General features: G+C 40.1%; 1 protein-coding gene across 1 annotated transcript; it reads right to left on the bottom strand.

Annotated features, from left to right (window-relative positions):
• Positions 1–28,920: 28,920 nt before the first annotated feature.
• LOC126335407 (lysosome-associated membrane glycoprotein 1-like) lies at positions 28,921–63,943 on the bottom strand. Its single transcript, XM_049998675.1, has 5 exons — positions 63,585–63,943; positions 39,196–39,608; positions 36,891–37,119; positions 30,034–30,225; positions 28,921–29,917 (listed from the first exon to the last, which is right to left on the bottom strand). Exons 1-5 carry the CDS (start codon positions 63,634–63,636, stop codon positions 29,781–29,783), a joined length of 1,023 nt encoding a protein of 340 aa, XP_049854632.1. The 5' UTR covers positions 63,637–63,943; the 3' UTR covers positions 28,921–29,780.
• Between the last annotated feature and the right edge of the window lie 8,146 nt (positions 63,944–72,089).

The following is a 72,089-nucleotide window of genomic DNA, read 5'->3' as shown; positions in this document are numbered from 1 at the left end:
CATGAAGATCGTAAAAGATTTTCCAACACACACACAAAATATATAGTTTCTGTCAATCAATATATATATATATATATATATATATATATATATATATATATATATCACGAAAAAGCTTCAAACGAAAAAACTACAAAGAACGAAACTTGTCTAGCTTGGAGAGGGAAACCAGATGGCGCTATGGTTGGCCCGCTAGATGGCGCTGACATGAGTCAAACGGATATCAACTGCGTTTTTTTGAACAGGAACTTCCATTTTTTATTACATATTCGCCTAGTATGTAAAGAAATATGAATGTTTCAGTTGAACACTGTTTTCGCTTTGTGATAGATGGTGCTGTAATAGTCACAAACATATGGCTCAGTATTTTAGACGAATAGTTGGTAACAGGTAGGTTTTTTAAATTAAAATACAGAACGTAGGTAGGTTTGAACATTTTATTTCGGTTGTACCAATGTGATACATGTATCTTTGGGAACTTATCATTTCTGAGAAAGCATGCTGTTACAGCGCAATTACCTGTAAATACCACATTAATTCAATAAATGCTCAAAATGATGTGCGTCAACCTCAATGCATTTGGCAAGACGTATAACGACATTCCTCTCAACAGCGAGTAGTTCGCCTTCCGTAATGTTCGCACATCCATTGACAGTGGGCTGACGCATGTTGTCAGGCGTTGTCGGTAGATCACGATAGCAAAATATCCTTCAACTTACCCCACAGAAAAGAAGTCCGGGGACGTCAGATCCGGTGAACGTGCGGGCCTTGGTATGGTGCTTCGACGACCAATCCACCTGTCATGAAAAATGCTATTCAATACCGCTTCAACTGCACGCCAGCTAAGTGCCAGACATCCATCACGTTGGAAGTACATCGCCATTCTGTCACGCAGTGAAACATCTTGTAATAACATCGGTAGAACATTACGCAGCAGATCAGCATACATTGCACCATTTAGATTGCCATCGATAAAATGGGGGCCAATTATCCTTCCTCCCATAATGCTGCACTATACATTAACCCGCTGATGGTCCACTTGTCGCAGCCATTGTGGATTTTCCTTTGCCCAGTAGTGCATATTATGCCGGTTTACGTTACCGCTGTTGGTTAATGACGCTTGGTCGGTAAATAGAACGCGTGCAATAAAATCTGTCATCGTCCCGTAATTTCTCTTGTGCCTAGTGGTAGAACTGCACACGACGTTCAAAGTCGTCGCCATGCAATTCCCATGCAACTCCTGGTGCAAAGAAAAATGGTACGGGTGCAATCCATGTTGATGTATTCTCAACACCGACGTTTTTGAGATTCCCGACTCTCACACAATTTGTCTGCTACTGATGTGCGGATTAGCCGCTACAGCAGCTAAAACACCTACTTGGACATAATCATTTGTTGCACGTCGTGGTTGACGTTTCACAAGTCGCTGAACACTTCCTGTTTCATTAAATAACGTAACTGTCCGGCGAACGGTCCGGACACTTGGATGATGTCGTCCAGGATACCGAGTGGCATATATAGCATACGCCTGTTGGGCATTTTGACCACAATAGCCATGCATCAACACAATATCAATCTTTTCTGCAATTGGTAAACCGTCCATTTTAACACGGATAATGTATCACAAAGCAAATACCGTCCGCACTGGCGGAATGATACGTGATACCACATACTTATACGTTTGTAACTATTACAGCGCCATCTATCACAAAGCGAAAAAAGTGGACCAACTAATACATTCATATTTCTTTACGTACTACACGAATATGTAATAAAAAATGGGGGTTCTTATTTAAAAAAAAAACGCAGTTGATATCCGTTTGACTTATGGCAGCGCCATCTAGCAGGCCAACCATAGCGCCATCTGGTTTCCCCTTCAAGCTAGACGAGTTTCGTTCCTTGTAGTTTTTTCGTTTGATGCTTATTCGTGAGATATTTGGCCTGGTCACTATCAATGGACCATCCTATACATATATAATTTGGCCTGGTCACTATCAATGGACCATATATATATATATATATATATATATATATATATATATATATATATATATATGTGTGTGTGTGTGTGTGTGTGTGTGTGTGTGCATGTAGTAAAAACTGTTACGATCTTTATGGAGAACTATTAATCTCCTAGTTACAAGCGTTTTATACATATGCAAACTGTGAATGAATTCACCTATATAGATACAACTTTACATCTTGTTGAGGCTTGTGATTTTGCCACTAGAGTACAGAAGTATAGCAGCCAGGCACAATGTGCCATAAACCAAGACTGGCATCATTCATCTCATAGTCTATTGGAGATATATTGTTGCTGCAAAGTCGTCACATGGTTATGTATCACTACAGTATACATTTTGTTACAGTGCAGCATTATGGGTACAGTTGTGGTTGTGTAAAATGTCTTATTCAGTCTAATTTAGTCCTACCTATATTTGTTCCCAGTCGTTTGAAGAAACACGTCAAGTATTTGTAGAAAAAATTCCGAATACCAGTATCCCAGTGAATAGTGACATGCACGGTTTCGTTAAAAATGATGTACAAAAGGTCTGATCTCAAATACGAAATGTGCAGCGTACCTAACCTGTGATACCTGAAAGACTATTTTTTTAAAATCATTTACTGTCTGTCTCTCTAAGGATTTATAGGAAGATAAACCTAACAAGATTATAAAACATGTGTTACACAATCAATGCTATTCAGTAATTTCAATTTTTTAATGTTCATTTGTTAATTGCCTTTTATTATTAATCCCTGTTCTTTCGGGAGTCTCTATGGTAGTATGTTTCATGGAGACACACCGTCTTTTATGTGAAGAAAAAATGTAAACGTATATAAAAAAATATTCAATACAGCGTTTATTACATGTCTGGAGTGGAGTTTTATTTAGTAGGAACAAAACGTATGTCTGTTAAGAATAATACTACTAAAATTTTATATCATAAAGCAACACCTTATTGATGCAACATAGTCAAAAGTAATTTATTTTTGTAGTAAGAGGAACGCCGCAGAAGAAGATTGTCGAGCTGCTGCTATTGAGAAGAAATAAAGCAAATTGATAACTTCTGTGAACGTAACTTTACAAGACATTAATGAGAATTAGTAGTGCTAGAAGTGAACGTAATAATTTTATAACTTTTTTCACAATTTTTGGTAAATATTTGAAGTTGTCCTTTCGAAATTTTAATAGAACATAATTTTACTTTTACTGTTTGAAGGAGTCTTACTACTTTTTGAGCTCTCATCAAGTTCCGCCTCTCTCACACAAAAGTAGTAGTCCGATTGCACTGGGGGGAGGGGGGGGGACGGAGGAAAATCATTGGCAGTGTGAATGGAATAACATGATTTCCAATGTGAAGAAACAGTACACCAGTTGCGTTAGAAATAATTTTTAATGCAAAAAGTGTGCTGTTTCTTCACATCGGCATTTTTCAAAAACAATTGCTGAAAATTTAGAACAAAACTCTATCATATACACAACATGGTGGCTTATATGTGTGGATCATGGAGCCCACATCTGTACAAAAATGACATTTATTGGACTCAAATGATTTGCAGATTGCAAAGATAGCTTTTATATTACAGAAGGAAGATAGAACTGCAAATCAACACAAAAAAGAGTGTGGGTTCATAGAATGTCATTACAAAAAGGGAATTTCACACGCTATGCAAGGGGCTCGAGGAAGAGGAATTCGCATTTTATATTTTAGAAACCCGAAGTATCAGTTTTTCATTTGTTATGTCAAATTGCACCCTGAGGCGACCCTACCCCCAGACTGGGTTAGAATAAAACATTGCTTGTTAGAACATTGGAGTCATGACCCATTCAGTTTGCATGTATGTCCTTGCAACTATGTATGTTCTTGCAACTTGGCAGTAATAGAGGCACTGCTATTCCTACCCGGTACAATTTAAACAAGCATGTTGCAATCTGCAAAATGAATTTGACGAATGTGATGACTTCAGGAATTGTTTGTAAGCATACATTATTGTGTTTTCTTCCCACTGTGCGTTAAACAGGAGACGATATGAATGGCTTTGAACAACAAAAGACACTTCACTGGTTTTTTTTTGTAAAAAAAAATGTTGGAAAAGGGGCATCACTTCCAGAGATGGTGGATTCAGCTTATATTGGTAATTCCTCTGTATGCAATGTGAATGGTTTATGTGATGATGAGACTGTGGATGAACATATCGGTCATTTGGTGAACAGAAGTCAACATCTGATGGATGTATTTGGGTGCCTTCTACCAAATTTTGCTTTGCACAAATTGCAGAAGATAATTAAATGCTGTCATTCCAAAGAAAATGGCTACAAGAAACTGTTTGGCTGGCTTACAGCAACAAATTAACTGGCTATGTCAAAGCGGTAGGTGGATCAAAACAAAATGTCCAGACACTATGTGACCAAAATGGTACTGAAACAGAGGATGACAGACTAAAGGCCGAATTACTAAATGTCTTCTTCCAAAGCTGTTTCACAGAGGAAGATTGCACTGTGCTTCCTTCTCTAGATTGTCGCACAGTTGACAAAATGGTAGATATCGAAGTAGACGACAGAGGGATAGAGAAACAATTAAAATCGCTCAAAAGAGGAAAGGCCGCTGGTCCTGATGGGATACCAGTTCGATTTTACACAGAGTACGCGAAGGAACTTGCCCCCCTTCTTGCAGCGGTGTACCGTAGGTCTCTAGAAGAGCGAAGCGTTCCAAAGGATTGGAAAAGGGCACAGGTCATCCCCTTTCTCAAGAAGGGACGTCGAACAGATGTGCAGAACTATAGACCTATATCTCTAACGTCGATCAGTTGTAGAATTTTGGAACACGTATTATGTTCGAGTATAATGTCTTTTCTGGAGACTAGAAATCTACTCTGTAGGAATCAGCATGGGTTTCGAAAAAGACGATCGTGTGAAACCCAGCTCGCGCTATTCGTCCACGAGACTCAGAGGGCCTTAGACACGGGTTCACAGGTAGATGCCGTGTTTCTTGACTTCCGCAAGGCGTTTGACACAGTTCCCCATAGTCGTTTAATGAACAAAGTAAGAGCATACGGACTATCAGATCAATTGTGTGATTGGATTGAGGAGTTCCTAGATAACAGAACGCAGCACGTCATTCTCAATGGAGAGAAGTCTTCCGAAGTAAGAGTGATTTCAGGTGTGCCGCAGGGGAGTGTCATAGGACCGTTGCTATTCACAATATACATAAATGACCTGGTGGATGACATCGGAAGTTCACTGAGGCTTTTTGCAGATGATGCTGTGGTGTATCGAGAGGTTGCAACAATGGGAAATTGTACTGAAATGCAGGAGGATCTGCAGCGAATTGACGCATGGTGCACGGAATGGCAATTGAATCTCAATGTAGCGAAGTGTAATGTGATGCGAATACATAGAAAGATAGGTCCCTTATCATTTAGCTACAAAATAGCAGGTCAGCAACTGGAAGCAGTTAATTCCATAAATTATCTGGGAGTACGCATTAGGAGTGATTTAAAATGGAATGATCATATAAAGTTGATCGTCGGTAAAGCAGATGCCAGACTGAGATTCATTGGAAGAATCCTAAGGAAATGCAATCCGACAACAAAGGAAGTAGGTTACAGTACGCTTGTTCGCCCAATGCTTGAATACTGCTCAGCAGTGTGGGATCCGCACCAGGTAGGGTTGATAGAAGAGATAGAGAAGATCCAACGGAGAGCAGCGCGCTTCGTTACAGGATCATTTAGTAATTGCGAAAGCGTTACGGAGATGATAGAAAAACTCCAGTGGAAGACTCTGCAGGAGAGACGCTCAGTAGCTCGGTACGGGCTTTTGTTGAAGTTTCGAGAACATACCTTCACCGAAGAGTCAAGCAGTATATTGCTCCCTCCTACGTATATCTCGCGAAGAGACCATGAGGATAAAATCAGAGAGATTAGAGCCCACACAGAAGCATACCGACAGTCCTTCTTTCCACGTACAATACGAGACTGGAATAGAAGGGAGAACCGATAGAGGTACTCAGGGTACCCTCCGCCACACACCGTCAGGTGGCTTGCGGAGTACGGATGTAGATGTAGATGTAGATGCAGATTTTGTAAAGCTTGTGTTCTCTTCGATAGGGTACAATGAGGTAACAATGATGTAAAATTAGGAAGACTAGTGAGTGAACCAATGAAAATGTATAAAAAAGCAACTAACATTATACATAGTAACTACGAGAAAGAGTATCAGAAGAAAAATATAGTTGTCTGGCAGAAATTTCTGCATCTGACTGAAGGGAAGTCAACGGATGCTTTTATAAGTATGCATGAGATTAGAAAGAGAAGATTGGCCGAAATAGAAAAAAAAACTAATCCCAAATCCCAATTATAAAGACAATAATGTTACGTAGAGCCCAGAATATACCCTTGCTGGGTCACAGTGATGGATTATTGCCTGATGAAGGCAGTTAGATGGCCAGTGAATCATTGGAATTTACTTCATAGGGAAAATTTTGTGCTTTACTGAAATTTCAAATGCACACAGGCGATAAAGTATTAATACAACATTCAAAAATACCAGTTATATCAGTAAGACAGCACAAAATGATTTACTAGATTGCTGTGCTGATGTTATTACTGGGAAAATGGTTGATACCATAAAGGAATCAAAATTTTTCACCATAATAAGAAATAAGACGACTGATATAAGCATCTCAAGTTATCGCTAACAATGTTTCTTTGATGTCGAGAGTAGTGTTGTAAGGGAAGAATTTTTAAAATTCATTGCTGTTACTGACCTGATTGATGAAAACTTGGCAAACACCATCCTGCACGAGATTGAAGTAAATGGCATTGATGAACCGTGTCTTATTGCCAAAGACAATCCTATGGTGGAGGAAGCAAACGAAGGCCAAGGTGAACACGGGCCGCCGCACGTAGTCAAGGTGGCGAATGGATCACACCCGCCTGGAAAGTTGCAGGTAGCGTGAAGTTAAGCTGCCGGAACAAGAGCTGAAAGCAAACTCCAGGAGGTAACAGAGAAGAGGGACGCGCCCCCATACTGGGAATCAAACGAGTCATCAAAGAAGGAGGCATAGGATGGGTGACCGCTCATGGCAGACAAATGGCATGCATATCTGCTAAGGAGCAAGTCACAGCGGTAGTTTGGCAGCTTCTGCATACAGGCTCTCAACTGGGCTAGTGTAAAAGGCCCCAATGGCCAAATGGATGCCACGATGGTGGATAGTATTGAGAAGGTGTATGAGGGACGAATGAGCAGAGCATAAACGAAACACCCATAGTCTAGTTTCGAATGGACAAGGGACCGGTGCAAGTGGAGGAGGGTAGTTCAATCTGCACCCCAGGAAGTACTGTTGAGGACACGTAGGACTCTGGGGGACCGCATACAGCGGGCTGCCAGGTAAGACACATGGGAGGACCAAGATAGTTTCCTAGCGAGCATGAGGCCCAGGAATTTCGTAGTTTCAACGAACAGAAGATCAATAGGCGCAAGATGTAAAGACGGTCGATGAAACCAATTCTGCCGCCAGAAAGTCAAACAAATGGTTTTGTTAGTGGGGAAACGAAAGCCATTGTCGATGCTCCAAGAGTAAAGACGATCGAGACATCGTAGAAGACACCGCTCAATGAGACAAATCCATGGAAAACTGCAACAATGGCAAAATGATCAATGAAAAGGGAACTGGAGTTGCCCGGTGGGAAACAGCAAAGAGGACAACACTCAGGATGGAACCCTGAGGCACACTGTTTTCCTGGATAAAGATATCCGACAAGGCAGAATTCACACATACCTTGAAAACTCAGTCTCTTAAAAATTCCTGAAGGAAACAGGGCAGGCTGCCACGGAAGGCCCCTGTGTAGACATTATGGAAGATACCAGTCCTCCAGCAGGTGTCATAGGCTTTCTCCAAATCGAAAAACATGGGCAGTCTGTGATTTCTGCAGAAAACCATTCATGACATGGGTGGACAAAGTGATGATATGGTCAACTGTAGAACGGCGAGCTCGAAATCTATACTTTGCAGTGGTTAGTAAATTGTGAGACTCGAGCCACCATACCAACTGGGCTTGAATCATGGGTTCCATCACGTTGCAAACACAGCTGGTGAGTGAAATGGGGCGATAGCTAGAAGGAAGGCGTTTGTCCTCACTGCACTTAAGTATTGGTATGACAGTGACTTCACGCCAGCGTCTAGGAGACGTGCCCTCTGCCCAAATGTGGTTGTGCATATGAAGCAGAAAGTGCTAGTCTGCAAGAGAAAGGTGCTGCAACATCTGAATGTGAACAGCGTCTGGCCCTGGGGTAGAGGACTAGGGTGAAGCGAGAACATATCTAGCTCCCTCATAATGAAGGCGGCATTGTAGCACTCACGATTCTGAGAAAAGAAGGGTATAGCCCAAGCCTTCTCCGCTCGTTTCCGATGGAGGAAGGCAGAGTGATAGTGGGAGGAGCGCGAAATCTCCGCAAAATGGGGGCCCAAGGTGTCGGAGATAGCAAGAGGGTCCACAATGACATCATCAGTTACTGTCTGGCCGGAAACTGGGGAATGGGTCTTGGTCCCAGAGAGCCGTTGGATGTTGGCCCACATGACGGAAGAGGGAGTGGCACTGTTAAAACAAAATGAAATCCAGCAGGTTTTTTTTTATTTTTTATTTATTTTTTTTTTTTGCTATCCCTAAGAACGACATTGTGCATGCATCTGATTATCATAAATGCAGTTTGCCATCATAGGATGATGGTTAAAAACACAGACAGCATGTCTTCGTTCGCGAAATGCATTGCAGCACACTTCAGTCCACCAAAGGTCTGGGACATGGCTTGGTAAAAAGGAAGTTAGAGGAATGGAACATTCTGCGGAGATAAGATAACATTTGTAAGATATTCCACCTGGCCACCACAAGTGGGGAAATGTTGGTTGTCGAAGGTCACCAGGGAGATGTAAAGCCTCCAATCACTCTTAGTAATCTGCCGTTTGAGTGTGAATGTAGGTCGAGTAGGAGTCAGCAAATGGATGGCACATGTGAAATGGTTGCTCAAGTATGTTTCAGAGAGAATGGACCACTCGAGACGATGGGCAAGCTGGGCAGTACGAAGGATAGGTCCCAATACGAATAGGTGTGCACAGAGTCTGAAAGGAACATGGGTGCTCCTGTGTTAAGATATAAGAGGTTAAGTCGATTAAGAAGGTCAGCCAAGAGGTCACCTCTCGTACAGGTTCTGGGAGAACGCCAGAGGGGATGGTGTGCATTTAAGTCACCGAGCAGCAGAAAGGGGTGAGATAGTGGCCCACTAAGTTGGAGGAAGTCTGCCCTGACACATTGAATGATGGAGAGAGGTAAACAGTACAAATGGAACAGGTCAAGTGAGGAAAAAAAAGATGAACTGAAACAGCTTGAAGGCTGGTAGTCAGGGAGAAGGGTTGACTATGAACGTAATCCTGTATGAGCAGCATGAGTCCCTCATGAGATGGAATGCCGATCTCTGGGGAGGGGGGGGGGGGGGTTCTTACAAGGATGCAATTTTGTTTCTTGAAGGCAGAGAACAAATAGACGCTACAGTTCTAAGAGCAGCTGGAAATCCTCTTTGTTGGATCAAAGACTGCGTACATTCCATTGGAGTAGAGTCAAGACAGAGAAAAAAAATGAATGGGTGGCACTTGGTGGCTGCCAAGGGCCAGCCTTCATAGACTCCCTGCTACAGGGCACAGAGGCAGAAGGATCTTGCTCCTTGAGGTCTACAGAAGCGTCAGCATCATTATGCTGTCGGCTGTGGATTCCAAGGCAGAAGAATGGTTGGTGGTGCGCACTGGCAACACGGAGGTTGGTTGGCCAAGGGTATCATGTTATGACACCGTCGAAGAGGATCTTCGAGCTGGCGAAGGAGAAGACTGTTTGTCTCTGCTTGACTTCTTTGAGACTTTCCAGTTCGCAGAGAGAGACTCAGATGTTGTATTGTGTTGCACAGCTGGAAGAGAAGACGAGGTTGCTACTATGTGCTGTGCGATTTCACTACCACGGTGCTAAGTTTGGCCATGTCCTTTGTGATAGAGCGCAGGGTTTCCAACTAGCCAACAACTTTCGAGTGACCAGGTAAGACACTGTTTCCTTCACCCAGATCTCCTGGACAGTTCGCTCATCGAGATACTCAGGACAATCAAGGGAGGAGGCGGCATGGTCACCATTTCAGTTGATGCAGAGGACAGGAGGCAATTGCCTTCGTGAGCATCCTTACCACAGGTTACACATTTGGCCGGGTGTCGACAGGACTATCGAGTGTGGATGTAACAGTGACATTGGTAGCAGTGCACCAGGTTCGGTACATATGTCTGACTGTGAGAACTTCATAACCTGCTTTGATCTTTGATGGAAGAACTACTCTATCAAAAGTGAGTGCATGTGGACATTAAGGAGACACCTACCGTTTTCATCACCCGATGGCAATGACCCCTGATCAGAAAGGTGTGTTTGGCTTTCTACCTCGGTCAGAACATCGAGCAGCCTGGAGTAAACAACACCACGGGAAGAATTCAGTGTTCAATGGGCCTTGACATGAACAAGATAGCCATGGAAGAGCGAAGCTGCAAACCACTGTTGTGTCTGATAATCGGAAGTAGTCTCCAAAAGCAAAGTGCCATTATGTAAACGAGAGCAGGATGTCAAAGGGCCAGCAATTGCGTCAACACATTTCTGAATAACAAACGGATTTACCATCACGAAAGACTGATCGTCTTCAGTACATGAAACCACAGGGAACCTTGGTGCAGCTGGGAGAGTCTCTGAATCGTTAGCCTCATTCCATTTACGTCTCGTAGCCGTTGACTGTGTAGACGATTAGCTCATTGCAAGAAAATCTCACATGATTGCCAGTGTCTCCAATGGCGCGCTCCTTCCAACTGGCGGGGCCCCTTCAGAAGGGGGCACACCCACCTTAGGTGGTTGTTCATACCTCAGGTTACACCTCTCAGACACTTGACAGAGGGACCAATCTGAAATATGTGAAGGTACCAGCTCATGCAATCATCTGTACCTGGGCCTGGCGTTTGCCAGAGGGTACATGCGAACCCTACCTGTCGACCAGGGGCTGGGAACTACACGTTACCCAGGCACCTGTTATGCATCAGATGCGTGGGTCTGCATTCAGGAGCACACAGGAAGGAGGAAGAAAAAGAGGAACCTCACACGCCAAAGCAGAGGAAGCATAGGAGAAGGTGAACGAAGAAAGAGAAAATAAACAATGGAGAGTATTCTGATACTGACTACCAAAAATGCGTAATACGTTTCCAAAAACAGCCCAGACATGTCCCCAAAGAAGAGGAAAAAGAATAGCAAGAGAATAGACATGCAACACAGAAGGGAAAAGATGCTGCAAAGTCTGGGGCCCTGTGGTAGCCGAGCATGAACTCACTAAAGAGTGGCTATTCCCCTGGGGCAGTGTTCAGTCAGTGGGACATAAAACACCTATTTATTTCCTTCTTTCATGTCCAAGCCACAGATAATACTTTATTGCAGTTCCCTCCATACATGGACGAGAATTAATACAATTTAATTGTGAGCAACAGGTCTATCTCCAAACTTAAATTCCTTTCTTGACTGTCTTAACTATTGTTAACAGAAAGTTAACCCATATTACCGAGAACCTGTCACCAAGTGCAAACAATTTTTTAATAGGTAACCATCATCTACCATAGCTTAACACCAGCAACTATCACATAAACAGTGAATTTTACACATGATGACCTGCAGGTACACCATTTTCCCAACCGACCATCATAGAACAACTCAGGACATACCTATACTCTTCAAATTTTTATTTCAACGTATGACTACAATAACACAAAAAAATTAGTACCTTCTAGTGGATGAATCATATAGGTCTAAAAGCTAAAATTTGTCAGAACTGTATTTAACGAAATGTGTGCTTTTAACCAGTGAATGTTTTTAAAATGTTCCTACAGCTTAAAAGAAATGTAAATGCTTCAAAACAAAGTTTGTCCATTACTTACTTTCCTGCCAATTAGCAAAATGTGCTACTTTTAGTAGTTCATCTCCTAATTTCATTTTATCAGCATCACCCAATTTAGTTTGTTACTGTCCATTACCCACATTTTAATCTTGTTGTTTATTTTATAAACTCTTCAAGACACTATCCACTCTGCTCAACTGCTCTTCAAAGATAATAATGGACGTTTTCAAGGTTACTGATTAACTGCACAGGCAATGACGAAGCTATACACGCTAAGGATATAGTCTGACTACAAACTGAAGTGTGGGCAGCATGTGACAAGAGAGGTGGTCTTCCTCAGATTTCCCATCTAGCAGTGCAGTTTGGCTTGCACAAATTCTATGTACATTAGCGATATTAGTAATTAATTTCTGTATTCTGTACAGTGTTAATAGATTTAATGGAAATCAAGACTACTGACAAATGTTTGCACACCACATACCTACTCATGAAAAGGTATATTGCAGTAGTGTCTGTATAACCTTGTCAAGCAGCATGCTGGTACTTCCCTCGAGTCACTGGGGTTGGTTGGTTTAAAAGAGGAGGAAAGGGACCAAACTACGAGGTCATCGGTCCCTTGTTCCTAATAAAACAATGCCACAAGTGTGGGAATAAAACAGAAGAGACATATAACACAAAACTGAAAGAAAGGAAAAACCACAAGAAGGAAAGCAAAAGAACACTAAAAGGAACAAAAGAGGCCAAGAAAACAACAGAGAGACGCTAGAAACAGAAGAGAGTAAAACAAGAAAGCAGGTTACAGTGGCTGGCCGACCACAAAAATAAAAAGGAGAAGCCATAGATGCTGCAGCAGATTAAAACCTCCACCCCAAAAGCAGTATGGTGGAGGGTACAGAGGGACAAAGAACATGCGCTAAATCCACCCTCACGAATAAAACATAAAACTAAATGAGCCAAAGAGGCGTTGTCAGCTACGAGTAAAATGAGCGGCAACGAGTCCAGTAACCCAAGATTTCGTCGCTGGGCAGTCAAAGTGGGACAGTGAAGCAGAATATGGGGCACTGTCAACAGGGCGCCACACCAACACTGAGGCGGGTCTTCACGGCGCAGGAGGTAACTGTGGTCAATGCGGAGCTGGCAGAGGAGAACTGATTCCTTGTGAGAGGCCAGCACGGAAGACTTCCACACATTCATAATCTCCTTAATGCAGTTTCTTGTGAGTACTGTTATACCATTCCGTCTCCCAAAGCCGAAAAATCCTTCAGCGTAAGTCAGGACGCAGGTCAGGTTCAGAGATGCCCATCTCCAGAAGCGGTTTCTGCGTAGCCTGCTTGGCCAGCTAGTCGGCAAGTTCATTGCCTGGGATTCCGACGTGACCTGGGGTTCAGAGAAACACCACTGATCTACCGGACCATTCCAGGGCATAGATGGACTCATGGATGGTGGCTCTCTAAGGATGACGAGGGTAGCACTGGCCGAGAGCTTGTAGGCTGTTCAAGGACTCAGTACACAGAAGAAATGCCTCCCCAGGGCATGAACGGATGTGCTCAAGAGCACGAGATATAGCCACCTGCTCGGCAGTGAAAGCACTGCAGCCATAGAGCAAGGAATGCTGCTCAATATGTCCTCCATGGACATACGCGAAGCTGACGTGAGCATCAGCCATCGAGCCGTCAGTGTAAGCCACTTCATGGCCTCGGTACTTGTCACGAATCGAAAGGAAGTGGCAGCAGAGAGCGGCGAGGTTAACAGAGTCCTTAGGACCATGTGAAAGGTCCAGGCGAAGCTGCGGCCTAGGTGTACAACATGGAAGTGTACGTGAATGAACCTCATGTGTAGGTGATAAAGGCAAGGACTCCAGTTCAGACCTCTTGTATAGGTGGTAAAGGCAAGGACTCCAGTTCAGAAAGAAGGGATTGGACACGAACTGCAACTGGAAGCCCTGACCTGGGCTGCTGATGCAGGTAATGAACCGCTGTGGGTGGAAAAAGGAGAAGGTGATTCGGACGCGCAGGAGAACTACGAATGTGTGCTACATAATTGGCCAGCTGTTGTGCACGCCTAACCTGCAAGGGAGGCACTCCGGCTTCCACAAGGACACTGGTCACCGGACTCACTCCTAAAAGCTCCTGTCGCTAAGCGAACACCACAGTGGTGCAATGGGGTCAATGAAATGCAACACTAATGGTGCCGCTGAACCATAAACGAGACTCCCATAGTCAAAGCGGGATTTAACAAGGGCTCTGTAGAGCTGCAACAGCACAGAGTGATCTGCACCCCAGTTGGTGTTGCTCAGGCAGTGGAGGGTACTGATGTGCTCCCAGCACTTCCGCTTAAGCTGACGAAGGTAATGAAGCCAAGTCAATCAAGCGTCGAAAACCAGTCCTAAGAATCGATATGTCTCCACTACACTGAGTGGATTGGCATTAAGGTAAAGTTCTGGTTCTGGATGAACGGTACGACGCCAACAGAAGTGCATAACACACGAGTTTGCGGCCGCAAACTGGAAACCGTGCGATAGAGCCCATGATTTCGCCTTGTGGATGGCACCCTGTAAGCGCCGCTCAGTAACACCAGTACTGGTGGAGTAGTACGAAATGCAGAAGTCGTCTCCTTACAGAGAAGGTGAGACAGATGGCCCTACAGCTGCTGCTAGACCATTAAGGGCCACTAAAAATAGAGACACTCAATACAGAGCCCTGCAGGACTCTGTTCTCCTGGATACGGGGCGGGGGGGGGGGGGGGGGGGGGGGAGGGACTAAGGGAGGCACAAACTTGGACACAGAAAGTACAAAGCGACAGGAAATTCTGGATAAAAATCGGGAGTGGGCCTCGGAGACCCCCCCTCATACAATGTGGCAAGGACATGAGATCGCCAGGTCGTGTCATACACTTTTCGTAAATCAAAAAAGACAGCAACCAGGTGTTGGCGTCTAGAAAAGGCTGTTCGGATGGAGACTCGAGGGACACAAGATCATCAGTGATAGGACGATCCTGGCAGAAGCCGCCCTGCCGTGGAGCCAGTAGGCCATGTGACTCCAGGACCCAACCCAACTGCCGAAACACCAAACATTCCAGCAGCTTACAAAGAACATTGGTGAGGCTGATGGGCCGATAGCTATCCACATAAAGTGGGTTTTTACCAGTTTCGAGTACCGGAATGATGGTGCTTTCTCTCTATTGCGATGGAAAGACGCCATCGCACCAGATCCGGTTGAAGATGTCGAGGAGATGTCGCTTGTTGTCAGATGAGAGATGTTTAACCTTCTGACTGTGGATCTGATCTGGTCCAGGAGCTGTGTCGCGTCAATGTGCAAGGGCACTGAGGAGCTCCCACTCTGTAAATGGGCTGTTATAGGATACACTGTGGCGTGTAGTAAACGAGAGGACTTTCCGTTCCAGCGGACATTTGAGAGTGCGAAAGGCTGGGGGGTAATTTTCCGACGCAGAAGCTTGAGCATAGTGCTCAGCAAAGTGCTCGACAATCGCGTTTGCGGCGGTAGATAACACGCCAGTTATGTTAACACTGGGAACATCTGTTGGGGTCTGATACCCGGAAACACGTTCGATCTTTGCCCAGGCTTGGGAAGGTGACGTATGGTACCCAATGGCCGAGACATACCTCTCCCAACACGCCTGCTTCCGTCGTTTGATAAGTTGGCGGACGCGAGCACGGAGCCGTTCAAAGGCTTTGAGATGCTCCAGGAAAGGGTGTCACTTTTGCCGCTGTAGAGCTCGCCAACGCTCCTTAATTGCTTCAGTGACTTCCGGCGACCACCAAGGGATTGTCTTTCGCCAGGGGCACCCTAAAGAGCGAGGGATCATGTTTTCTGCCGCAGGAACGATTGTTGTAGTCACCTGCTTAACCATCACATCAATGTTCCAGTGCGGGGGAGATTCGACAGTGACAGCAGAGGTGAAAGTTTCCCAGTCCGCCTTGTTTAAAGCGCATCTCGGCAGGCGTTCATGGGCTTGACACTGGGGCAGTGACAGGAAGATGTGGAAGTGGTCACTACCACACAGGTCGCCATGTCCTGTCTAGTGGATAGATGGGAGAAGTCCTGGGCTGCAAATTGATAAACTACCTCGAGCCGCACTGAAATGTGTGGTGGCCCCAGTATTTAAGAGGCAGAGGTCGAACTGAGACAATAAAATTTCGACATCTCTGCCTCAGCCAGTAAGTATGGTGCCACCTACAAGGGGTTATGGGCGTTAAAATCTCCCAAAAGTAGGAAAGGTGTAGGGAGTTGATCAATCAGTGCAGTTAATACATTCAGGGATACTACACCATCTGGAGGAAGATATACATTGCAGACAGTTATTTCCTATGTCGTCCTTATTCTGACAGCCACAGCTTCAAAAGGGTTTTGAAGGGGTACAGGTTCACTACAGACTGAGTTTAGGGCATAAACGCAAAATTCACCTGACACTCGATTACAGTCAATACGGTTCCTGTAGTACCTCTTATAGCCATGGAGGGCAGGAGTCTGGAGGGCAATGCAGAAAGCAGGTGTAAAGCTTAATAGTTGCCATACCTCAGCCAGGCGGTAGAAAAAAACTGCCACAAATCCACTGGAGGAAGATGTCATCGTGAGACTGGGAAGGCATGGAACATTCAATGAGGCGGTTTACACCTCAGGATCACCTGTTGCCACCGACTTTTTGCCTGAGCAGTCTATATCCATTTTGTCTGGGGGTCGGGCGAGATCTAGGTCCGCAGCGGACGCCAGAATTTCCACCTCATCCGCAGACACAGAGCTAGGAGGTAGCGGTGCTGTGGGTGCCACCACAATTCCCTTGGTCTTGGGGACCTTCTTTTTGGATATCTCTCACTATTACTTGGGTTTCCCTGGCTGGGAGGACTTCACTGACTCGGTCTCCTGGACTAACGATGAGTGTGAAGCCCTGTGACCAGCTGCTTTTGGGCTCTTCACCCTCTGGCAGGTGTCATCTTTCCCACAAGTAGAAACCTGGGAAGGGAGTGACACAAGGGACCCCTTCCTAGCGAGAGCAGCCAAAGAAGTTGTACGCTTTTCCGGCTTACAAGTGGGGCGGAGGTCCCTGGTGGTTGGGGGGGAGGGGGGGTTGCTCCTGAAGTTGGTGGTGCAGGAGCAACAGGGAGGGAAGTGCCCCCCACCTTCAAAGGGGCAGGTGTTGTCTTCTGGCTCTGAGAGGTGGCTGGGGTTGGCAGAGCTGATGGCGCTATAACTGTTATAGTGGCGGCTTAAGACGATTCATGTGTACACGATGTGGGTCAAATTCCTCTTAGCCTCAGTGTAGGTCAGTCGGTCCAAGGTCTTGCACTCCATGATTTTCCTTTCTTTCTGGAGAATTCTGCAGTCTGCTGAGCAAGGCGAATGGTTCTTTCCACAGTTGATACAGATGGGAGGCACAAGGAGTATTGGGATGTGATGGGCGTCCGCAATCTTAACAGGTGGTGCTGGCAGTACAGTGAGAAAACATACGACTGAACTTCCAACATTTAAAGCACCTAATTGGGGAGGGATAAAGGGTTTTAAATCACAGCAGTAGACCATCACCTTGACATTCTCGGGTAATGTATCACCATCGAAGGCCAAGATGAAGGCACTGGTAGCAACCTAATTATCCCTCGGACCCCAGTGGACACGCCGAACGAAATGTACACCTCGCCGTTCTAAATAGGCGTGCAGCTCATTGGCGGACTACAAAAGAAGGTCCCTGTGAAATATGATATGCTGGACCATATTTAAGCTCTTATGACTTGTGATGGTTAAGAAACATCCCCCAGCTTGTCATATGTGATTAACGCCCGTGACTGGGCAGAGGATGCTGTTTTGATGAAGACTGACCCAGATCTCATTTTGGACAAGCCCCACACCTCCCCAAATGTGTCCTCTAAATGCTCAACAAAAATCTGAAGCTTCATTATCATGAAAGATTCTCCATCAGCTCTTGAACAGACAAAGTACTGGGGCGAATAAGGGCCACTGCCATCCTTAGCCTGATGTTCCTCCCATGGTGTGGCCAGGGAGGGGAACGATATGGGGTCGTATTTCTGTGCATTGAATTGAGGCCATGAACACTAAGAGACTGCTGGTGTTTCACAACCAGCAAGAGGTGATGTACTACACGTCATTGCATGTCATCCATCCTGATGCCACTGACTCCGACCAGGGGCCCTCTCCACGGGTGCCACCCAGCCACAGCAAAAACCACCGGGCAGGATGGCCATTGCTGGAAGTCCCGATGCCCCAGGGGGATGGGCATCTAAACCTTGGCATATGTGGGGAGTTAACGGCGCAGGCATCAGCAGAGCAATCCCTGTACTACACAGGGGGCAACCAACCGGGTACATGGCGACCCCACCACAACGGACTGGCTACCACACTGGATATCAGGTGCAACCAAGTAAATAAGTCCATTATCATCATCAGCATAAAAAACGACACTGCACAGTTGATGGTAAAATACGCACCCAGGAGGGTGACCTCGCCCAACAGTTGGGGAATGAGCAGGAGTGCAGAGCCACATCATCGAAGGTGCCCTTGCTTCGGGAAAATTTTGAAAAATGGAGGTCAATCCCTACAGGGGTCTATCACAAAGGTCTCTTATGACAGGCAGGAATACTTCGGGCCTAGTCTAACCCCCAGACCTGCAGGGGGACGAGTCATTGGGGTACACAATGCGGCCTCACTCTTCAATTTGGAGGCTGTAGATCAGTTTCAGTCACTTTTAGGAACTATTAAAAAAAAGCAATTTATTGAAACGAAAGAAAATGCCTCCATCAGCTTTAGCCCAACAGCCCTGGTGCAACCCAACAAGATCATCTCTCTAGCAGGTTGATTTGCATTAACATGTACCAGTGGGGTAATACTGAGCATTTTGCAATTCCATAGCAACAGCGGAAAATAAACATAGGGGTCACAGCTGTAAGTGGCCAATGACGAAAAAGGCCGAAGGCAAGATACTGAAGCACCAACTGGGTGTATGAATAATTTCTAGTAACAGTTCTTATTGCAAGTTTGTAAAAGTTCATTTCCAGAAAACATTTGTGGCTGAGTGTACACTAATTTAACTATTTCATATGTTTTGTTTCTCAGAAAGACTTGTTATAGTAAATATAAAGGTGGTCCATTGATAGTGGCTGGGCCAAATATCTCATGAAATAAGCATCAAACGAAAAAACTACAAAGAACGAAACTCGTCTAGCTTGAAGGGGGAAACCAGATGGTGCTATGGTTGGCCCGCACTAGATGGCGCTACCATAGGTCATTTTTTAAATAGGAAACCCCATTTTTTTATTACATGTGCGTGTAGTATGTAAAGAAATACGAATCTTTTAGTTGGGCCACTTTTTTCACTTTGTGATAGATGGCACTGTAATAGTCACAAATGTATAACTATCTGGTATCGCTTAAGATTCCGCCAGTGCAGATGGTATTTGCTTCATGATACATTTCCCCTTGTTAAAATGGACCGTTTACCAATTGCGGAAAAGGTCGATATCCTGTTGATGTATGGCTATTGTGATTAAAATGCCAAACAGGTGTGTGCTGTGTATGCTGCTCGGTATCCTGGACGGCATCATCCAAGTGTCCGGACCGTTTGCTGGATAGTTATGTAATTTAAGGAAACAGGAAATGTTCAGCCACATGTGAAACGTCAACCACGACTTGCAAAAAAATGGCTCTGAGCACTATGGGACTCAACTGCTGTGGTCATTAGTCCCCTAGAACTTAGAACTACTTAAACCTAACTAACCTAAGGACATCACACACATCCATGCCCGAGGCAGGATTCGAACCTGCGACCGTAGCAGTCGCACGGTTCTGGACTGCGCGCCCAGAACCGCGAGACCACCGCGGCCGGCCCACGACTTGCAACAAATGATGATGCCCAAGTAGGTATTTTAGCTGCTGTAGCGGCTAATCCGCACATCAGTAGCAGACAAATTGTGGGAGAATCAGGAATCTCAAAAAGACAGTGCCGAGAATGCTACATCAACATCGATTGCACCTGTACCATATTTTTATGCACCAGGAACTGCATGACAACAACTTTAAACGTTGTGTACAGTTCTACCAACGGGACTATGACAGATTTTTTTCATGCGTACTATTTAGCGACGAAGCGTCATTCACTAACATTGGTAACGTAAACCGGCATAAAAAATGGTTCAAATGGCTCTGAGCACCGAACCTGTGACTGTAGCGGTCGTGCTGTTCCAGACTGTACCGCCTAGAGCTGCTCGGCCACCCTGGCCGGCAAACCGGCACAATATGCACTATTGGGCAATGGAAAATCCACGATGGCTGCAGCCATTGGAGCATCAGCAACCTTGGCAGGTTAACGTATGATGCCACATTATGGGAAGAAGGATAATTGGCCCCCATTTTATCAATGGCAATCTAAATGGTGCACTGTATGCTGATTTCCTACATAATGCTCCACCAAAGTTACAACAAGATGTTTCACTGAACAGCAGAATGGTGATGTACTTCCAACATGATGGATGTCCGGCACATAGCTCGTGTGCGGTTGAAGTGGTACTGAATAGCATGCTTCATGACAGGTGGATTGGTTGTCGAAGCACCAAACCATGGCCCGAGCGTTCACCGGATCTGATGTCCCCAGATTTCTTTCTGTTGGGAACGTTGAAGGATATTTGCTATCGTGATCCACCGACAACGCCTGACAACATGCGTCAGCGCATTGTCAATGCATGTGCGAACATTACAGAAGGCGAACTACTCGCTGTTGAGAGGAATATCGTTACACGTATTGCCAAATGCATTGAGGTTGACGGACATCAATTTGAGCATTTATTGCTTAATGTCGTATTTACAGGTAATCACGCTGTAACAGCATGTGTTCTCAGAAATGATAAGTTCACAAAGGTACATGTATCACATTGTAACAACCAAAAGAAAATGTTCAAACATGCCTACGTTCTGTATTTCCATTTAAAAAACCTACCTGTTACCAACTGTTCGTCTAAAATTGTGACTATTACAGCACCATCTATCACAAAGCAAAAAAAGTGGTCCAACTAAAACATTTATAGTTCTTTACAAACTACACGAATATGTAATAAAAAAATGTAGGTTCCTATTCTTAAAAATGCAGTTGATATCCGTTTGACTTATGGCGGAGCCATCTAGTGGGCCAACCATAGCGCCATCTGGTTTCCCTCATCAAGCTAGATAAGTTTCGTTCCTTGTAGTTTTTTCGTTTGACACTTATTTCGTGAGATATTTGGTCCGGTCACAATCAATGGACCACCCTGTATATGGAAACCTATTCCAACTTCTGGGACCAGTTCATGCAGGTCATAGTAGTGGCATCAACGTCCTGATGAATTCTCTCTCAGCTGGGCAGTCTGACGTGAGGCAACTAATTGTCTTGGTCCTTCACAACATGTAAGATAGGGCAATGCCAAACTACACAAATGGATACAGAGAGATTTGCTTCTCCAGTAGGCTGAATTAGACACCACCACCACAAGCAGTGCTTACACTCAGTGAGTCAATACTACTTTTAGATTTTTCAACGGTAGGTCGTGATATTGAAAAAACTTAACACTAGTTTCAGTCTTTTGGGGGATGAAATGCACCGTTTCTAGGTATACCGATTTCAGTAGTTACAATCTATACTGAAACACTGCACGTGCTGGCTGGGAGGCCGACACCCACATTGTTTTAGGAGCCAAATCAATGTGATGTAACTAGTTCAAAGAGCTGTAGATATTTTCATGTCTCAGGTAATTTATGCACAGGTGACAAATTGGGTAATACTCAGCCATTGTCCAACATCACGAACAAAATTTTTTTGTGTACTCTGCCAAAAGGAAAAACGTCAGTAGTGATGAATCAATGATACCCTATTATGATGTCATGGCTGTAAACAGCATATTCAGGGAAAGCTTATCTGTGTTGGATTCAATGCATGGGTTGCAGCAACTCATTTATGGTACTGTTTTCAAGCTGATGTGTATAAAGGATGACCTGAAGTACAAGATGCAGGGTTTGGGAAACATTTTTTCAAACTAACAAATACAATAAAGAATCAATATCCAGACCCCCAGTTTTCTCTGTACTGCGACATCTTTTTGTATCCTGAAACCTAACAGCACATTTTCCATTAAGATTTTGAAGCTAACTTGGATCGCTTGATGAAAAGTCGCTGGTAGGACTCGTGGAATCCCACATTTGGGCTCTTCAATGTGATTTTACAACTTCAACGCAAAAGTACTGGTTAATATTATGTACAAGCATTTGCAGGAATGTGTATGGTCTATTTGTTTAATTAGGACTTTTCATTTACAAACAATTGGATAACAAAAGCAGCAGCAAATATATGTATTTTATAATGCTAGAAACATCTTACATCATCATACTGTCAACTACTGTTTAATACCATCGGCATTAGCAGCCAATTCTATCACATAATGATGTGGCCTCTTGAGTCAGTGTGGTAGCAAAGCATCCCAGTAAGATATTCCATTTCTTCGAAACCTGAGCTTCCCGTTGCCAATGAATCCCTCTGTCTTCCTTACATCTCTGTCCCATCTGAATGGTGGTCTTCCTCTAGGTCTTTCTTGGTAAATTGGGCTCCAGTCTAGGACTTGTTTAGACCATCTGCTGTTCGAGCAACATAACCAGCTCACTGCCATTTCAATGTATTCACTGTTTCCATTATGTCAGTAACCTTCGTTGTTCTTCCTATTTCAACTGCTCTCTTCCCGTATTTTTTCCGTGTAACCCAACATTGATCTTCCCATTCCTCCTTGGGCTATTGTTAGCTCCCTACTAATGAACTCCTTCAATGCCCATGTTTTGCAGCCATAAGTTGTTACTGACAATGTACACTAGTCAAAAATGTATTTCTTCAGCTCAAACAATATCTTAGATTTCAAAATTGAAGGTGCCTCCCATAAGCTTGCCAGCCCAATTCAATTCGTCATATTTCTGGTTTTAAATCTCCTTTCATGTTTATCAGTTGACTCAGATATATTCTGATTCTTTGGCGCTGTGTACTTCCAACTGATATACTTCTCTCAGGTGTCCATTCATTGATCAATATCTTGGTTTTATCAATGTTCATTTTTAGTCCAACTTCAGAGCACACTAATCGAAGTTCGTTAACTAATACTTGACATTCTTTTGTGTCATTGTTTAATATAAGGGCATATAATTACTTTGGAATTACTATAATTCACAATACTAAACTAAATGACAAAGTAAACAAAGCATTTAAGACAGTGGATCATATTGAAATTCCATCTGCAAAGCAGTTTGATTAAAATTATTTGACAATTGACTCTTCATGCATTGGAGTTAGTTTCCTCCTATCAGATCAGCTTGCATTAGCTAGGCTTCACAAGACAATGCATGAAACCCATTTTTAAGGCCACACTTTATTGGTATGATGATCACAGTCAAAACCAAGTTGCCACAGTACCATACATTAGCGTAATGGTTGGGATAACTTGCCATGTTGAAGGCCACCTGTTCAAATCTCATCAAATGTCTATTTCGTCGTCTAACCAAAATAATGTGATCATTTTTGTTCAATTAATTGGTTTAAATGTTTCTTATTTCTACTATGCCACAATTTTCATCATATTTACTTTACTTGCTTTTTCTACCTAAACATTCTGGTGTATGCCAGTGTCACCTACTCAGCAACCGTAATAAGGCAGCTCGTATAATCAGTGAGAATGGTTTTAGGTACCCAATGATAAAGAGAAATTACAGTTTGCTCTCCCTGCTGAAACAACTTTTTCTGCCTTTGCTTGCGGAGATTAGCTTTAATAGCTGTGAGCAACAAGATTGTCATTTTAGTTCTGCCACAGATGGCTGACCATCGCTTTCTTGGATACATCACACATCACGAAGTTGTGTTGGCGTAGGGCACTAGTTTCAATTCAGGGCTACAAAGCACATCTACCTTTGCAGTTAGGTCACTGGTCACTTAAAATCAGCTGTCAACAGGACATCTCACATTTCCGACAAACCTTGCAGGGGCCACTTCCAACGATGCTCTGCGCTACATTAACAGCATTTGTTAAGTGATTTGCCTAGTTTGTGTTACCTGTAACCAATCAGTAGCCAGTGGCCAATGTGGCAACTCCGTAGCAGCAAGTGACAAGACGGCAATTATCAATTTTACAGCAACCATAAAAAGTAAGGGACTTATTTTAAATAGTAAACATGGCAGAAATACCTGGGATACTGTAGCCTCAGTGAAAATAAAAATGTAATCAGCATTGTTATTTGAATTATTTCACCATTTTTTTTTAAAACGAAAACGACAAATATTTATTTGGATTTGTACACCATTTCATGTATTTTAATTGTAATCTCCCAATGATAACATTTCCAGTAACTGAACTGATACTGTAATTAACAAAATTACTATATGCAACAATGTTCATATTGTTTGCAAAAGTGGGTAAGACCAGCGACAAATGAAGTGAAGGAGGAGGGGGAGGTGAAGGAGGAGGGGGAGGTGAAGTGGGGGAAGCTGGAACATATATTTTGAGCTGCACTGTGCAATATGTACAATCTGTGTACACATGAATCTTCCGACTTTTCACGTTATTAGAGAACCATGGTGTTCTCTTGCCCGTGTTGACTTAATTTGCAGAAAATGCAACTGCAGTGGAGCAATGGAAAGGAGCTAAGTCCAGGCAAACACACTTTTTTCCCCCTTAAGAACCTTAGTTACACCTGTCCAACTTCAAGATTAAAATTTATATAGACACGGGTTTGACAATCATCATCCTCAGCAAGGCAGTTACACCACAAACCCCAGGTTGTTAATCACTTTGCAAAACAATGTGACTGTTCTCTAAGCAACTTTGAGCCCATCCAATCAAAAAGCACTCCAATATTTTCGACCTCAACTAAACAGAAAATGGATGTTGATCAACCAAACATTGTACATCAGTACAACTGATTTATGGGTGGAGTAGACAGACTAGATGATATTGGAGATTACCAGATTGCCGTAAGAGGAAGAAAGTGGTGTATTTCTATTCTGATGTGGCTCCTTGATGTCAGAGTCGACAGTTCTTAATTGCTTGCCCAATCAATAGGAGCAGACATAGCAACACCGCCATTTTGCCAATGTTTTGTGTAGTATTTACTTCATAAATATGGTGACAAAAACTCAACCTGGGCCACAGAAGAAAAATGGGGATGATTGTACTTTTACTGGTGAGAAACTTCCAGCTTAAGGGGACCACACCATGGTTCAGGTCGAAAAAAATCTATTTTCAGTTTTCATCATATTTCAATATATTAAGGCTTTATTTAAGTACACAGAATTATTCCCCCCCCCCCCCCCCCCCCCCGAGCATTTTCCTACCACATGTGTATGTGCCACACACTTCTGCATATATTTAACATCTTTATACCCCACACATTGCATGTTAGGGATTTTTTTACTCCTGGGTGTATTGCCTATCTTTGGAATGTAATGGTTGGTTTTCTTTTGTTTCTGCTGTTTGTAAACAACACACTTTCAAACATCAGATTACTTTTGTTCAAGTGTGATTGCGAGTAGTTATACTTACGTTTGCAGTGCTTGTTTGTGTGTATTTTGTTGTGTTTATTGATGATGATGAAACAAAGGCATTTTCAAGAAACAATAATTTAGATAAAACGAGTTTAGAAAGCTTTCTGTACAAGAGTTTATGTCGCCTGGCAATAATGTTTCTAATTTTAATTCTTCAACAATTGCATTATCAAAGAAACTCTCACCATTTCAAGTGTGTTACAATGAATTTACAGTGACAAGGGGGTGTAGTAACATTATAAATTTGAGAATATTAACAGATGTAATTTCTAAATTTGTACAATGTAGACAGTTTGATGAATCAGTGTGAAAATTTGTGAGGGTGCCAGTGGGAGAAAAGGCCTAGCAATTGCTTTGGATTTAATTTGCACTAAATGCTCAGCTGCAATTTCACTTATGAATTCTTCAAAACCAGATGCAAATGGCCCTTATGAAATCAATACTACATTAGTTTCTGCCTTATGATTCACTGGCAAAGGCATGGCTGTAGGGAAAACTTTTTGTTCAGTAATAAACTTATATCAGCTACCAAATAAATGTGAAAAACTGACTGCAATATTAGGGAAAGCTCTATGTGAGGTCAGTGAGGAAAGCATGAAACTGGCTGCTAGGGAATCAGTGGAAGAAAATGATGTTCGGATATTGCAGTTGCACTTTATGGAAGTTGGCAGAAAAGAGGACATACTTCGCTGAATGGAATAGTGACTGCCACGAGAGTAGACACCTGTAAAGTGTTAGATGTGGAGATAATGTCTAAATATTGCAAATCTTGTAAAGTCAATGAACATAAGCAACACAATGGTGTGGCTGATTTTGGAGGAACAAGTGGTGGTATGGAAGTTCACTGAGTACAACAAATATTTCATTGCTCCGTAGAAGCAAGAGGCATACAGTACACCAAATATTTGGGCAATGGTGACAGTAAGGTATACAACAATGTGGTTAACTAAGCCATATGGATATGTCATTATTAGCAAAACAGAATGTGTAGGCCATCTTCAAAAACCTTTGTGAACATTTCTGAGGAAACTAATGGATGGTATGAGGAAAAAATTAGAAGATGGAAAATTGATGACCAGACAGGATCAGTTAACTAAAACCGAAATAGAAAACTTGCATGTATATTACGGGCAGGCAATTAGGAGAAATAAAATCTGGAGGCAATGAAGAAATGTTTGGGTCATATTCTTCCACAAGTTCTCTACTGATAAGCCATGTCATGGATAGTGCCCATCAGGAGAAAATTTGTGGTGCAAATAGAATAAGGCTTAGGCAACTGGAGAATCTTATTCTCACCAGCATTATCTTCCTGCTGCTGTTATTACAGCTATTCAACCTATTTTCAGAGACTTGGCTCATCCTGACCTAAGGAAATGTGTGCACAGGCAGACACAGAACCCAAATGAATGTTTCAACAGCATAACTTGGAACTGCCTTCCTAAAACTGTATTTATGGACATGCATACAATGAAACCAGGAGTTCATGATGCTGTTATCACATTCAATCGCGGTAATACTGGAAAGTGTTGGGTTCTGAAAAAGCTGGGAATTTATCCTGGTGAAAATATCACTGGGCTGCAACATTGTGATAAAATGAGGATAGCTGATGAAGACAGGTCTGTATCTAATATGGCCAAGAAAGCAAGACACATATCCAGGTAAGTGAAAAAGAAGCTGGAAGACCTGCTAGAGGCCAAAGAAGGGCCACCATATGCAGCAGACCAGTTAATTGTAAGTAAAAAATTTCAAAAGTTTTTTCTTTAAAGTCAATTTCCCACAAACTAAAATTTTCAGTACATATGCCCATTATGTTAATCTATCATAGAGAAATGAGTGAAATTTTCAAAGAGACTGTATAGCATAAAAAGCCACCTATGGTAGTACATTCATTAACATTCCCCATTAGGAAGTTAATGAAAAATATTTTCTGCAGAAAAAAACTTAATATTTTTGTTAATACATCTAAAAAGTATTACTTAAAGTCTATAAAATGGATGAAGTAGATTTTAGTACAATTGACTATTAGCATCATGTAACATATAGTAAAAATATTAAGGTCTTGAATCAAACAATTTTTTTCAGAAATGGGTCAAATACTTGCCTAAATTAACACAGGATAGATAGGCAGGGTGTGGTCCCCTTAAATGAGTCTCATTGGTCAGGTGCACTTTGTAAAAATGAAACTGTCAGATGTGCCAAAAATTTATTATAAATTTGCATGATAAATGCTTTGCTGAGTTTCATGTGCCATGGTACTACATTTTATGTTACTTGCCTACTTAATCTGATAATAGTTCACAACTTGCAATAATGAAGATAATTATAAAATACCTTGACCAGAGTAAAATGTCTGATAATTCCTGTTAGATAGTAGCGTATTACCTTTTGTGATTGTGGGGTCATTCAACAAACCACTCTAAAAACTACTCAAAAAACCACCTTCGTAATTGACAACTACAAATTACTGTTGCGGTTCTTGTACGTAGTCATAAATTACAAGTGAGAATCAAAACTCCATGTTATAGTTCTGGGCATATATGGAGAATGATTTGTTTGAATACACAGTAATTTATTAGGTACAGTCCAATAGGAGATGTACACTTTCTTCCTATCTCAACTGTCAGATACGGTCTTACAGTTTGATTACGAAACAATGCAACTTCAAGTCATTGCCACAGATTAAAAGAGTGACTATTTTAGCAAAAAGATCAGGTGACAAAACCCAAAACTCCTTTCACAATCTAGTGCCTATCCCTCTTAGAAATTCTAAATTGGTATTGCTGAACTGAGATTTGAGCTTCATTCCTCACAAATAATTGTCTTAACTGCTGTGCAAACTTTCATTAGGCACGTGAACTTAGTATTTGTTGGTTTATTGGGACAAGTAGGACAATATCTCTCAAGTCCTTAAGTCTGTCTCCACAGCTGAGTGGTCGTTTTTGTCGTCTTCAGGCCTGAGACTGATTTGATGCAGCTCTCCATACTACTCTATCCTATGCAAGCTCCATCTCCCAGTACCTACTGCAACCTACACCGTTCTGAATCTGCTTAGTGTAACCATCTCTTTGTCTCCCTCTACGATTTTTACCCTCCACACTGCCCTCCAATGCTAAATTTGTGAGAGTGCGTGGTCAGCACAGCAGAATGCTATTTGAGGGGCCTGGATTTAATCCCCAGCTGGGCTGGAGATTTTCTCCATTTTGAGACTGTATATAGTGTTTTCTTCCCCATAATATCACACTCATCAACAAGCAAGTCACTGAAGTGACATCACCTAAGACAACTTGCAGCAGGTGACCAGTCTACCTGACAGGAGGCCCTAGGCACACAAAATTTCACATTTTATTTCTCAAAATTTGGAAAGCTTAATAGTTCTGAAAATATTAAATGGAAGGACTATAAAATCCCCATGAAAGTCTTTATTTTTAGAGACACTATACAAAAATCGTCACATACAATAACAGTGCAAGGAATCAACAAAGATAATATATAACTTTCAGTCTCAATAAGCATATCTTCCACTTCAGATCGTATCACATTCACACTACTAAATCTTACGCAACTAGAAAGTTACATTTTACAAAGAGTTCAAAGTGGTTCTGTACAGATATCTTCAGAGGGTTGGTATATCAACTGAGAAATGAGTAATTTGTTTCAAATAAAGTATAAAATATGCAGCTGGCATCTCATGGGGTACAAGCTTCACATTACCAAGCTCATAGTTTTGACATTAGGTTTATGTTTTTTTAAGATCACATAATACACTGTTTATCAGCAGAATTTAAGTGGACCAAACTCAAAATAGCATGGAATGATTTAGACATTTGTTGAAGATACTAATGTCAGTTCATTAATAGATAAAATACAGCTTCAGGAATTCTGTTCATGATAACACCTACAATTAAGATCTTAATTGTTATCAATCTTATTTCCATACTCTAAGGCTGCAAAGTAAAGCCATGGTAAAAACAGTACAGTGGCTTCAAGGAAACTTTTAAATAACATTACTCTAACAATACTAAACATACATCAAGTGTGAAACTGGAATAAAAAGGAACTTAAAATTTCTTTGAAGAGTACTCAGCTACATCAAAAATATAACCACTGTAACTTTTGTTTTCAAGTCACCGTATAGCACAATATATACTGGCAACTATGACGAGATGATGTTCAAGCTGCCTTGTGAAATTATGTTGTTCTGGTTTTATGTCATGTGCTATTATTTGTTTTGGGTGGGCAGCTACTTGTCTCAGTTCCAATACTTTCACATACTCAAGTATCCACGTGCTTGAGACCTACGTCGACCAACTAAGTATCCAATCAAAACAACTGCAACCAGACCAACAAGTGCGCACCCGACTGTTATAGGTACTATATCAGTTGACCTCTCACAGTCTTCAACTGTAAAAGAAAGGAAAGATTAACATTGTGCAGCAAACACAGGTCAAAATAAAATTAAAGTCGTAAATGAAGGAGAATAATAAGCTGTATTCGTACAACCAAAAATCCCTACTTACTTGCACCAAAATCTGTTGAGTTGGTTTCATGAAATGCTTCCAACTGCACTTTACTAACAGTCAACACTCCCACTGTTTCATTGCTGTTCTTCTTAAACAAATCAACTTCCTGAGACTTCATACACCTATAGGACCTCGTCAAACTTGTCGCAAATAAGTTGTGATTGTGGAAAAAGGTCAAGTTTGTAACACCTATAAAAGAATAGAGTATTCAAATCAAATTAAGATAACTGAAGGCTTACTGCTTCTAATATAATATTCTACGTTCTCACACAATATGGTTTGTGTTCACCTCATGAGCATAAAATCAGAGAGATTAGAGCCCACACAGAAGCATACTGACAATCCTCCTTTCCACGAACAATACAAGACTGGAATAAAAGGGAGAACCGATAGAGGTACTCAGGGTACCCTCCGCCACACATCGTCAGGTGGCTTGCGGAGTATGGATGTAGATGTAGAAAAATATTCAAATTTCAGAATTTATGTATTCTGTCACAAGTAATTCCAAAAGTGTCTGATTTTATGTCAAGTTTAGGTTGATTCAAACCCAATAGTAGTGTGTTCTAAGTACAAATAACAGTGTTTTATCCCCACCAACATGTTTAACATGTAACTTCTGCCTGCGTACATACAGCCCCCTGGAGATTGAACACCTGAAGGAACAGAGCACAAAACTGAAAGCAATGGAGGCAGTTTGTGGAAGCAGCATGTGATCTGCAGGGCCTGTGACCAATGGATTATCTAAATGGTTTAACAATATCTCATGATCAATATTTAACATTTTTTTTAAATAGATAACACAGCTGCTAACATGCTGGCATAGCTGAAACTGCTTTCTTCACATGTTCCTGTACTTTGTTGAGAAAAATTGAAGGAAGGGTGGGGAGGAGAAGTGGGAATATGAAAAATATTAATGAATTTAATGACCTGCAGGCAACAAAACATTGGAGAAGGAATAGGAGCTGTTTACACCAATATTTGCATAAGCTGCTGTATAATTCTGTGGATAAACTGACAATATTAAAAGTTGGAGTGAACACATTGGTTTAAGAACAGGACAGGACACGAGTGTCATCCCATGTCAAGTCACAAATTTAGACAAGCTCCCACTCGACCATCTCCAATTTTGATGAAATTTTTACAGGATCTACATATAGACCTTAAATGAAGCACTGCCAAATTACAGCTTCATAAGTAATATGGTGAAGTCACTAGCCACCTTTTCGTAAAGGCTTATTTTTTATATGGGCCTTTTTGTTTTACTATTGTTCAGGATCTGAGAGACCTGTCTTGCCGAAACTGTGATCCTGTTCAACTTTTTGGGTAGAATAGCTTAGCTGTAAAACAAAAGGTCAAACTATGGTAAATTCATGAGTGTGCTATCAAAGTGGCCCATAAATCTTCTCATACTAAATTAACTTACATTCATAAATACATGTACCAGTCTTACACTTTATGGTTCCCAAGTCAAATATTTCAGTTCTTATTAATTCATTAGCTGAAATTTGTTACTAATAGCAATTACAGTTGATTCTAACAAGTTATAATGTCAGCCCATTCTTGTTTGTGATGGAGCTGGAATGACAGAAATAATATGTTGGTTTGGAATCTAACAAGCATCCTGCCTAGCTGGCCAATAGAATGAATGTGCAGGTCCATTGGGATGCATGAAAAACATTTTTTTCTGAAACTTCAGACATTACCAATCCACCATTTTCTACCATATATACAGACAATATATTGGCCCAGTTGTAATGCTGTAATTTTTCTGAATGAAACTGTTGCTTGACTTTGGTCAACATTTGCCACAAAAAAATGTATAATTGGGCACACTTCTAATACAAACTTACTTTTCATTTAATGGCACAAAAATGGTGATTCTCTTGTTCCTGATATTGTGCAGCCATTTTTGAACCTTGCTTCCTGCTCAGTTTTTAATGTTTCGATTTCTTCTTTTGAAACAAAAATGGATTCCTCTGATATTCTTTGCACAATATTTAAACAGATCAGCTGGTGTCAAAATCTGGTCTTTAGTTGGTCTCTGAAGGCTCACTCTTGCTGCCAGGCACTTTACAGTTCCTCCAATTCTATCAAATGGAGATTTTCCATGGCTTGTAGCAAAAATGTTCCACTCTCAACTGACCATTTTGATGGTGGCAGAGATTCAGAAAATTTTTGAAGTTTTTGTACTGCACTGCCAACCCATCATTGAAGTAGTAAATGTATGTAATTTTTCCAAGGAGACACTTTAGACCTATTAATTTCACTATAAAAGCATGCACAGCAATTGCATCATGTTCCAGGCTGTCACTTATTATACAGTAGCTGATGCTGCTGATGTCCAAGTTATTTCTGAAGTACACAACAAATGGGTGTAAAGTTGCTTGGCTGTTATTCCAGTGAAGCCCTTCAGCTGCATCCTGGACAATGAAGGAATAATTTTCAGCAAAGTCTATTAATATGATCAGTTCAGTTTGCTTACAGCTTTGTTTTATGCATTTTAGGTCTTGCTCTGGTGCTTTGCAACATAATGAGTGGAAAGTTTGTCAATTTTTGAAATCAGAACTTCATTAAATCATCTGTTGTCATCTGCTTGGTTTCTAATGCATATCAGTGTGCACTTACTGTTTGAACTCAATGGTATCATCTGGATCACTGTCTTCAAAACTACTTTCTACAATCTGTTCCAGTAGTTCTTTTCCCAGCCAGACTTCACAGCAATGAAGCATGCAGTCTTTGGATTCCAAATCAGACATTGTTTTAGCAAACAGACTTTTACAATGTTCTTTCATTGGAGGGCTTGCAAGCATCAGTTTCACATTTTGGTGTAAAGTGCAAACACAGATGGCTCCTGTAGCACCCCACAGTGATGCACCATTTTGCCCTCAATGCGCAAAATTTGGAAAATCCTATTTCAGACCCATGCTGAAGTCGATATGCAGCAAAAATTTATTTCAAATTATTCATAAGAAGATTTTTGCATCAAAACTTTCTTCCCTTCTATTCTAACTGATACTGTCTTTTTTACCTGGACAAATTCAATTAAATTCTTCATTCTGAAAAAATGTTATCACTCTTATGGCATCTGAAATCATCTTGCCACACTTGCTCTTTGGCAGGGCTAATACACCATTTTCTGCCTGTAATTTCCTAGCTGCTTTTACCATCCTCTCTGAAACGCCAGATTCTCGCTTTGTCTCTTTTATAGTCCAGCTTTATGGTACTAATTTAAGTATTTGCAATTTTTCGGACTGCCTTGACAACTGCAACTTCTCTTTCAATTCTTTAATCAGCTGCTTATAATCTTCACAATCAGGACATGTCTTGCTTGTACTAGGTGTTTTAAGATCTTTTTGAGCAAATCCTCCCAGCAGCAGCTACAATGGTATTTGCAATTTCCTCTTGAGTTTCTCTTATTTTTCCTTTTGCTAACCTTTCCCCATCTTTTTTTTATACTCTGAAATTTTAGAGGGGAGACCCCAAAAACAGTTAGACATTAATTGATTTATACTTCTGGATATGCTTCATCTTTTGACTGGTTTGAAGTTGACTGCGATTTTACTGCTTTCTTTGCTAAAAATTGTTTTCTGCAAGCTGGACAGATCTTCTGACAGGTTTCACACTGCTCTTAGTCATAACTTGCACTTCTTTTGCTGTTTCCACAATGACAATCTGTAAACCCTTTTTAACACAATTGTTCTTTGCACCGAACGGATTACAACAAGATATCTGTAGAAAGTAATATTTGTCCGCAAGTATTGCTTTGTGATGAAAGCATATTTGTGTATTTTCAGTAAGACATATCTTCCTTCTTTGGTTTATGAATTCCTGTTGCTCTATTGAAAATTCTTTGATTGGAACGAAGTTTTCTCGATGTGTGTAGGTTTTCAGATGACATGCAGAATTATCTGCAAGGCCAATGACACATGGTATTGAAACTTCGTTGATATCCACTGCAATCCAATTAAATGTATGCTTCCAATTGCCATTTGTTTCAATATTAGATAAAGTAGAAGTGGTGTATATTTCCTACTGAAAAATATTGAAAATACCATAGACAATGGAACTTCCTTGAGAATACAACAGAAAAAATTAAATAACCTGATAAACATTTCTAAAGAGTCACCCCATACTTCGAGATAATTTTTACTTACTAAAAAAAGGATGTCTATCCAGTAATAACACACACACACACACACACACACACACACACACACACACACACACACACACTCTTCAGGCTGTTAAAACATATTACAAAACTCCATTGTTGACACTAAACTGGTCTGCCTCCAAAATAAAAACTTTTGGATCAGACAAGGTGTGCTCAGATAACCCAGTTATTATTTGAGCAATCTGGATGCCACACACACAGCTTTATTACATGCTGACAGGTTGCTGATAATGTCAAGCATCAGCTTCAGGAAGTCATTCTTTCAGCAGATACAAGGCAATAAAGTATAGTCAAATTTTGGTACGACAAGATTTATGTGCCACTTTGATGATAGCACACTATGATGAATTTACCATAGTTTGACCTTTTGTTTTACAGCTAAGCTATTGCACCCAAAAAGTTTCAGCACAACAGGTCTCAGACCCTGAATAATTGTAAAACAAAATTGATCATGTATTCATTTCAGTTGCAATGTCAAAAAACAAGCCTTTACAAAAAGGTGGCTAGTGGCCCCACCACACTACTCATGAAGCTGTAATTTGGCAATGCTTCATGTAAAGTCTCTTCTTCTTCTTCAGTCCTGAGACTAGTTTGATGCAGCTCCCCATGCTACTCTATCCTGTGCAAGCTTCTTTATCTCCCAGTACCTACAGCAGCCTACATCATCCTGAATCTGCTGAGTATTCATCTCTTGGTCTCCCTCTACAATTTTAACCCTCCACACTGCCCTCTAGTACTAAATTGGCGATCCCTTGATGCCTCAGGACATGTCCTACCAATTGATCCCTTCTTCTAGTCGAGTTGTGCCACAAACTCCTCTTCTCCCCAATTCTGTTCAATACCTCCTCATTAGTTATGTGATTTAACTATCTAATCTTCAGCATTCTTCTGTAGCACCACATTTTGAAGGCTTCTATTCTCTTCCTGTCCAAACTATTTCCCGTCTATGTTTCACTTCCATACATGGCTGTACTCCATACAAATACTTTCAGGGACGACTTCCTGACACTTAAATCTATATTCGATGTTAAAATTCTCTTCAGAAACACTTTCCTTGCCATTGCCAGTCTGAATTTTATATCTTCTCTACTTCGACCATCAGTTATTTTGTTCCCCAAATAGCAAAACTCCTTTGCTACTTTAAGTGTGTCATTCCTAATCTAATTCCCTCAGCATCACCCGACTTAATTTGACTACATTCCATTATCCTTGTTTTGCTTTTGTTGATGTTTATCTTATATCCTTCTTTCAAGACACTTCATATAAGGTCTATATGTACATCCTCTAAAAATTTTATCAAAACTGGAGAGGGTCGAGTGGGGACCCTTAGGCCATTTGACATGGAATGACCCAGGAGCACTTAGGGCAGGTTGTTATAACTGAAGTGCCTGTACAGATGCAGCCAGGTGCCTTCAGGCATAGGTTGGCCAACAGCTCGCATGTAGTCAGACCTCAGCTACCTGAGTGCCCACAATTAGGGGTAGTCAAATAGGTCAGAGGCATGTCAAACCAAGACATGAACATGGTGCAATAGGGCCATGTGGTTGGTAGTGTATATTACCTGCACTTTTCTGTAGGCAGCTGTGCCCTATGGAGCACAGTGGGAACAGCCTACCCAGTACAGTATGGTTTCACAGATTTATACTAGATAAAATGGTTGAATTCTGACAAGACCAAATCTAAGAAGATAAAAGTAAAAGAAAAATATTAAATAAAAACACCACTGTTCAGGATATAAATGGAAATGTAAAAGAAAGTACATTTGATGGTAGCAATTCAGACACATTTTGGATCAAAATTAGGTAGCCGTGGGCAAAAACTGAAAAGGATTTTATTCAGGCAGACACAGTTATCAGCACTGGGCAGTATGAAAGGACAGGCATATGAGGGTAGCCTGGAAGCAGAAGACAATCAGAGAAAATTGCAAGGGAGGCATAATTGTACCTGTCCTCAATAAAGGTAACAGGGAAGAATTTAAGACCTACAGACAGATGACACCATTCTGTCCTGGGCAAAAAGCATTCCAAAAAATTCTAAGGATTACTAGGGATCAAGTTAAGCAACTTGGCTTAAAACATGCAATTGACAGGGAACAATGTTTACCTCTACAGTAAAAGCTATGCTAAATAGGAGATGAGGTAACAGATTGCATGAAACATACCTAAGATTGCACATTCTTTTCAATGTCATCTTTACTTTTTTTTTGCAACTGACGTGGGTGACCAATTCATAGCAAGGCAGAAACAGTAGGAGATGGTCACAAGTTAATGGCCTATTAAATTTAACATGACGAAGAAAGATTGTGACCAGGACAAGTGAAGGGACAAGCCAAAACTCATGCTGATGGGGGAGGGGAGAACAGAGAAAAGTCTGGAGCTGGAAATATCATGGAAGCATAGCAGCAACAAATGAAGTCAATACGATACACTGACAAGTAGTAGCCTTTCAGAGAAGTGCCAGGAACTTTCTATTCCCTTAGGGTAGTGTTTGAACAGCCTATACTGTAGACTCCCGAGAAAAAAATTCAGTTGTAAATTTGACATCACAAACTATGAACTTTTACACACCCACCACACTTCCAATACATCTGAAGTCTGCAAACAGCAGTCTACACATTCACTGAACATACTGCATGGTACGTAATGAAAACTGATATCAAATTGCTGTACTTTTCACTTACTTTGAGTTGCGTTAGGGAAGTCATCTGGATTAACTGAAAGTGTTAAATTAATATTGTGAACCACAAATTTCTTTTCTGTTTCATTTTTCTCAAAGACCATTTCCAGCATGTTACTGTAACTTTTATTATCTTTCTGATGCAACCATTCAAGCCGCAATGTTTGTGTCTCATTGCCACAAGTTCCACTGACAGATGCATTTCTTGGGATATTCAGCACTGCAAAACCAGTCTGAAACAGAATGTGTGTTGTAAAAATATTTGTCATGGCAGTACAAATAAGAACAAAATAAAACAAAAACAAAAAACATTGACACTGAATATTCATTTTGTGTGAATCTTGTCTTAAAGTATTTGTAAAATCACTTCTGACAGATGTTAAAGGAACACTTCAGCTACGCACTGCATACTAAATTTGTAAGTTATAGTAAGTTGGAAACAGAAATGTTCATTATATAGTTAGGTTACCACAAATGTAACCTATTCAACTCTTAGGATTACGAAGTTGGCACTGTTTATTAGTTTGCAATCTTCTGGTTTTTCATTCTACCACATCCAAACATTAAGGAAGCTTAGTTGTAATATAAATGTGAACCCAAGTAGTCCAAATTTTTAAGTCATTTGAAAGATGACGTTTCATGTTTGGAACCACATGAACTGTGTTACCTTTATGCTAGATGAGATCCACATCAAACCATATGTAGATATTTTAGAACTATGTTCATCCACAAGAGAAGCTGAGAATTTTAGAGATGCATAGTTGTGATGAAAGTACTGAGAGCAGTGTGAATGATAGTGAATATACCTTTAATGTCAATATCTGTGAAGATTTCAAAAATGTTGAATCTGAACTCCCAGTTTTAACTTACATTGCTGGTTTCTGTTGCCACTCATTGATTAGGAAACTTCAGTGCAGTTACTGCACAGATTTGACACTGAATAAGTCAATGACAACTGAGAAAGTTTAATTTAGACAATTGGGCAGAGGAAGTTTGAAATTCCCACATGAATTTCCTGTGACAGTAGTTATGTACAGTTACTTGACTCTACAAAAGTTGTTGGCAGCATCATTCCTGAAGCTGCTGAATCAAAGAGCAGTAGCAGCTGAACTAATTTGGAAAATAATTATGGCTGCTGATCTATTGCGTGAAAGTTCTTGTCCTCAGCACACTGTATCAGAAATGTGAAGAAAATTATATGGACCACTGTAAATACAGTACTAAATAATTTTGTAAAAAGAAAAATGATGAAACTTTTGTACAGTCTCTCTAAAGTTCTAAGAAGAGGAAACTTCTAAAACTATGCCTCAATTTGAAATAAACTTTTTTAAAATTTAATATCTTTTATCTGTATTTTATTGCTACCTCCTACTGAAGTCCCCAACACAAAATGTTTTACTCACTGATGAAATGTGTTTTGTGTAAAATCAAATGCAAGTGCTGTACAGTGTCTTCAAAGTACTAAGAACCAAAAATTTACTTCTTAATGACCACAATTACACAACATTTTTGTAATAATGCTTAAAATATATAGCTCGCTCCCTGTCACTAACCTCCAGATAAGTAAACTGCTTTTATTCTTTAAATGAATGACATTATGCTCTGTCAAGTGTTTACCAAATGTAAGTGCTCTACAGTTTCCTGAAAATTGTAAGAAACAAAACAGTCTTTTTTGCAAAGCCTTGACATATTTTATTGCTTAGCATGAATTTATTACTACCTGTAATTAGCCTGCATGTGAACCCACAGTAAAAAATTCAGAAACTTCTGACTAACAAAGTAAGGAACATGTGGTACAATTTCGTAGTTAAGTTCATTACTTGGTTGGAAAAATGTAGAAGTTTAAAATTGCAGAATGGTAAATTGCCCCTAGAGAAATATACAACACTTAAGGTTACCACATATGGCTTAGTGAAGATAAATCATTACTGCTGTGGAGAACTAAGTATGTCATATCCTGCAAGGTAAATTTCAAACTGCCTCACTAGATACTGGTAGCTTGATTTGAACTTTACTGGTGACTGTTCTTGAGAGGCACGGATGTGAATTCGAGTCCCAGTCCAGCACAAATTTAATTCAGTGCCCATGAACAGCTGAGATCTGAAAGTCTCTCATTCTGTATATACAGCTGCTTAACCACCCAAAAAGTGTGTTCTGACACACTCAGAAGAACAGACACCAAACGTATGAGAAGGTGCTTTAATATTAGCCATAAAACCAATTACATTTTATTTGGAAGCCACTGAGCTCTGTTAAATCTACATAAAACTAAGTTATATGTGTTTGCATGAGAAACTAAAATATCTTACCTTATTGTCTGCTTTACTGTATGTAACATTAATCCTTATTGCCATATTGACAATAACACAAGTTACATTTGATGTGGCATTTCTTACTGACCATGAACCTGCAGCAGGTTGTGGCATTGGCGTTGGTGAAGGGGCAGGTGCAGGAGTAGTTGTATTTGGGCTTGGTGTCGTGACAGGGCCAACAGTAGTTGTGTTTGGAGCTACAGTAGTTGTACTGGTCGTGGTTGTTTTTGGAGCTACAGTAGTTGTACTGGTCGTGGTTGTGTTTGGAGCTACAGTGGTAGTAGTTGTCGTATTTGGGGCCAGTGTAGTGGTAGTGGTAGTACTAGTAGTTGTGTTGGGGTTTGGAGTAGTGGTATTTGGGCTTGGGGATGGTGTGCTTGGGGGAGGCTGTGGTGGTGGTGCAGCAACATCTGTAAAAAATAAAAATGTAACATTAGTGTCAATTCTTTGAAACTACTGTCATTACTGTTTGACAAAACAAAATGTGCAACATACAGATATTTCAGTTACAAACAACTATTTCAAACAAGTTTTGATGATCAAGCTTCCAGACTATGGCTGGGTCTGTCTAGGACATAGGTCTCCTCCACCTTTTCCTGTCCTCCCAACATTTTTCTTTCCACTTTGTCCCAATCTTCTCTCTTCATTACATGTTCCTTCAGTTCAATGCTCACTGTTTCCGTCTTCCTCTAGTATTTTGCCGCCTCCTGTCATTTCGTGGGCCAGCCACAGTATCCTGCCAAAACTGTTTTAAAATGTCCATAACATCTTTACTCTTGCATGAACTTTTCTTTATCTCTCTCAATGTTTCCATTCCAGAAAGCACTATTCTGCTTTTTTGAAGTTTCATCTCTCAAGCCTGTATCCTGCTCACCCATCTTTTCTCCATTAATCACATTTCTGGTGCACATGTGAGTAATTGACCATAATACGTTTTTGGTACAGATTCTTACTACAGACCAAGTTTCCCTACACACTGCGGGAAACCTAGGGCTTGCCTTCCCTTTGTATCAATATCCTTGTGATTCCTTCCTCTATGTTCCACTGTTCTCCTCAGGTATTTCAAACTTAACTTTATACTTGCCCTCTAATATTTATATCCATTGTTACTCTCCTCCTATTCCACACCACAATCACTTCACACTTCTTTGCATTGAATTTCAGTTTATAATGTTCCACCACACACTCCTACGTGTTTAGCTGAAGGCTATGCTAAACTATCTTCTCGGCAAATGAGAACGTAAGTAGGCAGTGTACCATCGCTAGCAAAGTCTGCTGTACAACTGGGGTGAGTGCTAGGAAGTCTCTAGACCTGCCGTGTGGCGGCGCTCGGTCTGAAATCACTGATAGTGGCGACACACGGATCCGACGTATACTACCGGACCACGGCCGATTTAAAAGCTACCACTTAGCAAGTATGGTGTCTGGCAGTGACACCAGTTTTTTTAATTGGAAAGGATAAGGTTACAAAATAGATGAAAAGTTATAGTGTAAGAACTAGAAGTTTAGACCCTGTTATTCATCTCCCCGGTGTGAGTTATCGCAAAATCTGCTGTGGGCAGTTTTTCAACATTTACTAATGACATAATTAGAACAATTACACTGTGCACAAATTTTTACATACAACACACTGCATCAAATTTCACAGACCATGATGCCAAACCAACATATGAGGAAGAAATTTAATCTCTTCTGGGTCTGCTGATGTTGGCTGGGCATTACACAGCACGACATCAAAATTTGGAAGACTTATGGGACACAAACGGTTTTGGAATTGCAATGTTTCATGCAAAAATGAAATTACGGCACTTGATTCTTTTTGCAATGATATTCTAGACCGACCACAGCATAGAGAACTTTATCGCCCAGCTGTGTTCAGAGAAGTGTTTGAATCTTTCATATCAAACTGAGTCAGTAATTATACTGTGTCTGAATATATGACAGTGGATAAACAACTGGTTGCATTTAGAGACAAATGTAGTTTCCAACAGTAGATCCAGCAAGTCTGCAAAATATAGTTTGAAAATTTTCACCCTATGTGACGCAAGAACACAGTATACTTCGGGGATGGAAACCTATGTTGGGAAACAGCCAGAAGGTCCCTTTGCACTATCAAACTCGCCTAAGGAGATAGTAAATAGACTTGTACAGCCTATCTAAGGTACAGGACGCAATGTGACACTGGACAACTAGTTTTGTTCACGCTGGCCATTTGCCCTATTTTTCCAAATGACTGACATTGCTTGCATTAACGTCTTCATCATATACACAAATAATAACAATGAGAGGATTCCTGAAGAATGTTTTATGTGATGCCGGAAGGTCATTAGTAAATCCCATAGTGTGGAAGAGAGCAGCCACTCACTCCCTGCCTAAACAAGTTAGACGAAAGCCGCTAAAATGGCGAAAATTGAAGACAGCAACAATGCACCACCTTCTGAACAAAGAATACTTAAGCCCAGGTGCCACACAGTTTGTCCTTTGAGTAAAGATACAAAAGTTAAATTGCACTGTGCTCGATGTTTGAAAGTTACGTGTTCAGTTATCTCCACTAATCCTTCACTGATCTGGCACTATTTTGCTACCTGTAGTTTATCTGACATGACTCTCGCTAACAATGCATTTGCTTTGCTGTCTGTATTAGAAACTTTAATATTTTGAAGTATGTCTTAAGCTATATAATGAACATCACAGATGTTTCTGACAATCTGTTTTCTTTTTGTATTACAAGATACCTTTATTCCTTGAGTAATCCATCACAGCTTTTTCGTAAAAAAAGTTTTTCAAATAAGGCAAGGACTTTTATTAATGTCTATTTTTCATTCATGCCGTGAGCAATGTAGATGACTAGTTCATGCATTAAGTTCCCTGAAACTATTTTTGGCTTCCTGACTACTTTCAAACTAAGATATAGTTCTGATCAGCATTAACATTCAACAAAAGGAAGCGTGTATCATGGTATGAGGTGATTGATGGGTGGTTTTGTAATTTTGTTATGTGTATCTATAGAGATTGGCAAATTGCTGAGAATGACCATTGATAACCTTATTGAGAAGTTTACAGTAGGAATTATGTTAAATGATGTTACAGACTGCAATAAAGTCTTATTGGATGAAATGTCAAGAACCTACATTAAAAGCTATTTCTTTGTTTCCGCTGTTTATGCAGAGATTTAAAAAAAAAAAAAAAAAAAAAATAATCACCTGCAAGTGTTTGGTGCATCCTATTATCAGGTATTATGAAATTTTATGCAAGCAAAATTGTGTGTGTCAAAGATCTTAAATTTATGAGAGTTTCTGACGAATGTTGTAACTACTACTTTCTCAGTACAAGTGAGAGGCTACCCTAAATTCTGTAACACCTATTCCAGAAATCACATGGTAAGAGATTATCTCAACTAGGTTCTAGGACTAATTTATCAATGCTGATAAGTAGTTAATTATACTTCAGTCCTTTAATATTTTGATGCCATAAAACATTTCTGGTAATTGCTGAGAAGTGCATGAAAGTTTAGTTTCATTCTTAATCAAAACTGTTTCCATTTCAACCTGGAACTGTATCATCCCCACAAAAAGTTTTCAACCCCCCCCCCCCCCCCAATTTCCTGTGATCTTTTTTGTGTGTTTAGGTGAAGGCCATGCCTACCATAATTTCATCTACTTACAGATTGACTGACAGAAGGGTTATGGAACTAAACAATCAGGCCATCAGTTCCACGATTTGAAAGTTACTTGTGTAAGAGAGGTGTCCGCTAAAAGTAGACTGATCCTGTCGGAGGGGTTAAACTATAAAGCGAGAAAGCTAATATCACACATACAGCATAAAGTGATAGGCCAAATCTACAAAATGGAAAAACATAGGGACAACAGTGTTGTCTTTTCAACAGGAGTGGTAATGGGTATCAGACCCAGAAAACAAAAGAGAGGTCCCAACAAGAACCATCCTGCCCTTGCTCTAGAAGTAAAGTAAAACCTTACAACTAAAAATAGAAACTACACTACTGGCCATTAAAATTGCTACACCGAGAAGACTCTTTCACACCGAGAGACATACCATGTCATAGGAATAAGAAATAAGAGAGGCGAAGACTAATTACTTTCTGTAAAGAAGATTCATTAGCAGTATCATTATTTGAACGCCACAAAAGGAGACATTACACATGGATATCAAATTTGAATAGGGAAAGATTTCAGCTGTACTACGTCCTGATACAAAAAAGGTTTAGGAACTGTTTGAAGAATGCTGAAGCTTATCCAGAAGCAGATATAAATTCAGACCACAACCTAATGATGGGAGAAATACAAGTGATGTTGAAAAATGTCTGGAGAGGTAAAGCAAAGGAAAGACTAAACATAGAAAGACTCAGAGGTAGGAAAGGCATCAGACATGGAGAAAAGATTTATGGAAAAACGCAAAGAGGTAGTGTTGATGAAAGCGTTAACGACAAGTGGATAAAAACGAGGGAAGGACTCATGGACTCTGCCGAAGAAGTACTAGGAATTAGAGTATCCCAAGGACCAGGAAAGAATGAATAACAGAAAACATGTTGAAAAAGAGCGAAGAGCACAGAAAGTGGAAAAGTGTAGAAACTGAAGAAGGCAAAAAGAGGTACAGGAAACTGAATAATGAATTAAGAAGAGAAACTGAAGAAGCAAGAGAAAAATGGATGAAACAAATGTGACGAAATAGAGAAAATGGAGAGAGAGAGAGAGAGAGAGAGAGAGAGAGAGAGAGAGAGAGAGAGAGAGAGAGAGAGAGAATGAAATGATGTATAGACTGGCTAGTGAGAGTTTTTGAATGTAAAAGAAAGAGGAATAACATGGAAATAGAAAGAGCAGATGGTACTCTAGCAGAAGAACCACAGGAGGTTTTGAACAGATGGCAAGAATATATTGAATGTGCCAGAAGATGGAAAGGGATTTACCTTCTTGGAAGCAGAAGTAGAAAAGGTGCTGAAGGAGATGAAGAATAGGAAGGCACGTGGAATTGATGATTTGCCAACAGAACTGTTTAAGAATCTGGGAAACAAGGCAAGAAAAAGTCTACCTCTGTAACGAGATATATGATAGAGGGGAATGGCCTGAGGACTTCACTGCAACGGTTATGATACCCATAAAGAAAAAGAGAAATACTAAAAAATGTGACGAGCACCGGACCATCAGTCTAATTCCTCATGCAGCTGAAGTTGTGCTGAGCGTGTAGAATAGAAGGTTATATGGCAAGCTGGATAGAGGAATTGCAAAGGAGCAGTTCGGATTTAGAAGAGGAAAAGGAACAAGAGATGCTATTGGCCTGCTAAGAACTATAGGGGAAAGATATATGGAAAAGGGTAGAGGAATCTTTGCTGTTTTTATAGATTTAGAAAAGGCTTTTGACAGACTTCAGTGAAACAAGCTGATGGATATCTTGAAGAGGAAAGGAGTAGATTGGAAAGAGAGACGACTGATACAGAATCTATATTTACACCAGAAAGTAAGGATAAGGATTGGAAACAAAATGTCAGCAGTAAGTAGCATTGGTCGAGGTGTTAGACAAGGTGGTTGCCTTTCCCCACTGTTTAACATATACCTTCTACATCTACATCTACATCCGTACTCCGCAAGCCACCTGACGGTGTGTGGCGGAGGGTACCCTGAGTACCTCTATCGGTTCTCCCTTCTATTCCAGTCTCGTATTGTACGTGGAAAGAAGGATTGTCGGTATGCTTCTGTGTGGGCTCTAATCTCTCTGATTTTATCCTCATGGTCTCTTCGCGAGATATACGTAGGAGGGAGCAATATACTGCTTGACTCTTCGGTGAAGGTATGTTCTCGAAACTTTAACAAAAGCCCGTACCGAGCTACTGAGCGTCTCTCCTGCAGTGTCTTCCACTGGAGTTTATGTATCATCTCCGTAACGCTTTCGCAATTACTAAATGATCCTGTAACGAAGCGCGCTGCTCTCCGTTGGATCTTCTCTATCTCTTCTATCAACCCTACCTGGTGCGGATCCCACACTGCTGAGCAGTATTCAAGCATTGGGCGAACAAGCGTACTGTAACCTACTTTGTTGTCGGATTGCATTTCCTTAGGATTCTTCCAATGAATCTCAGTCTGGCATCTGCTTTACCGACGATCAACTTCATATGATCATTCCATTTTAAATCACTCCTAATGCGAACTCCCAGATAATTTATGGAATTAACTGCTTCCAGTTGCTGACCTGCTATTTTGTAGCTAAATGATAAGGGACCTATCTTTCTATGTATTCGCATCACATTACACTTCGCTACATTGAGATTCAATTGCCATTCCGTGCACCATGCGTCAATTCGCTGCAGATCCTCCTGCATTTCAGTACAATTTTCCATTGTTGCAACCTCTCGATACACCACAGCATCATCTGCAAAAAGCCTCAGTGAACTTCCGATGTCATCCACCAGGTCATTTATGTATATTGTGAATAGCAACGGTCCTATGACACTCCCCTGCGGCACACCTGAAATCACTCTTACTTCGGAAGACTTCTCTCCATTGAGAATGACTTGCTGCGTTCTGTTATCTAGGAACTCCTCAATCCAATCACACAATTGATCTGATAGTCCGTATGCTCTTACTTTGTTCATTAAACGACTGTGGGGAACTGTGTCAAACGCCTTGCGGAAGTCAAGAAACACGGCATCTACCTGTGAACCCGTGTCTAAGGCCCTCTGAGTCTCGTGGACGAATAGCGCGAGCTGGGTTTCACATGATCGTCTTTTTCGAAACCCATGCTGATTCCTACAGAGTAGATTTCTAGTCTCCAGAAAAGACATTATACTCGAACATAATACGTGTTCCAAAATTCTACAACTGATCGACGTTAGAGATATAGGTCTATAGTTCTGCACATCTGTTCGACGTCCCTTCTTGAGAACGGGGATGACCTGTGCCCTTTTCCAATCCTTTGGAACGCTTCGCTCTTCTAGAGACCTACGGTACACCGCTGCAAGAAGGGGGCAAGTTCCTTCGCGTACTCAGTGTAAAATCAAACTGGTATCCCATCAGGACCAGCGGCCTTTCCTCTTTTGAGCCATTTTAATTGTTTCTCTATCCCTCTGTCGTCTACTTCGATATCTACCATTTTGTCAACTGTGCGACAATCTAGAAAGAAGCACAGTGCAGTCTTCCTCTGAGCAACAGCTTTGGAAGAAGACATTTAGTAATTCGGCCTTTAGTCTGTCATCCTCTGTTTCAGTACCATTTTGGTCACAGAGTGTCTGGACATTTTGTTTTGATCCACCTACCGCTTTGACATAGGACCAAAATTTCTTAGGATTTTCTGCCAAGTCAGTACATAGAACTTTACTTTCGAATTCATTGAAAGCCTCTCGCATAGCCCTCCTCACACTACATTTCGCTTCGCGTAATTTTTGTTTGTCTGCAAGGCTTTGGCTATGTTTATGTTTGCTGTGAAGTTCCCTTTGCTTCCGCAGCAGTTTTCTAACTCGGTTGTTGTACCACGGTGGCTCTTTTCCATCTCTTACGATCTTGCTTGGCACATACTCATCTAACGCATATTGTACCATGGTTTTGAACTTTGTCCACTGATCCTCAACACTATCTGCACTTGAGACAAAACTTTTGTGTTGAGCCGTCAGGTACTCTGTAATCTGCTTTTTGTCACTTTTGCTAAACAGAAAAATCTTCCTACCTTTTTTAATATTTCTATTTACGGCTGAAATCATCGACGCAGTAACCGCTTTATGGTTGCTGATTCCCTGTTCTGCATTAACTGATTCAAATAGTTCGGGTCTGTTTGTCACCAGAAGGTCTAATATATTATCGCCACGAGTCGGTTTTCTGTTTAACTGCTCAAGGTAGTTTTCAGATAAAGCACTTAAAAATATTTCACTGGATTCTTTGTCCCTGCCACCCGTTATGAACATTTAAGTCTCCCAGTCCATATCCGGCAAATTAAAATCTCCACCCAGAACTATAACATGGTGGGGAAATCTACTCGAAATATTTTCCAAATTATTCTTCAGGTGCTGAGCCACAACAGCTGCTGAGCTCGGGGGCCTATAGAGACATCCAATTACCATGTCTGAGCCTGCTTTAACCGTGACCTTCACCCAAATCATTTCACAATTCGAATCTCCATCAATTTCCTTCGATACTATTGCACTTCTTATCGCTATAAACACGCCTCCCCCTTCACTGTCCAGCCTATCTCTGCGGTATACATTCCAATCAGAGTTTAGGATTTCATTACTGTTTACGTCTGGTTTCAGCCAACTTTCTGTTCCTAGTACTATATGGGCGTTGTGACCATTTATTAATGAGAGCAGTTCTGGGACCTTTCTATAGACGCTCCTGCAGTTTACTATTAGCACATTAATATTGTTATTCCTTGTTGCATTTTGCCTACTCCTGCCTTGCCGCGTCTCAGGAGGCGTCTTGTCGGGCCTAGGGAGGGAATTCTCTAACCTAAAAAAACCCCATGTGCACTCCACACGTACTCCGCTACCCTCGTAGCCGCTTCCGGCGTGTAGTGCACGCCTGACCTATTCAGGGGGACCCTACATTTCTCCACCCGATAGCGGAGGTCGAGAAATTTGCACCCCAGCTCTCCGCAGAATCGTCTGAGCCTCTGGTTTAAGCCTTCCACTCGGCTCCAAACCAGAGGACCACGATCGGTTCTCTGAACGATACTACAAATAGTTAGCTCTGATTCCACCCCGCGAGCGAGGCTTTCCACCTTCACCAACTCCGACAACCGCCTGTACGAACTGAGGATGACCTCCGAACCCAGATGGCAAGAGTAATTGGTGCCGACATGAGCAACAATTTGCAGTCGGGTGCACCCAGTGAAAAGTTTAGATGGGTAAAGAGGAGTATGTATTGGCGGAAAGAGAACACAATGTATAAAGTTGCTGATGACATGGTATTAGTGGCAGAAAGTGAGCGGACAGTGAATAACATGCTCAAAGATCTGAATGAAGCTTGTGTGGAATATGGGACGCAAATAAACACAGCAAAAACAAAGAGTATGGTCATCAGTACAAGACGCAAACTGTCCAATATTAAAATAGGACGATCTACCATTAGCCAATTAAAGGAACTTAAATATCTCAGAAGCACAATAACTGAAGACTTACTGCCATAGCGAAGGAGACATTCAACAGAAAGAAGAGACTTATTTGGCAAATTAGATAAAGGACTAAGGAAAAGTCTTGGCAAATTTTTTGTCTGGAGTGTGGCACTATATGGGGCAGAAAAATAGACGCTGAGACGAGAGGATGAAAAAAGGTTAGAAGCATCTGAGATGTGGATGTGGAGGAGAATGGAGAGAATAAGCTGGATGGAAAGAGTGAGAAATGAATGAGTATTGGAAATGGTTGGTGAGACAATAGGTCTGCTGAAGGCTGTAAGAGAAGGGTTGGCACATTCATTGAGAAGGGAGTGCTTGCTAGTAGATGCTTTGGAAGGATTGGTTTGTGGGAGAAGAGAGGAAGGAGATACAAGGTGATATATGACAAAGGGAAGAGGAAATTATGCAGACCAGAAGAGGATGGCAGAAGACCGGACAGCCTGGAGAACTACCATGTGAATACCTGCCTTTAGGCAGAACACATGATGATGTGTGAGAAGAAATGCAGATAATAAACAGGTATTCATTGGACAAATATAATATACTAGAATTGATATGCGATTACATTTTCACACAATTTGAGTGCATAGATCCTGAGAAATCAGTACCCAGAGCAACCATCTCTGGTCATAATAACGGCCTTCATACACCTGGGCATTCAGCCAAACAGAGCTTGGACGGCGTGCACAGGTACAGCTGTCCATGCAGCTTCAACACAATACCACAGCTCATCACAAGGAGTGACTGGCGTACTGTGACGAGCCAGCTGCTCGGCCATCATTGACCAGACATTTTCAATTGGTGAGAGATCTGGAGAATGTGCTGGACAGGGCAGCAGTCTAACATTTTCTGTATCCAGAAAGGCCCTTACAGGACCTGTAACATGCAGTCTTGCATTATCCTGCTGAAATGTAAGGTTTCGCAGGGATCATATGAAGGGTAGAGCCACGGGTCATAACACATCTTAAATGTAGCGTCCACAGTTCAAACTGCCATCAACACGAACAGGAGGTGACCGAGACATTTAACCAATTGCACCCTATACCATCATGCCGGGTGATACGCCAATATGGCCATCACAAAAACACTCTTCCAATGTGTATTCACCGTGATGTCGCCAAACCATCATGATGCTGTAAACAGAACCTTGAGTCATCCGAAAAAATGACGTTTTGCCATTCGTGCATCCAGGTTAGTCGTTGAGTAAACCATCGCAGGCACTCCTCTCTGTGATGCAGCGTCAAGGGTAACCGCTGCCATGGTATCTAAGCTGATAGTCCATGCTGCTGCAAACATCTTCTAACTGTTCGTGCTGATGGTTGTTTTGCAAACGTCCCCATCTGTTGACTCAGGGATCGAGACGTGGCTGCACGATCTGTTACAGCCATGCGGGTAAGATGCCTGTCACCTCAACTGCTAGTGATACGAGGCCGTTGGGATCCAGCGCGGTATTCCGTATTACCCTCCTGAAGCCACCGATTCCATATTCCGCTAACAGTCATTGGACCTCTATCAACATGATCAGCAACGTTGCGATACGAAAAACCGCATTCGCGATAGGCTACAATTCGACCTTTATCAAATTCAGAAACGTGATGGTACGCATTTCTCCTCCTCACACGAGGCATCACAACAACGTTTCACCAGGCAATGCCGGTAGACTGCTGTTTGTGTATGAGAAATCAGTTGGAAACTATCCTCGTGTCAGTACATTGTAGGTGTCGCCACTGGTGCCAACCTTTTGTGGATGCTCTGAAAAGCTAATCATTTGCGTATCACAGCATCTTCTTCCTGTCGGTTAAATTTCACGGCTGTAGCATGCCATCTTCGTGGTGCAGCAATTTTAATGGCCAGTAGTGTACTTGCATGTAGGAAAATGATGACTATCTTTAATATTAAAGACACACAATCTGGGAGACTACACTTAGTGCGAAGAGCCAAAAGAAAATGGCATTCCACCCATATATGGGATACCATCGGTCTGGTTCCACAGCCCCATTGACGGGGTGGCGCATTACGTAAGAGGAAACAATCGGTGAACCTTTTATGAGCAATGCATAGACAGCACAACAATTGATTACTACTAAGAGGGGCAGAAGGAAGAGCGACAACTGCAGTATCTCCTTGATTGTGCAGAGTTTATTACTCAGGGCAGTAGCGCAGCAGATGTCATTCCACTTCTGGACAAACAGATCTGACATGTATCCACATATCTACACCTCAAATCATGAAAGGGAATGTGGGCTAAGTATCTCTCTCCAGCCAAAGCGGCAGCCAGTTTTTTCCCCTGGGATACCCTCTTAACTCAGGACCCAGAGACAGACAACTGAGCTAAGGGCAGAGAGGTGGTCATGAATAGCAGAGAGCAAATGGTGATAAGAGTGGCATTGGTGTGTAGCCTGCAGGCTTCTCACCAACTATGGAGGGAGGCCTTATTAACAAAATGGTGGGCACTTAATAGCTAACAGCTCTGCTGTAAACACACTACCTGTTACAAGCAGTAAATGGTGTGCCATGCTAGTAGGAGACAGTAGGAGACACGGAAAGTGGTCATCATGGACTTGCGTTTCTTGATGAGCAAGACAGACTGCAGAATAAGAGGAAACAAGTTGTTGTTCCCGTACATGACAGTAATATCTATTGCAATTCCACTGGATTATCGTGTGGTGAGAGTCCACATTAGATGTGAAGAAGCCAAACGGAGATCACATCGCCAGGTGAGTGGACATCACTGACGAAGATGAGGAGACATCCATAAAAGGAAATGAAGCCCCCCTAGGATGCTGAGAAGCATCATCCTTGGACTTGCACTGCTGCTGCTTCTCCCTCAGAGGAAGGGAGGCAGTCTTATCAGTTAGGAAATACTGTGAAGTGATGTCCAGATCGGACAGACAGTGAGCGGCGGCTTTGGGGCTCGCCGAGTGGGTCCCTCATCCAATCTTGAGGTTGCAGTCTTCCTATCTTGGAAACACCAGGAATAGAGTTGGCAAAAAATAACTTAACTGAGAGAAATAACCAGTTATTGAGAAGTAGCAGTTACTGTGATAAATGCTTGTCTGATACCAGCACTGCGAACAGTGTCTCACACCACCTGTTTACCGAAGATCGTACACCATGCTTTCATGTCAACTCATCTGAGACCTGGCTACTATGGAGAGGGATAGACCAGCTGGTACGTGTTCTATCCCACAAGGAAATAACTGCGAAACTGTGTGCCACCTGTTGATAGAACTGTGTACTATTTCATGCACACTAACTCCTTTCAGCACAAACAAATTAATGTCAGAGCACTGGCTGATAGGATGACCATAAAGACATTGCACATGTAACAATCGTTCCCTTGAGTCAAGGCTCTGTGGGTCAATTTAGTTTGGGTGGGTAGTACAAATACTTACCACAATTTAGAGCAACTACATAAATAGCTGTCAGAGGTCAATATTTTTGCTGGTTATTGCTAGCAGTTACTGCATTCATTAAGAAGGCAGGATGGAGTAAGGAGGAAGGGGGAGATCTAACTGAGGCAAAGGTAGATGATAGATTTAAGGGTGAAGTCTAACCTCTTCCAAGTCTCAAAGCAGCTGAGACAGTCAAGGATCTCTATTTCCTGAATTCTTTTTCCCCACAGTGTCTACACAGGACACTCCAATGAGCAGGGAGAATTTAGACCAGAGCAGTTTAGGCAGTAGGGTACAAGAGGTCCCCATATGCAGAGGGTGGACTGCCACATACGGGAGTTTTATTGCATTACAAGGAAAGGTGTCCTAACTTTATATAGAAGCAACACATGGACAGTGGAATGAATGGATTGATGTTGCATCTGTATACCATTACCTTGAAAACATAAATCAGGATGACCGATGCAGGACTGAACCATCATCCTCCCGAACGCAAGCCCAGTGTGCTAACCACTGCACAACCTCACTCAGTGAGATGGATGTCAAATACCTAAGGTGGACCAAATGAGAAAAGCTAAAAAGGAGCAACAAAAAGCAAACAAAACCAAAATAACAAGACGAAAGACGTCAGATGATAGCCACGCTGACATTAATAAGAACACCAAGAGGGGGAAAGGGGCAGAGAGAAAGGAATTAGGACAGAGGAGGAGAAGAAGGTAAAACAACCTGGAAAAGAAAAAAGGCTGCAATAGCTTGGGGACCTGTGCATGCCAAATACATATCCACAAAAGAGCTGTGGGACCCTGTGGAGCATCTACTTACAGAATCGACAGGAACCATCTCCATGGGACCCTGAACAGGCAGAAGCAGCCATTTACTCCAAATTAGATCTCCTGGCACTAAATGAGGTGAATAATGGCGTTTCCTAACAGATACAAACTCAACATTGTTAAGTCTATGCTGATGTAATGTTTATTAGATTACACTACACTGTTCAGGATATCTATCAATAATATTGTCCAGCCAACCAACTGTAACCAGCGTCTTCCTTAGTGAAAATTTTAAAAGCGTGCTACCCTAAATTCCTCGCCATCTGATCCATGAAAGCATTCAGTTCAATAAACTTATGCTCCAGAGTTGTGTTCCTACGTCATCGTGCAAAAATTGGTCAACATCTCTATCCTGAGTACTACCTAACAAAGCTCTTACCAGCTTTCCTATATTTTTGATTTTTAATTCATTGCTTACAAGATTGTGCACTGTCCACACCAACATCCACTCATCCCCATCTAACTGAAGCAATAGGTCAAACTTTTTTCTCACCTTCAAAATAGCTGTCAATTGCCAAAATAATGGGTCCAAATCCAATAATGTTCCTTCACATCAATTTAATTTAATCATGAAATTTGTGTCTTCTTTAAGAGCAATGTTTCTTTGACATTTTATGCCCAGCTCAAGAGTTGGCCCTTGGTTTGCATTTATCATTCCATGCAATACTACATTATCTTCGAAATAAATTTAGCATGCATGTAAATTAACAACAGTGTAACTCTACACACCCCACCCTCAGCCAAGAGTTCGTTAACTCAGTGCCCAGACGTACATATGGCAGCACTGGACCAAGTTTTTGGAGAACAATGAACCTCTATAATCTTGTTATGATTAAAGTTTGATTAGCATCTGTTCTTTTAGTTCAGTGTTATTAACTGTTAGCAACAGTCCACCACTGAACAGCTGGAAATTGAAATTAAACCTTTTTATCTGCTGTCTGACTCGTACCATGGATAGTAGGGCCTATATAAAACAAAATATTTCATCATTCAGATTCAAAAACTTGACAGTTGATCAATACACCAACAATCACATCTTGCTTAAACTTATGCAAAACCATTTATATCAAAGGAGCACACAATACATTTTCAGCACTATGAGAGCACTTTAATTGTCTAACTTTTATTATTACAACTTTTAAATGTTGTAATTTGTTAATTTTTCTTACAGAAATTTTTTTAGGCACTGGCACTATGAGAAATATCTTGTCCTAAAGTGTCCCTTTCCAAAGAAGAGGGAAAGGCAGACAAGAAGATTAGGATTTAACATTCACTGACATCATCAACAGAGATGGAGCACAAGCTCATAGTTCCAAGGCTAGGGAAAGAAACCTGTTGTGCCATTTCGAAGGGAACTTCCTGTCATTTTACTGGAGTCATTTAGAAGAAATCACGGAGAGCCTAAATCAGAGTGGTCAGGGACCATCCTCCCGAATAAAAGTCATGTGTGCTAACCACAGTGCCACAATGCTCAGTCCCTGCAAAGAAATCAGAGGAAGATAGAAGAGATGTTATTCATTCTGCCATAATGAAGGAAAATAACTACTTTGTCTAACAGGCATGACAACTCCATTTCTGCAGCATACAATACCACTGGTGTGAAACCAGTAACTAATGGTAAAATGTTCTCAGCAGTCAAGGAAACACATGGAAGTTCATCAACCACCATGCTGACAATTACCACAAGCTCATGGGTGGAACTCGTTAAATGGATCACGATATCTGTATCAGTTATTTTGCTCCCTAACTAGCAAAACTCCTTTACTACTTTGTCTCATTTCCTAATCTAATCCCCTCAGCATCACCCAATTTAATTTGACTACATTCCATTATCCTCGTTTTGCTTTTGTTGATGTTCATCTTATATCCTTCTTTCAAGACACTGTCCATTCTATTCAACTGCTCTTCCAAGTCCTTTGCTGTCTCTGACAGAATTACAATGCCATTGGCGAACCTCAACATTTTTATTTCTTCTTCATGGATTTTAATACCTACTCCGAACTTTTCTTTTGTTTCCTTTACTGCTAGCTCAATATACAGATTGAATAACATCGGGAAGAGGCTACAACCCTGTCTTACTCCCTTCCCAACCACTGCTTCCCTTTCATGTCCCTCGACTCCTAACTGCCGTCTGGTTTCTGTACAAATTTTAAATAGCCTTTCGCTCCCTGTATTTTACCCCTGCCACCTTTAGAATTTGAAAGTAGAAGTAATGTGTTGGAATAAACTGTACATCAGCACATACCCATTGCAAGACACACAATGCGGGCCTGAGCTGAATGTTTTGTTACTAATCATAGCAATTCTGCAATTTTATTTATTTTTAATTCAGTACAAAAATGTTTAACTTTTCATTTGAATTCATTATTTTCTCTCAATAATGCTTAACAATACATGTGAGGTATGGTACATTATATTAACTATAGACAGATAAAATCAAACAATGGAAAATCTAGGCTCGAATAATGACAATATTATGAAAAGAATAATTGCTACTCACCATACAGCAGAGATGCTCTGTCACAGACAGGCATAACAAAGACTGACAAAGCTTTTGGACACACACACACACACACACACACACACACACACACGTCTCTGAATATATCTACTTTATTTCAATCAATAGTAAGTGGAAAATGCAGAACTGAAAATTTAAAGGGAGAATGTACCTTTCTAGGGGGCAAAATATAAACAAAAATGGTTCATAAATATTCCTTAGAGTGCATTTTACTAGAGAAATGTTTCCTACGGGCATTTTAGCCATTAAAGGCTTTAAGGGCAGCTCATGTTGCTAGGCCCCTTTTGCCTTCTGTCAACTTCTTGAACTTCAAAACATAATTTGCTGATATGTTAAAATATTTCGTGCTCACAATTGTCTGACCTGATCACACACCACATTCTCTTGTTTCTTGTGCTTCCGGAGCATTTTCTGTGCTTGTTTACATTGGAAAGTTTGTTTTTGTGACAAGATGCCTTGAATTGGAAGAGTATACAAGAAATGCAAAGGAGGGCTTGGAAGAAATCTGAAATCAAATGTAGCTAATGATGATTAAAGTGTAAATAATAGGGATTGTGTCTGTGAGTGCTGCAGGCTGTTCTAGGTTAGATTCAACTCCAACTTCCTCAGTGATTGGAAGTGATATTTCTAGAAGTGAAAATACGACCAGTGCTTCCAGATGAAAGCTGAACACTAAATTCAAGTTCAGAATCATTTGTAAGTACTAAATATAATTATGAACAGACAAGTGGCAATATTATAAAAGATAGTTAACTATTGTCATTGCCATATATTCATTTGCAGTTTGTCATGTTAGTGACAGTTTATTTTGTTATGAAGATACCACTGCAAGGTATGGACTTCCAAGTAAACTATTTTTGAACTGCGGAAACAGTAAATCTCAGTATTCACTTCATTTCATATCAGTAGGTAGATTGACAGCAGCGAGTATGAAACTAACATTAGGTTTGTTTATTGACTGTGTACTATAGGTAAAGGTGAATTGCCTGGTAAGTCACTGTGTGCAGTCACGAATGTCCTAAGTGGCGCAACAAGTATGGAGCTGTTGCCTCTATAAAGGATGCTGTCAATGAGGCAATTGAAATGAATGACAATTACATGAATATTGCTGTGGCTGTTGATGGGACATGGAAGTGTAGAGGGCATCCAAAACTGAATGGTGTAACTACAACAAGCATGGATAATGACAAAGTGCTCGATGTAGAGGAACAGAGTAAGTGCTGTGATAAGTACGGATTTATAAAGGACAAAGAAAAACTTAGATCTCTTAAGGAAAGTTCTGAATGTAGTGTAAATTTTGAAGGGTCTAGTGGGAACATTTTTTCCAGATCAGCTGATATATTTGAGGTAAGACAAAAAATATTTAGGCGATGGAGACAATAAGCTTCAAGAGTGTGGATGAAGCAAAACCATATAGAGATTTCAATGTGGAGAAGCTGGAATGTATTGGGCATGTCCAGAAAACAACAGGAACCCTTTGTGTTGAGAAAAGATATGAAAGGCATAAAATTACCATACAGAAAACCACTATCTGGGAAATGGTAGGCTCACAGACGAGGAGTTCAGACAGTTTGCAGAACTGTTATGATATGTCAATTAAAAAGAACTGTGACATTGAACTGAAAATGAAGAGGATATCTGGGCAACTTATTTTCATTAATTATCAACTGATAAGGAGCCTTGTCATATCTTGTGCCCAAAAGAACCAACAATCTGATGCAAATACAATCATGCTCTAGCAGCTGGTCAACAGTACAGTCATAGGCACTCATTGCCTGTTGAAATGTGCAATGTAATGAAACCAATTTTTAGAAGTGTCACCTTTCAAAACCTGTTACGGAAGTGTTTTCATAGAAAAACACAGAACCCAAACGAATCATTTCCCAGTGCCATATGGTCTAGAATTCTTAGAACAGTATTTGTACATTGAGATACATTGAATTTGGGTGTTTATGATGCAATTCTTTCATTTAATAATGGCAATGTGGAGAGAGTTAGGCTGCTTCAAATGTTACGCATACAACCTGGTGATGGTATGTTCCGAATTGGATGCTGTCGATGTGCAGAAAGCAGATTATAAAGTGACTGATAGCTAGGAAGGCAAGAATGCACTCAAGGAATGCTAAGAGAGCCAGGGAGGATAAAGAAAATGCAGATGACCCAGGATATGCTGCAGGTACGTTCTCAGGCCAGTAACAAACTGTTCATTTTTAAAGCCAGATTCCTGAGATTTTATTTTTTAATGACTAAGTAGAGCTTATATCATAGAACAGTGAAACTATTTACAGAAACTGGGCTTAACATCAATGATGCATTTATAAAGCAGCTCAGTTTCATATTTTAAAAATTATGAATATAGCTTTAATATGTGGAAAACATTTTACAACTTGCGAAAAAATTCCCCAAAAACAAATTATGCAAGCAACTTATCTACAAAAATAGGTCAATGGAGAGACTCTTCCTTCACCTCCCATTAAAATTTTATAACATTATCATGAACTGTTCACGAGATAAATGTACCTAAAATTGAGAAAATTAACATTTTAAGTACATAAGGTATAATCTCCCCTCAATTTTGCATAACATGAAACTGTTTTCACTGAATAACAACTCTCGAGTGGATAATAGACAGAAACCTACTGTCAACTGTTGTCCTGTTTCAAACAGCCTGCTGGCCCAGTGAACAGATATTTTAGCCATATGAAATTCAAACTAAAGTTGCAACCTCCCTATTCTTCCCCACCCCCCCCCCTCCCTGAATTGTGAAGATACAATCCAAATTGGGAACTAGATAAAAACAGAAACCACAGTCTCTATATCATTATCACATGACTTAAATGCAACATATAGCACAGCAAGGGAGTTCTCATTCGCCGAGAGCAGTAATTCAAAATGGGCATTGCACTTTAAAAGCACCACAACAGTTCTGTGCTGCAAACTAGATCTACTGAAATACTGATAAATTAACAACTTTCAGTTTTTTTTAAAACTTAGTGGGAACAGATATATAAAATATACCACCAAACAGCAGACAACATGACTGATGCAAAATGCTTAAAAGTTTAAGTTGTCACAAATATTTATTACATTACCATAAGTAAGGAAAGAATATTTCCTCACTTTCGAGTGTTTCTATAGTGTAAACAAACTTTTTTACCTGCAGAAATAATCCCCCATTCATTGTTGAATATGCACAATCTGTGCCGAGTTTGTATTTGCACAAGAATGATTCTGCTGCTGGTTTCCTGCTTTCTCTGCTTCAGATACAGTATAAAGCCTCCAAGAAGGGCTCAAATGCAAGGTTAAGTTGTGATGGATGTAGTGTTGGCAGGTGTGTGTGTTCAAATATTACACTTTTCGGCATTGTTATAAAATGTGTTCATGTGTCAAATTTGTCAGGGTTTTATATCAGATTTATGTTCTGATTACATAATCCATGCTTACAATAAAACTATGAAACTAGTGTCTTAGAGATATATGCTTTATTCTGTCAGTTCATGGAAAAAAGATCTTTTAGTTTGAAGTTTTACGAGCATGTTCAGCTGAGTAGTTAGTGACAGCATAGCATGCCAAAGAACTAATAGATGGCACATTTTTTACCTCAGTGACAGAAGTATTTTTGGAATTAAGAACAAGTCTTACCTTCACAATTACAAACACTGAATTTACTTGGTTAGGATATACAGATTTTGATTTGTGTATTAAAAACTTAATGGAATTGCTTTGCTTCTTTCAATAGGTTTCATTTCTATCTGACTTCTTGGCTAAGAAAAAGGAATTTATTGACAAAGCGACTCCACGTGGATTCCATTTTTACTGAATGAGGTACAGAACCCTAAACAGGAATGGCATACAAAGACTAACTTCCATTGCAATGGATGGTTGTATAGTTAGTTAATTATACTTGTGATTGATCTCTTCGTGTCAGCAATTTCCTTCCCAATCATGTACTGAACAAAGTAGCTAAGCCAGTGCCAAAGCATTGGTCTCTTATTTGGGAGGAGAGGGATTTGGCCATTCTAACTTGGACTTTCCCAAGTTAGTGAAGTGAATGCTGCAAAGGCCATGGTGAACTTTTCCTATCCTACGTTTGTACGTGTTTTATATAGAGTATACATTACCTCTATTATGCGACATACAATAATGTTTTACTGTATGGCCTAAAGACAAATGAATGAATAAATAAATCACAAAACCATCAAAACCTGTTTTAATGCTATTCTATCATCAACCACTTTTGGTTCAAGCAACCATCAAGCCACAAATATCATTGGATAAGATTAAATGAACATTCACTGACAAGTACATAACTGCAGTGTGTCATACACATGTCCACTGTCCTACACGTATTTGATATTAGTCACTAAGTACACAAGTTGACAGCCCAAAGCACTACTCTACATGCTGTCACATCAAAGCCATATAGAACTTATGATTACATACTTTAAGTCAAGGGATCTTCCTTTAACCTGATGTAATTATATCTGCGACTAAGATGGGTTATTTACAATAACTGGTCATCAATATACACACAGTACCTACTTCATGATGGTGGAGGCAGTCCATTGTTAATGATCAAGAAGAAATGTTTAAAACGATTTGTAGAGCACAGATAATGTGTAGAGGAAATGTGAAATAGACAATGGTGTTATGTTAGTTCTTGATTAGAACAACAGACTATATTAATGTCATTACATATGCTGATAGCACTTCTGTTATAATTAGCAGCAAAACACCAGGAGAACTTAAATTGTAGTGCAATGTATGCAACAGTAACAATAGGTTTACAAATGAAGAAAGTCAATCACGAAAACTCAGTCCTACAATGGGAAACTTATTTGAATTTGGGTAAATTGCAGGAAATACTCATCAATTATGAAGTACAAGAAACATTCTTGATTAGTGTCACAGCAACAGTTAGAGAAATATTGTGGGCTGTCATCTACTTACATTATTAAAGCTTATTTGAAGCCACTGGACACATTTTGAAACCTCTAAAACACAACCATACAGGAAGTGGGGGAGGGTGAGATGCTGCCTAGTAAATATAAAATTACTGATCTTGAAGGATCTTAACAACCTCATTCAAAATAAACTTTTCTAATACTAGATGGATGATTATCCTGTAAATGTAAAAGTGAGTCAACTATCTTTATGCTTTGTCTTTACTCATGGGTTACAAAATTCTTATGTAAATATCAATTATTTTCCAATCTAATTTTTCAGTTATAACCTTTGCCATATGATCATTTCAAACATGAAAATATCTTATCACTCCACACTAAGTAAATGGGTTCTAAATATAACCCCAACCTGCAACCTAATGAGATTTTCTATAGCGCAGTGTAGTGTGACAGTTTGCCAAATTTCACATTGCTCAATTTATTCCTATTGTAGACTATCTCAATCATACAGAACTAGTATGAATCTGTGGGATTACCTGGATAAAGAGGATGACTTTTTGAGCTATACACACTTAAAGAGTAAAGGCTCAGTCATTAACTACTTTAATGCCACAAGAGGCCGAAGTCAGGGAAACTCACCTGCAACAATGTTTCACCTATTTTGTAGCTGCAAAACAGTTTAAGTATTTGATCTTCCTTTGCCTGTTGCGCACATAAGGAGTTCTATGCAGTTGTGTCTTATTTTTAAAGCATTCTAGGACTTCAAACGAAAACCTGTCATCCAAAATTTTTGCACAAAAATTTGGGCACACATATCAGGTTGCTAAATATTATCAGCCACAATTTATTCCTGTCATGGTAAGGAAGTGGTTTCTTTGTAATACTAGAAAAGTTTTTTATTGTATCTCTGGATAAGTCTAGTAAAAGTGTGAGCTTTCAAATACTATCAAACATGCAGAACTGTTACATTTAATTTTAATAGAATAAATGATTTAGAAGCGCAGGGGTTACCACACCTATAAATTTCCAGGCACAAATTCTTTTATACACACACACACACACACACACACACACACACACACACACACACACACACACACACACACCTCTTACATCTACAGGTGATAAGTAGTAAAGTTTGTGTTTTACTGGAAAAAAAAAATCGAGTAACTCAAGTCTAGGGACAGTAAGCATTTGTAGCTCCTTTAGTGTTCAAGCCAACAATAAAAAATAAACTGTATACTTATCAGTGTCAAGATGCTACAGAACATAATATTAAATTTTATTTTGTTTAACTCATGAAGCGAACTTGTTTGGACAGTTTGCAATGCTATTTCACCTTTTTAGTAATCAAAACATAATTCAGGTCACTTAAAATTTCATGATGGTAGACAAGACAGATGAATGTTCTGGGTGTAACTTTGAAACAGATTGAATAGTGTGCCTCAGTTATTAACCTTTGCTTCTCAGTTACTGTGAAGGTACTGCCGAGGTCTTTTGTAAATTTTTTTTACGTTAAATGGAGTCAAAGTTCTCAAAGCAAAAACAGCTGAAGCTTGCAAAATGTGGATTTTATCAATATAAATAAGGAAGTTCCATAGTATTGTCGGCAGGGAGACTGCAGAGGTGCAGGTTCAGCCATTTTATCAGAAAGATTGTTTCCCTCTGTGCAACAGCTCCTTTCCTCATGGCACAAGCTTTGCTAAGTATTTTTTGCTGGTATGTGAAGTGTGGTATGTGAGTTGCATCGTGAGAAAAAGGAGATGAAACCTAACACTGACAACATATCTTCCTCCTCCTATAATAACAAAGAGGGGCATACATTGTGCCCAATTCAGAGGCTTCAGACGTTGATGAGCAAACGGAAATTGTCGAAAAGGTCATCAAGATTGCCAATCTCATTTCTTTAAAATACAGATTCCTAAGCAAGATTCACAGGGCTACGTAAAGTGAAAGTTTTGTGCATTTCCGGCAGGTTCAAGTCAAAAACATTTGAAGAGCAAAATTTAAATGATCAGCAGTGCAAATACATATTGAAAATGGGGCCTACCGAACAATTTGAAGCAATTCCATTAATTTCTTCGAAAGACGAGAAACAGCAAACATTAATATTTTCCCCCACAGTATCACTCAATAGCACAAGTGACTTCTGAATTTTCAGTTTCAATGACATCAAAGAAAGCTTGAAAGCTTCACACAAAGGCAGGCATGTTAAGAAAACAATAGGCCTACTCTATTATGTTAATGAATTTTATTATTTTATTTTTCTCAAATAAAATACACTTTTTAAAGTGACAGTTTGTTAAGGTTCGATGATCTATTTCAGCTCATTTTCTTAACCTTATCTACAATGTCTCAATTTTTTAGAATACAAAAAACTTTGCAATGAAAAAATTTAATTGGCTACCATCTAATCATCCAACGTCAAAGTATGCACCAATCTGGTGCAAACCTTTTAGAGATGGTTTTCCGTAAGAGTATCTACAGTACCTGAACTGCTGCACCACAGTAGAACTGATACAACACTACAAAACTACTATATAAGGCCACTCACTGCTACTGGCCAAAAATAATTGCTAGTGTTGAGCACAATAAGTTGCCCACCTAATCCAATATCTCACATTACAATCTTCAATTTTCAGCTGTGGTAAATTTCACTTGGCTGTTATATAGTTCTGGTGACATTTTCCAGTCCCCTATTAAAAACCTAACCCAAAATTTCATTAATAAGTAGATGTTCAGGTGCGAAGCGCGTAATTTTGTGCCTGTGTGTGTTCCAGCCTTCGAGGACATTTAGCCGCAGTCTTTTTAACCATAAATCTTCGGACCACATAATTATAGGACGAACTCCAATTGGAAGAATAATAGAAGACCTAGCTTGCACGTAAGTGAGGAAAAAAGTTAATTAAATTTACATTATTGGTCAAATAATTCAGCCCTATAAATCCAGATTATGGCGTTATTAAGTTGTCAGAGCAATGACGAAAATTTGAAACTTATAGCAACTTTGGAACATCAACAATTTCCCCATGTAGTCCAATACATAATATTAACCAGTACTTACGTAGGGCAAGAAATACAAATTGCGAATTAACCGTTAGCACTTTAAAAGTCATTTGTATCTTCGTAGAACACTTAAATATATATCTTCGCAGAAGATATAGAAAATCGCAACAATAAGTACACTAATTGATAATGAAGTAGCTAATAAAGTACATAAAGCTTTCTACATAGTTCCCTGCAAGACTTTAAACAGCACCTCAGTTATAATACAATAAAACTGGGGAACATTGCCACGAAAATTTCTCTGCATCTGTGCATTATCTACAAGGCCGCTTCAATCAGACCGCAAATCTATAATGTATGACATGTTCACTATAAAAAAAACGCAACTGTATGAAGCAGTCTTACTATCCTTTTAAACACTGTCCAACAATTACATCTTACTCGACATAACAAATCACCAAGTCTGCGGGGGAGGCAATTTCAGTAAATTGAAACAATGGTAAACGTATTCCGTAGTGTTTTCACAAGTGAATGTCAAGCTGCAGCCATTAAGAACTATCATACTACACTGTATTAAAACAACACTAAGTTCACAAATCGCAACAGTAACTCAGCTTACCATTACAGAAAACAGCTACTGGTAATAACAAGAAAAAACACAGAGCCTTCATTTTGTCAAATTTATGAAATCTCCTTCCACTCTCAAGCACCCCGAGACACTGCGACAAAAGAGTCACACAAACCAGTACTGTGACTTCTGAACCACGCAACAACTCGTGACTTGCAGTTCCGGTTTCTTGCCCATAGATTGCGAGACTGTCGCAGCTGTTTCTAGCACAGGTTCGCAAGTGTGCATTTCGATATAAATTATTTACAAATTATAAATAAGTATGTTTATTTAATATCAGTGTGGGTACTATGTCAATTCCATTAAATTTCTCCAACAAAACAACGCTACCAGATATATTAATGCAAAAACAAAAACAAAGAAAGGAGTGCTGCGAAGATTACTTTCGAGAGTGCACATTGGGAATATAACTGGCCATTCAGACGCTATTAATAACTAAAAGAACTGTCATTTATATTAATTTTACCATAGTGAACTTCTGAAAGGATTTACCTGCGGATGAAACAAATGAAGGGAATTACCAATAGTGCATATTTACAGTAGTTGGCTATAAAGGAAGCTGAAATCAATTAATTTATTGTACAAAAGAAATAATTGGCTGCGTAAACAGTTACTTATATCTGAATTATTTCCTTTTATCGATAAACAGAAATTAACCGTTCAACATGGATTCCATTTTATACATGAATATGTTAATTCTGTATTATACAAAACATCAGAATCTTACTTTCTCCAAAATATTATATAATGAGAAACTACTGTAGCTGAGGAATTATATTCTCGTAATACATAATAATCGTTTGAAATACTTTTGAACGTATATATTGTTGCATTTTGTTCATAACTACTTGGCCTTGTACTATTAGCGTACCCATACAGGATTTTATATTATTTTGTTATTGCTTTAAGTCCATGAGATCATTTCTTCGTTACTATTATTTATTGTCTCCCAGAAGCGGTAAATAACAGGAAAGTACAACTGACTTTATATCCTCGTGTAAATCAATCTAGAATGGTACCAGATTTTCCAGAGGAATCAGGAAATGGTAAACCTAAGACTAGCGGAATAGTAGTTTCACTATAAAAATACAAATACTGTGTATAACTGTGATTTACCATTCTCAAAATGTTGAATATACCATCTGACAACATTTCGACAGTTTCTATCAGTCACTTGACTATTGTGAACAAGAAAGAGTGAAGTTCGAAAATGAACAAATACCATAATAGAGTTCCTGTAGATGGAAGTCATGATTAAGACTATGAGGATAGCTTGAAAGGTTACCTCAGTTAAATGTTTCCCATGAAGTAGTTCAAGTGCTATCTCAGTTTTAATGATCATGCAGCTTTGAATTTTAACTGATATAAGTCAAATTTGTTTAATCAAATGGGAATCGAAAAGTTTTCGTAAATGTCATATCAAAGATAAATTTTGACTGCCTTTTCATGCATCTGACAAAGAAACAAAAAAAATTAAGCTATCTTAGTATGCTTTGCTAATTTTTCCAGGTGTTCCTCATTTTACAAACATTTGTGTTACAAATAAAACAGAGGATATGTTGCCATTATGTGCTATTGTTTATTTGTGTACTCATAGGTTCTGTAAGTCGTGATTTACTACAAAGCTTGCACAAACGATGTAGGACCAGTCAGGTTGATTATAGTATTTACAGTTTAAACACACTATGATTTTGAAAAATCATTCATTGTATGTCACATACTGGTACGATATTTATAAAAGCAGATAAGATGATTGAAAGAATATTATGTTTAAGATTACTTGACTAATTACATTAACATTTATGGTCCTCCAGAAACGCAGAAACAGAATAGAAGCATAATTAAAGATTACAGAAATGTGATACTGAGACGTATTATGTGTATATTACCAGTAAGTGTAAAAGACAAAGAGAAAATTTAAGAAAGAACCTCTCAAAGCTTAGATGTTGTAAAACGAAGCTCATTGTTAGATGTAATAAAATATATGAATAAGTGGTGTTTCAACTGCAAGATCCGTGTGGGGTAGCAGCATGATCTAAGGTGTCTTGCCACGGTTTGTGCGGCTCCCCCAGTCAGAGGTTGAAGTCCTCCCTTGGACATGGATGTGTGTGTTGTCCTTAGAGTAAGTTAGTATCAGTTAGATTAAGTAGTGTGTAAGCCTAGGGACCGATGACCTCACAAGTTTGGTCCCATAGAAATTTACCACTTTTTTTCAGTTGCAAGGCAGTTGGAAAATTTGTAGAGGTGGTGTTAGGAGAAAGTACACTGCCTTCCATTTTCAGTTCATATATACAAATAAAATGATACAAAATGTTTAAAGGCACAAGATGAAGTGTAAAACACGAATGAAATTGGTGTGATTTCATTACAAAAATACCATTACAGATGACAGCATTAATTAAATAAGTTTACCTAAATATAACAATGGTTATTCATTATATCACCTTTACAACCACGAACTTCACATGCACTAAATAATGATGATGGCAGTAGCTCAAACAACTTAATAAATGTAAAAATTTTAATTGAACCAAATGCCTTTGTTCACAAAAATCTCCACGGATTGCACACTGATTTAGGAATTTTACTTCCTTTATAAATTTGGTCCCATGATATTTTTCTGGATAAAGTTACACATTATAACCAAAAGAGAAGAAAGTTATATTCAATTATCTGAAATCACATATTAGAAATTATCTGATCATATTTATTTATTTGTGTTCCTTTGATCCAGTAGACAAAAGAACTGCATGGATACAGAATGAGTCAAGCTGAACAAAGTAAAAACAAAATAAACAAAAAATTAAAAATTGAGATATGTAACCATAAACGTGAACAGTACAATATATACGCAGTCTCTACATATTGTAATATAATGTGAATATGGTAACAAAATATTAGAATTATTTCAAACTGGAGCTTAAAGTGCAGTGAAACTGAAGTATAAAATAATGAAATCATATTATATAGTTATCATATGTTGAAAGCTGTAAAATTCTAAAATTAAAATACATCATTATACATTTACACAGTGGTAATAATTGATATAACATGTACTGTGTATCATTCCTAAGCTGCTTTAAAGAAACATTTACATTAAAAAAATCATAAAGCATGTAAAAAGAGTTTTACTGTATACATTCCTTCAATTTCCTCTTAAACTTTGCAGAATGACAGTAAGATTTTTTAAATGTTTGATGGGAGTGCATTGAGCACCTTTGTGGTTGAGTAATGTACTCCCTTTTGCACTGGTTGTTAGTGGTGTAGGTCATATTTAGATCTTGTACCATGATCATGAGGTAGAATATATCATAAGGTAGTTGTTAATAGTTTATGTTATTAGAAAAGATTTCTGCAAGAAAATTGACTCCACTTAGAATTGGGCTTGTTCTTCTATGTGCAACAGTCACCCTCTTTGCCGCTGGCTCAATAATGACTCTGAGCACTATGGGACTTAACATCTGAGGTCATCAGTCCCCTAGAACTTAGAACTACTTAAACCTAACTAACCTCAGGACATCACACACACATCCATGCCTGAGGCAGAATTCGAACCTGCGACCGTAGCAGTGCGCGGTTCCAAACTGAAGCACCTAGAACCACTTGGCCACACCGACTGGCTCTTTACCGCTACTTGGTTACCCCAAAATATAATGCTGTAGAACAATAATGCATGAAAATAACCAAAATAAGTAGCCTTAAGAGCATCTGTATCAGTAGTCATTACTTTAATGCATAGTCCATAAGTTGCTGAAATAAGTTTTTTCGTCAAATCCAGAATGTGGAAAAGACCAATTTAATCAAATGTCAATGTGTAGGACAAAACTTTTTACAGAATATACATGGTGCACGTCCTGAATATTGCATTTCAATCTTATGTCCTCCAGAACTTTATGAGACCCATGAAATGGTATGTACTGAGTTTCTTTTCATTTAAAATAGGCCATGCCAACCAAACCACTTATCAATATTAGAGAAAACAAACTTATCAGATGTTGAAAGAACATTGTGAGGTGAGTTTTCAAGTAAAAGGTGTTTTATCAACAAAGAGAGTAAATTTGCTTTTAGCTTTACCTTTTGTACATAGTGAAGGACCATTAATAAAAATAAGAAAGAGCAAGTGGGTCAGTACAGAACAGTCCAGTACTTACTGTTCCCTAGTCAAACGAAGCTATTGTACCATCTCTATGCTTAAATGAAGCCGCAGTTGCCTATCAAGTAGGTACAAACTACACCACGTTCGTACTGCATCACTTAAGCCATAAAAATCAGCTTTTGTAAGGAAGATTTCATGGTTCACACAGTCGAAAGCCTTGGTCAGATCACAAAATGTACCAACAGAAGTCAGTCTATTGTCAAGTGCTTCTAAGACATTATTGGTAAAGGGAAATGTAGTGTCATCAGTTGATAGGCCTGTTTGGAAACTGAATTGGCAATGACTGATTGCCCTGTGGATGTTTAGGTGTTCAACAATTATCCTATGCAATAGTTTACCCAGAACATTGAAGAAACATGTTAATAGGGAGATAGGGTGATAGAGAGATGCATTAGTTTTATATTGCCTAAGACAGGAGTTGCAAACTGTGCATCCAGGGGTGTTGCAGCCTTACGTTAATTGCATCATGGTGATTTTGTAAAAATAATAACTTGGTTTATTTGTTTCTGAGCAAAGAAACAATGTGTATACTAGTAGTGATATCTAGAGGGCCAACAAGTAAATCTTATTACTATGGCACTGTGGTAGATAGCAGTTGAATAGTATATGTGACCGATTGTTTCTATTCAGTAACAATTAGTTTGAAGGTCAGTTTTGTCAAATGCAGATATTTTTAATTTGCTGTTTGTCCTCTGCAATTTTCTAATCACAGTAGTTTGGTAAATAAAACATGAGAATAATTTTTCAGCAAGTTAAAAGATATAACAGACCAAAAAAACAAATTCACTAAACAAGCTATGAGTTTTACAAAGGCTATTTTTCGCCTTACAAAGTTGCCTTCTGTGTAACAAAGAGCAAGGAACCTTACACCATAGCTTAAGAATTTATTTTACCAGCTACTCTAGACATGGTATCTGTTATTATAGTCAGCTACCAAGCAACAGACAATTGTGCCTTTGTCACACAACACTATTAGTATCAAATATTCGATATGGCTGATGACATTAGTCGTCAGGTAGTTGAAAAACTCGAAGGTAATGGTGATTTCATTATTCAGTTGTATGAAGGTACAGGCAGGCACAGTGATGCATATCTTATTTGTTAAATGCTGCTTATAAATGACAACAAATTTCACAAAGATCTTCTGTGCATGAAATTAATTCTTGGAACAAAGGAAATGGAAGTCTTTGAAACACTATCCTCCTTTATCAGAGGAAACGACACTAATTGAGATAACTGTGTATGCAACATTTGGAAGTCATTGTATGGCTGCCTTTTACACCGGATTGCAAGCTCTGAACTGTAAGGGGCTATTTGGACACACTGTTTTATTTGCAGAGAAGCACTGACATAAAAAAGCATGAGACATGTCCAGGGTCAGTTTAACCCCTTCAGTCCTGAATTATTTTCAAAATAGAAAAAATTATTTTTTTTGCACTTTATCATGTCTATATGGATCTATTTATTGTAAATTAGAGTAAAATTAAAATATTTTGCGTACTTGGTTTAAAAAATGATATGTTGTCCAATAAAAAGGACATTGGGTCTCAGAGGTGTCTCAATATCTAATAGGAAGTCAGTAGTTACCAATTATACAGCAATATTTATTGTGAAAAATCTTTTCAAGAGTGGAATTATATTAATAATTTGAACTACTGATATTATGATTTACAGAACTGTTAAAAAGGTTGAACACTTACAGAAGACAGTTTTGTTATATTCATTTTGTATGAAAGGCCACAAAGCAAATTGCATCTTCTTTTAGGCAAAGGTGAACATCACATTTTACACAGATTATTTTTGATTTCCCTTGACATGGTGTGTTTTTGCATCTATCTCCATCTTTGCATTGATCTACCACTGGGAGATGGTTAATACCATTATATTGTACATTTGATTGAGGTTGTCTCTCTGCTTTGAATCTTTTGTGTTGAGTCTCTTTTCCAGATTCTTCACTGCTTGGCCTACCTCTTCTTCTCTTTGTGTTTGTCCCTGCTCTCACAAGACTTACAGCTACACTGTAAAATGCAGTAAGTCGTGTACTTTGTTGTCTTGAATTTTATCACTGTAAAGCGTTTTCGATATTCTAACCAGCTGTTGACCAAAGCAAAATCAACAGCATTCTCAGAGACCATTTTCTGGCTGCAATAAAGATTCTATACAGTGCAATCAGCTAACCAAACAAGTCTACTCGATCCATTGATTCGTTGTACAATTTAACAACTTCAAGCCATCTGATTTTTATGTATGATCTTGAGGTTTTCTCTTATTGTTCAACAGTGTCTTCTTTACCTATTCCAACAAAATTTGAACCAAATAATACAGTTCTGTTTTCAAGACACTTTGTCAGGACTAAATTATTGTCTCGACTGACAAATTGTTCATAAAATCCTCTCTCCTTCTTTCTGATATCTTTGTCATTTATCAATGTAGGAGAAAAAAACCTGTTTACACGAATTGTTCCAGCAGCAAAAATATTTCTGTATTGTACTACTTGAAGAAGTAATTGTCAAAATATAGGTTGCGTCCTTCACTTTTTATCCTGTCACACAAATGGAGAACAACAGATGCAACTAAACCGAATATTTTCTTGTTCCGTTCATCAAGCTCAGCCAAACTACCCTGATATATTAGGAAGTCATAAGCAACACCAGACCTTCCAGCCAAAACAAATATTTTAATTCCCCAAGGACATGGCTTGTCTTTCACATAGTGCTTGATTGAAAGCTGACCTTTGAATGGAACTATCTGTTCATCAATACATAAAGATTTTTCAAGGGAGGTTTCTAAACATCTTCTTCTGATGGCATTGTACAAAGGTCGAACTTTATACAATTTGTTTAGAGTAGATTAGATTTACTTTCATTCCAATTGATCCGTAGTGAGGAGTTCCTCAAGGATGTAGAACATTTCAGAAAAACAACAGTACATGTCAGATATTTACAACTAAAACAAATAAGCTAATGTACCATTCCACAGGTCCCAAGTGGAATTATCATCATTTTTTAATGAACACTATATGAAAGAGTCATTTTACAAATACTGAATTTAAACACACACACACACACACACACACACACACACACACACTTATTTACAATGAACACATTACTGCACTGAAATTGTGATATATATATATATATATATATATATATATATATATATATATATATATACTCCTGGAAATGGAAACAAGAACGCATTGACACCGGTGTGTCAGACCCACCATACTTGCTCCGGACACTGTGAGAGGGCTGTACAAGCAATGATCACACGCACGGCACAGCGGACACACCAGGAACCGCGGTGTTGGCCGTCGAATGGCGCTAGCTGTGCAGCATTTGTGCACCGCCGCCGTCAGTGTCAGCCAGTTTGCCGTGGCATACGGAGCTCCATCGCAGTCTTTAACACTGGTAGCATGCAGCGACAGCGTGGACGTGAACCGTATGTGCAGTTGACGGACTTTGAGCGAGGGCGTATAGTGGGCATGCGGGAGGCCGGGTGGACGTACCGCCGAATTGCTCAACACGTGGGGCGTAAGGTCTCCACAGTACATCGATGTTATCGCCAGTGGTCGGCGGAAGGTGCACGTGCCCGTCGACCTGGGACTGGACCGCAGCGACGCACGGATGCACGCCATACCGTAGGATCCTACGCAGTGCCGTAGGGGACCGCACCGCCACTTCCCAGCAAATTTGGGACACTGTTGCTCCTGGGGTATCCCCGAGGACCACTCGCAACCGTCTCCATGAAGCTGGACTATGGTCACGCACACCGTTAGGCCGTCTTCCGCTCACGCCCCAACATCGTGCACCCCGCCTCCAGTGGTGTCGCGACAGGCGTGAATGGAGGGACGAATGGAGACGTGTCGTCTTCAGCGATGAGAGTCGCTTCTGCCTTGGTGCCAATGATGGTCGTATGCGTGTTTGGCGCCGTGCAGGTGAGCGCCATAATCAGGACTGCAGGCACACAGGGCCAACACCCGGCATCGTGGTGTGGGGAGCGATCTCCTACACTGGCCGTACACCTCTGGTGATCGTCGAGGGGACACTGAATAGTGCACGGTACATCCAAACCGTCATCGAACCCATCGTTCTACCATTCCTAGACCGGCAAGGGAACTTGCTGTTCCAACAGGACAATGCACGTCCGCATGTATCCCGTGCCACCCAACGTGCTCTAGAAGGTGTAAGTCAACTACCCTGGCCAGCAAGATCTCCGGATCTGTCCCCCATTGGGCATGTTTGGGACTGGATGAAGCGTCGTCTCACGCGGTCTGCACGTCCAGCACGAACGCTGGTCCAGCTGAGGCGCCAGGTGGAAATGGCATGGCAAGCCGT

The sequence above is a fragment of the Schistocerca gregaria genome, chromosome 2, assembly GCF_023897955.1.
Source record: "Schistocerca gregaria isolate iqSchGreg1 chromosome 2, iqSchGreg1.2, whole genome shotgun sequence".
In the NCBI taxonomy this organism is placed as follows: domain Eukaryota; kingdom Metazoa; phylum Arthropoda; class Insecta; order Orthoptera; family Acrididae; genus Schistocerca; species Schistocerca gregaria.
Note: the sequence above shows the minus strand (reverse complement) of the source record. Positions and strands in the feature narration are given on the sequence as shown.

Coding starts and splice junctions, on each gene's coding strand:
- LOC126335407 (XM_049998675.1), bottom strand. CDS start 63,636: ATGAAGGCTCTGTGTTTTTTCTTGTTATTACCAGTAGCTGTTTTCTGT. Junction 39,609..63,584: donor AGTAGCTGTTTTCTGTAATG/GTAAGCTGAGTT, acceptor TATTTTTTACAG/ATGTTGCTGCACCACCACCA. Junction 30,226..36,890: donor CTTCCCTAACGCAACTCAAA/GTAAGTGAAAAG, acceptor ATTCTTTTATAG/GTGTTACAAACTTGACCTTT.